The sequence below is a fragment of the Mangifera indica genome, chromosome 10, assembly GCF_011075055.1.
Source record: "Mangifera indica cultivar Alphonso chromosome 10, CATAS_Mindica_2.1, whole genome shotgun sequence".
NCBI lineage: Eukaryota > Viridiplantae > Streptophyta > Magnoliopsida > Sapindales > Anacardiaceae > Mangifera > Mangifera indica.
This window is the reverse complement of record NC_058146.1, coordinates 14339365-14411453: the sequence shown is the minus strand read 5'-3', so window position 1 is coordinate 14411453 and position 72089 is coordinate 14339365. Positions and strand designations below refer to the sequence as shown.

The 72089-nt window shown below is 30.7% G+C and overlaps 5 protein-coding genes across 7 annotated transcripts; 4 read left to right on the top strand and 1 right to left on the bottom strand.

Moving 5' to 3' along the window:
• The first annotated feature begins 526 nt into the window (after window positions 1-526).
• Window positions 527-2493, top strand: LOC123227428 (probable WRKY transcription factor 14). The gene is made up of 3 exons (XM_044652221.1): window positions 527-1227; window positions 1475-1615; window positions 1693-2493. The coding sequence occupies exons 1-3, from the start codon at window positions 644-646 to the stop codon at window positions 2288-2290; spliced, it is 1323 nt and encodes a 440-aa protein (XP_044508156.1). The 5' UTR covers window positions 527-643; the 3' UTR covers window positions 2291-2493.
• Window positions 2494-28359: 25866 nt separating this feature from the next.
• Window positions 28360-31622, top strand: LOC123227255 (uncharacterized oxidoreductase C663.09c-like). The gene is made up of 6 exons (XM_044651980.1): window positions 28360-28745; window positions 29798-29950; window positions 30289-30382; window positions 30489-30571; window positions 30797-30950; window positions 31090-31622. The coding sequence occupies exons 1-6, from the start codon at window positions 28521-28523 to the stop codon at window positions 31323-31325; spliced, it is 945 nt and encodes a 314-aa protein (XP_044507915.1). The 5' UTR covers window positions 28360-28520; the 3' UTR covers window positions 31326-31622.
• A 15242-nt stretch (window positions 31623-46864) lies between these two features.
• Window positions 46865-47734, bottom strand: LOC123226778. Its single transcript, XM_044651301.1, has one exon. It carries the CDS (start codon window positions 47732-47734, stop codon window positions 46865-46867), a length of 870 nt encoding a protein of 289 aa, XP_044507236.1.
• A 7609-nt stretch (window positions 47735-55343) lies between these two features.
• Window positions 55344-60404, top strand: LOC123227410 (primase homolog protein-like). Of its 3 annotated transcripts, XM_044652199.1 has the most exons (12): window positions 55344-55574; window positions 55653-55797; window positions 56039-56067; window positions 56527-56616; window positions 56796-56876; window positions 57592-57675; window positions 58164-58229; window positions 58321-58437; window positions 59052-59099; window positions 59207-59292; window positions 59667-59727; window positions 60120-60404. In XM_044652199.1, the coding sequence occupies exons 1-12, from the start codon at window positions 55566-55568 to the stop codon at window positions 60216-60218; spliced, it is 915 nt and encodes a 304-aa protein (XP_044508134.1). In that variant the 5' UTR covers window positions 55344-55565; the 3' UTR covers window positions 60219-60404. The 3 variants fall into 3 exon arrangements, with proteins under 3 accessions (XP_044508134.1, XP_044508136.1, XP_044508135.1); XM_044652201.1 differs by having other exon boundaries at window positions 55344-55797; window positions 56537-56616; XM_044652200.1 differs by having other exon boundaries at window positions 55344-55797; window positions 55884-56067.
• Window positions 60405-66894: 6490 nt separating this feature from the next.
• Window positions 66895-69354, top strand: LOC123228369 (patellin-4-like). Its single transcript, XM_044653748.1, has 4 exons — window positions 66895-68008; window positions 68091-68215; window positions 68312-68456; window positions 68808-69354. The coding sequence occupies exons 1-4, from the start codon at window positions 66932-66934 to the stop codon at window positions 69063-69065; spliced, it is 1605 nt and encodes a 534-aa protein (XP_044509683.1). The 5' UTR covers window positions 66895-66931; the 3' UTR covers window positions 69066-69354.
• The last annotated feature ends 2735 nt before the right edge of the window (window positions 69355-72089 follow it).

Sequence of the window (72089 nt, the reverse complement as noted above, 5' to 3'; positions counted from 1 at the left end):
TAAAATTAGCTAAAATGATATTATTCTAAAACAATGTAGCTGTGATGTTATAAATTAAAACAATATTGTTTTAATTGTTTTGAATCCAACTTTTTTAGCTTACGAAAACTGAACACCCTTATATTCATGCTTAATAGTACAAAATTCTTATATTCAAGCTTTAGATTCCCTAAACCCAACTTGTTCAATCCGAATTGACAATTAAGCTTGAGACAGTTCGGTCTGTATTGGCAACTGTTTTTCTTAATTTAATAAGAAAAAACCATTTTAATAATAATAGTAATAATAACATTAAATCAAAAGTTTAAAAAAATCCTTAAAAAAAAGGGTTCCGTATTCTTCATAGCCTGTGTTCTTGTGTGAAAAGTCAGCGAGTCCTTCCTTCTCTCTTTCGCTTTCTCTTCAAAGAATCTGTTTTCTTTTGTTTCATTCTTTAAAATTCAAAACCCTGTTTGTTTTTTTACTCCCAAAAAGATTTGAATTGAAAAATTCTGCATATTTTTGTATTTTCTTCGTACGTTCATGACTCAGCATAGCTGAAAATTCAGCTAGGTTTAGTAATAATATTCAATGAAAGAGTTAGTTTCAGTTCTAGTTTTAATCTTGATTTCTCTGGTTTGTTCTTTGTCGTTTCATTTTTAGCATGTGCAGTTTCTTCAGCCTTCCAATGGAGAATTTCCAAGGCGATTTAGAAGATATTCTTCGAGCAAGCTCAGGTAACTCGCCGTCTGATATTAATAGTAACGTTAACAATCCGACTGCTTCTTCTTCTTCAACCTGGCAATTCCCTTCTTCGGATCCGTTGAATTTCACTTTGACTGCGGACGATCATAGAGATTCCTCCTTCGGTGATCCCTTCTCTTCCATTGGAGATCCGCTTCTCCACGAGCTCAACATGGCGGATTCGGCCGCTGCCTGCTATTACACCACTCCAAATTCGGTTGATGAAAGTGGCAGTACTTGTTCAGCCAGCTATCCTCATCATCAGCAAAGGGCTTTTGAAGATGAATTCAGGATGCCTTGCAACATTTTCTCTCGGATTCAGATCTCACAAAGCCCGAAGCAGCTGACGGTTTCGCCTGGTGATTCGCCACCGAGGGGACCTAAGGTGGCTGCTATGCTTCCGAGCAACATGATCAATGCCACCAGCTCGAAAAGTTCTTTACTTGATAACACATCTGGACCTTTGCAGATCTCATCCCCGAGGAATCTGGGCATCAAAAGAAGGTCATAATAGTTTAATATTATTAATAACTAATTGAATTTAATATTGGAAATTACATGTATCTAATGTAACTTAGATTATAATTACCATAAAATCATACTAATGATGATCTGAAATTAGGGTTTTGTATTAGTATTGTATGGTTTCAGGTGAGTTAATTCAGAAAAAACTTGGAACTTTTCTTTCTTCTTTCTTTAGGAAAACATTTCTTGCTCTATATTACTGAAAGTTTCTCAAACTGAATTCCAGAAAGAGTCAAGCAAAGAAGGTGGTTTGTATCCCGGCGCCGGCTGCACCAAATAGCAGGTCAAGTGGAGAAGTTGTTCCTTCTGATCTCTGGGCATGGAGAAAATATGGGCAGAAACCCATCAAAGGTTCGCCTTATCCAAGGTAAACCAGTCTCAAAACTGACATAAAATCAGGCTCTAAACTTGACAAGTTGGAATGATTACCTGTGGATTTTCCAGGGGCTATTACAGATGCAGTAGTTCAAAGGGATGTTCAGCGAGGAAACAAGTTGAGAGGAGCCGAACGGATCCGAATATGTTGGTGATAACTTACACTTCTGAACATAATCATCCATGGCCGACACAGAGAAACGCTCTAGCTGGCTCAACGAGGTCTCAGCCGTCTAAAAACAACGCGACGAAGAGCTCACCAAGCGCCGGCTCTCAGCCTCAGACTTCAACAAACAACACAAAGGAAGAAGTGAAGGAGAATAGTAACGACGACACGATCTCGCCGGTCGTTGGAGCCGGTAATTCAAGCGCTTCAGTTAAAGAGGAGATGGAGGAAATGGAAAAGCCATTAAAGATGGATCCAAATAGAGATCAATTCAGTGAAGGGTTTTCCCAGATATACAAACCGCCACTGTCAGACCAATCTCAGGAAGATTTCTTCGCCGATTTGGGAGAGATAGAAGCCGACCCTCTAAACCTCTTATTTAGCCATGGATTCAGTGCAGATATACCTAAAGAAAACAAGGTTTTGGATCCATTTAACCTCTTTGATTGGTCAGGGGACAACAATAACAATTCATTTGGAGAATCCAAGAGGGGTTTATAGCAAGACCTTGAAGCACAAACAAGAACAAATTAAACAAAACAACAAAGAAATTAAATTCGATTTTTATGCAAGTTTTTGTGGTGCAAAATTTCATTCAAGGTCATGTTTTAAACCTTTAGCTTGCATTCTGGATTAAATTTCAGATTCTCTTTTTTTCCATTTTCCATGTTTTTTCTTGTAATTTATCAGGACAGTCAGAAATTAGAAAAAAGAAAGGAAGATGGTAAAAAAAGAGAGTGCTGGTTGATTGGGAGCAGCGGCAGATGAGTCCCACAATCCTGTTGGAATATAGGTGGATGGGACAGAAAGCTGAGAAACAGAAGGTTCCACAGTTGAAACAAGTAAAGTAAATCCATCAGACATGACTGGCTAACTCAGTGAGTAGACTGATTTTCGATGGGATGGGACTTGCCCTTCCTCTTGCTCTTTCCATCCGGTGGGAAGAACATATTAATTTCACAATAATGAAATTATGAAAATTAAAATTTTTATTATTAAATGAATCTGTTTGTACAAATATATTATTTTTTTTTAAATTGAATATTTATATTACAAAAACTATTTTTATCTTTAATTTAGGTCAAGGTAGTGTTGACAAAGTCTCCAACCTTGTCAATATATTTTTTTATATATCCATAATTCAGAATTTGAATTTATTCTCTTTTTTTTTTTCTACTAAAAACCTTTTAAACTTTATATCTAACTAAAAAATTCAATGATTAGCAATAAATAATTCAGAATTTGAGTTCATTTTTGATGTTTTTGCATGGACAAAAAAAAGTTGCTTATGAGATATGATAGAAATGCAGGAGTTTTTGTACGTATTCCATATTTTGGTCAAATGCAAAGATACTTTAGGAAGTGTTCAAATTTTGAAGTATAAATGTTTAAAATATAAAAAGTATGATAAATTTGTATAGTTAAACCCATAGAGTGGCAAAAATTTAAATTTTCTATAAAATTATATAAATAAATTTATATTTAATATGTGTCATTGATTTTGAATTAAAAATAAAATAATATTTTATCATATAATAATATATATAAATAAATATTTATATATATATTTAAAATAAATACATATAATATTACTCATTTCACAATATATCACATACAAATTTTTTAGAAAAAAAATCTCTTTCTATTACTTTATAATTTAACATATTATTATAAACTCATGTCTCAATGAGAAAACATATATATATATATATATATTAGTTTTCATAATTTCTAGGGACATGGAAAGGAGAAAGAGAGAGATGGAAAAGGTGCTTTGGGTTTCTCAGATTTCTCTTGATTTAATTTCTTTTATTATCCATCCAACTTGTGTTTATTATTATTATTATTATTATTTAAATAATTTAATTACTTAATTATTGCAGATAGTTATTAATTAAGAAAAAATACTGTCTAATCTTATCTCTAATCATTGACTTCTCTCTAAGTCATTGATTAGCTGATGAATGTGATGTCTAATCTAATTAGATATAAACGAAGTTTGTCATTTTATCACGTGAATGGCTAGCATGCACCTATTTGGCTACTTAATTAAATTTTTACCTTGATTAATTAATCATTAACCGATCCATTTGTTAACTTTTTTCTCTTTTGAAGTTGCAGAAAGAGAAAAAAATTCATAAATTCTAGGTCCATTGCCATGTGTCTCACTTGCAATAAAATATTTATCATAAAATTTTGTGTATAAAAAATTCTTATTAATAAATTTATAAAAATGGATGTAGTAGCATACGTTTGAATGAAATGATTATTATTATTTTTTATTTTAAAATAATTTAATCATGTATTATTATATAAGATTATACGGATATATTAGTAAGATATATTTATATTTGTAGTAGTATTCGAATAAACTATGTGAACACAATTTTGAATAAAAAAATAATGAGTCATTATGTAATTGAATGATTTTGAATTAAATATAAAATAATATCGAATCAGATGATGATATTTATTTATATATTCAAAAAATGTATATATAGTATTGTTCTTTATATTTTAAGCTATAAACATTTCATTTAATTTGGTTGTTGTACATAATTTATTGTGTGCAAACAACACCATTAAGATACAAATTTTTTTGTAGAGTAATACTTTGTTAGGAAGAAAACAATCAAATTAACAAGATGAAAAACAAACTCTCCCTCTCTTGATTAAATTATGTGACAACAAATAATTAATTAATTAAAATATGATTTTATCACACTAAATAAACAAAAGCAAGTATAATTAAAATGAACACTGCAATTTAATGTAAAATGTGAAAAATAAAACCACAAGACATATTTCAAATAGACCAATTTACTATATCTAAAATAATGGTACATAGTTTTCAACCAATAAATTACAACAATAACAAAAATCATGTTACAATCATAAAAAACACATCTTCACTATCCAAAATATAGCACTAGATATGTAGAAAATTCATTTAAAATTTGAGAGTAATCCAATAGTAGACAAACAAGAACATGATGTTTTTCTAAAAGCTATCTAAATTGAATTGTAACATAAAATCAATCACATTTCAATATAAATAACAAGTTCCCTGATAAACAAAACATGATCTCTACTGTTTAGAATAAAACACAATGAATCTTCTATTAATAATTTAAAATTAAGAGCAATCCAACATTACAATTGAAAGAACATAAAAATTTCTCACAGATGCGCACTAAAAATCTAAAACAATGTTTTTTATCATATTCTCTCATTTTTTTGACATTTTGTGTGTTATGTGTGTGTGTGTGTAGAGGTGTCAATGACTCGGGTTGGGCTGGGTTAGGTTAGCTTCAACTTGGATCATCGGGCTAATAGGTCAGGTCGGGCCCGAAGCCCAAATAGTAATAGGCCTTCGAGCAAGGCCAACCCATTACTATATATGGGCCCAAGACCCAACCCATTACTATATATGGGCTCAAGACCCAACCCATATAATAATGAGCCTTAATTGGGTAGGCTGACCTAACCTATTTAATCAAAATTTTTTAAAAAAATTTAATTAAAATTTTTAAATACAAATTATTTTTCAATTATTAAAATCGAGGACAGTATCCCAAATATTTTATTTATAATCTCTCACTTGTGGTAGAAGAATACAATAGTTACATAATAAAAAATATTACAAATTAATAACATAATACAAATAAATTAATTTACATACTGTATAAATTATAAAACATAAACAAAATATATCTACAATATAACATTTAATATTTTGTAATGATAATATTCAAATAGATTAAATTCATTTGATATTAAATCCATTTGTAATATTTTATAATGATAAAATTAAAATAAAAATGAAATTATAAATACAAAAAATTATTATTTGCAAATTCAGATATTTTTTGAAAAAGAGTTGATGAGAGAAAATGAGATTGAGAATATAATGAAATAATTGAGGATGAAAGATTGAGAAATTTGTAAATGAAAATGAAAATAAAAAAAAATTGAATGGTTTATATCAAAAAAATAAATTAATTAAAAAATTAAAAAAATTAGGCAATGACTTCTGTCGCCAAGTGGCAGAAGAAAATTTTTTATTTTTTTTATTTTTTATACAGTGTCGGGTTGGGTTGGGCCAACCCATTGGCTTAATATTAAAGCCCCAAGCTCGGCATGACAAACCCATAGGCCTAGCCCAGTATACTACCCATTGGCTTAATATTAAAGCCCTAAGCTCGGCATGACAAACCCATAGGCCTGACCCAGTATACTACAGTGCTAGGTTGGGTCTTCTCGTGCTGGACTTTTTTTTCCATATTTTGGGTTGGGCCTCCATTTAGCCTGACTCAATTAATGTGTCTATGTGTGTGCATTGTTTTATTATATTGAATTTTAATTTAGCCTAATTCATGAAAATAACGGATTAGGCTTTTCACATAAAATGAATTTGGTTTTCTCTATACCTAAAAAGCCCAACATACGTCATGTATTCATTGATGAAAATTATTAAAATATCTTTATACAATTGAATAATTTTAAATTAGAGATAAATAAATAATTAAATTACTTAATTACATAATAACACATAAACCATTAATGCCCATCATTAATGCATACAATATTTCTTTTTATTTTAAATAATTTTGTTTGGTCATTAATACAACAATTAATCAAACTTCAAGATTTTAATGCAAGTTAATTGTTTCATGAATTAAATAAATTCACAATATACATATCTATTTTCAATATTTAAATTAAAGATTAAAAATATATGAAAGAGATTACTTTAAACAAGTATTTTTCTTGCATCGATTTGTTAGAAATAATTTATAGGAAAGAGTTTATATAAAAAATTTGAATATTAATTTTCGATATTGAAAATAAATTTACAGAAGAGGAAACAATAATCCTTTGTGCTACATGGTTGAGCGGGTTCAAGAACTTTACTAGAAAAGCGAGAGTCGAAATCGGTCAATTTCATAAGACTGAAACCAGAATTTATTTGGAATAGGTTAGTTTTAGGTAAAAATCGATACTGAAATATCAAATATTCGACAGTTATAGTTTCTCTTAGGACTTTTGCTCACTCTTACTTCATGTATTAACAATAGATAATTAAGTGATTTTCAATTGAAATTAAAATATAATTCAATCACATAATGACATATTAATATTTATACTCATATTAATATTACAACATGCACATAATATTACTCTAGATGAAAAAAAGAGCAACAAGGTTGAATCTACACGCATGTCAAACTATTGAGATAATAAAAGATCAATAAAACTATTGAGTACTAAAATAATATATTATTATGTGATTAAATGATTTTAAATTAAGATAAAAGAATATTTAATTATATGATAAAATATTATTTAAATATCTAATTAGATAATAAAATAAAAACTAAATGTACATAACATTACTCGTAAGCATTAGTTTTTTTTTTTTTTTCCCTATTAACTCATATTTCATAGGATAATAGTGACATTAAGTTTTGTCAAATCCGACCATCTATATACATAATTTTAATAAAATTTCTATATCCCATTCAATTCGAATTTATTTTCATACCATTTTCAGTGGATAACACTACGGTATGCATTGCTTCTATTCTTTGATTAACATGAGTAAGATCAAGAAAAAGGTAATTAGGATGCATGCCTCATGATTTTGAAAAGATAGAAACGCAAATGATATGATACGTATTACACAACGCAATAATTATTAATATTTTATTATATATAATACGTATTATATAATATGATATGATACATATAAAAATAATATATATTTTATAGTGTATAAAAAATTATATGATATGATAAGTGTATCATATAATACGATATGTATTATAAGATACAATGTATATTATTAATATGAATCGATACATATTTTTTTTAAAATGATAATATAATAAAGGTATATTTTAGAAATTTTAAAATTTTAAAAGGTGTTTGCGATATTTTTTTAATATTATTATTTTTAATAGAATGTTTGCGATCACGTGACAATAGAATTTTTTTTTATTTTATTATTATTTTTTTAAAAAGATATATCTTATGATATAATAGGATACATTATATAAAAAATTATATTTTTAATACACAATATGAGATATGATTCACTAACATACACATTACTTATTACTCAGTTTGTTTTGAAATGTTATGTGATCATACATACATAATAATAAAAGTAAATTACAAAATAAAAACTAAATTAAATTTTATATCATTTCTATGTTTTGATGTTTGGTCAAAATACTAAGTTGTCCTATCATTTAATTATTTAATAAAATTATGCATACACATTTTTTTTTAAATAATTTGAATACACAAATGATGTATCATTATGTGATTAGATGATTTTGAATTGAAAATAAAATAACAGTTAATCACATGATAACATATCATCTATATATCTAAATTGTATATCCAAAGCGTGTACACATATGTAACATTCCTAGTTCAATACCCCGACCCACTATTAAGAAATTATCCACTTTGGATACACAATCCATCATGGTTTTGCTTTTGGGTTTTACAACATAAAACGCATCTTGATAAGTTAAAAAACTCATAGGGTATTTAACCAGTTTCATCTCATTATCCCTAATCGATGTGGGATGCAAAAACAAATCCAACATTGTATCCAAATTGTATATACAAAGCGTGTACACATATGTAACCTTCCTAGTTTAATACCTCGACCCACTATTAAGAAATTGTCCACTTTGGACACACAATCCATCATGGTTTTGCTTTTGGATTTTACAACATAAAACGTATCTTGATGAGTTAAAAAGTTTATAGGTTATTTAACTAGTTTCATCTTCTTATCTTTAATTGATGTAGGATGCAAAAACAAATCCAACATTTCTCCTATGTTTTGTTGATATGGGATGAGAAGATGAAACTGGTTAAATATCTTGTAAGCTCCTTAAGATGTTAAGATACATTTTAGGTTGTAAACCTCAAAAGCAAGACTATAATAAACTATGTTCAAAGTGAATAATATCTTGTTAGTGGGCTAGACTATTGGACCAAATATGTTACAAATGATATCATAGTCGTTTCGTGTATCCTTACTAGTTTGTGTATGCATCTCACATTGTTTAGAAATGTTATTATGATACTAGCTAAATAACCTTTGAGTTCTTTAAGCTGTCAAGATGCGTATTAGATTGTAAAACTTAAAAGCAAAACTATAATAAATTATTTTAAAAGTGAATAATATCTTAACAATAGATCGAATTATAGACTAAAGATGTTACAATATAGCATTGCTCTTAATTAATTTTGTTTCTTGATGTGGTTGGATTGCTAGCCCTAGCTAGCATTCCTAGCATTTGCTATTTCTCACCCAAGATATGCATAAATGCCAAATTTTCACTTTTTTACTTTAAAAACCTAACTTTTTAATTATCGAATTATTAATATATCCTTACTAGTTTAAAAATTTATCATTTACACCTTCGAAAATATAAAAAAATTAACCAATATTAAAATATTACGTTTTATTTAATTGTTTAAAGGTGTAATGTCCTTTTTAACACTATTGAGGGGTATATTGAAAATCTTTTCAGGTGCATTTGGTTTACGTAAATATTTATTACTAAAAATGAAATATTACCACAAAGATAGATTATCTAAAAGATTATTATATATAAATTATTTTTATATTTGCTAAAAAATTTTAAAAATTAGTAAGTATAAATAATTATTGTATTTGATAGGAGGTAATAAAAGAATATTAAGATATTATTTTATTTAAATGTCTTTGAGTATAATTTTTCTGAAATATTTTTTATATTATTGGCTATATTAATTGAAAATAAAGTTGTTTTTGTTTAAAAAAATTAATAATTAGGAATATAATTGTAACAAAATCAAAATTACCTTATTAATCTTTTAATACCTAATATTGAATTGATAATCAGATTATCTTCTATATCACATATTATATCATTATTGGTAATAAAAGATTATAAAAATTTTTTATTACATGACAAACTAAACAAAATAATGTCAGTAATAAAATATAGATTATCAAAATAATATTTTAATATTTGAATTAACACTCCCTTAAAGTTAGCACCCGTGAAATTTTGATTTCCATTGCACAAAAAGTAGATTTCCACATTTTAAAGAATGAAAAAATGAAGATGAACATTAATGTTACTAATCTTTCCCCCAATTATTTTAAGAATGATGGACAGAAAATGCCAAAAAATTACCCAAAAATATTTAGGATGTTCAAAACTGATTTGAAAATTTTTTGAATAGAATTAAATTTTCAGTTCATAGAAAATCATTAACCAAAACCGAACTGATTTAAAGATTAATCGACCTAAAATCAAATCGAAAATGTTAATTAATTGAATGAAATTTTTGGTTAACTGGTTTTGAAACAAATTTTAAAAGGTTAGCCTATTTTATTTTACTTTTTACAATTTTTTAAATAAGTTAAATTTTTAATTTTTTAAAAACTAGTTTAGTAAAAATAAATAAACTGGTAATCGAACTGAAACACTAGTTTCTGTATATTTTTGAATTGGTATGTGAACTGATTTTTCAAATAATTTATTTTTCGATTTAATTTTTTGTTCAAACATCAGTTTGGTTGTATTACCATATATTTTTAGGGAAATTAAATGAATTGACCAAAACAATAGAGGCCTAACGAGATTGCCCAAAAGTTAAAAATTAACAAAAATGCCCTATTTAACTACAATAACCGAAATGTCTTTATATATAAATAAAAAATGATTCATATTCCCACCCAAATTTCTTCATAATCACAGTTGAAATCTAGAGAAAATCACGGGTCTTTCCATAGGTTCAATGTCGTTCAACTTCTTCAGGTTTTCGTAGAGTTTTTCATGTTTTTGGGCGACCAAAAAAAAGGTTAATATATCATCCTTACTCTTGTTTGAATCATTTTATTCTTAGGATCATTGCAATTTCATGAAGATTTTCAACATTGAATATTTAGGGGTTTCATTTTGAATAATACATAAAATGTTTTTATTCTTGTTTGTTTTTGTTGAATTTTTTAAAGGGTATTGTATTATAGGATGTATAAATTTGATTTGTGTTAAAATTGGAGGTTGAAAATGCAATTTTTGGTCAAAAAATACCTTAGTTTTGTTGGAAATCCACCCCAAGGGACCCCGGGATTCCCTAGGATGAATAAAATCTCCCCCAAGTGCAGAGAGAATGTAAGTTTTGAAACAGTTAGAACCTGGGGAAAAGCGAGGAAAACCCCTAAGGAGGAGAGGGTAATTGAACAGTAATCTGGGGGTGATATGGGGAGCACAGAGGAAAATTAGGGTAGCGGAAATTTATTTTTTTTGAAACTATATGACCTATAAGAGATTAGAAAATTGATAAAAAGGGCCAAGGAAAACTATAGGACCTATGAGATAATAGAAAATATCTAAGGGGGCAAATTGATATTTTTTAATCATAGGGTTTATTAATGTGTAGTTTTCAAATTTTATATCCATTTTTCATGTTTTAGGACTCTACGACAAGTAGTTTTTGAATTTGGGGTTTGTTCCTTGATTTTTGTGTTTTTCTAAGCCCATTTTTTTATGTAATTTTTAAATTTCAGATTGATTTTTTAATTTGTATCGTATTAAGTTATTTCAATATTTAGTTTTCAAATTTCATGTCTGTTTTTCCTATTTTAGGATTCTTCAATGTATAGTTTTCGAATTTCAGGTTCATTTCTTTATTTTTGTGCTTTTTACGTTGTTTTCTTATGTGATTTTTGAATTTCAAATCAATATTTCAAAATTTTCATTTCTAAGCTAATTGAACGTTTAGTTTTCAAAATTCAAATTCATTTTTTTATTTTTTATCATTTTATGATATTTTGACTTATACTTTTTAAATTTCCAAACAATTTTTTGATTTTTAACATTCTAAAGTATTTTAATATGTAGTTTTAGAATTTCAGTTCCATTTTTCAACTTTTGTCATTGGCCAAATGACTATTTCCCACCCAAAGTATGCTAATTTCTCAAGTTTCCCTCCATTAATTTTGAAAATCACATTTAACCACCCACGAATGGTTAAACTTAATGTTTTCAAGGACAAAATTGTTATTTTAGCTGTAATATTAAAAATAAACTTAAATTTGATTTTATTTTCCCCTCAAACCCTAAAAACTAACAATTTTTTCCAATGCAAGTTTTTAAAAACAACATATTCCCCCCTAGGGTTTTCAAACTTTCAAATTAAATTTTTAAGCGACATTTCTTCTTCTCCAATGTCTTCTCCTTTCGGTCGTGTGACGTCTCTTCCTCCTCAACGTCATTGTTGACAAAGATAAATCATCTTTGTCTCTGGATGAAGACGATTTGTCTTCATTGATGACGACACCGAGATGAAGGAGATGTCGCACAACCAGAAGGGGGAGATGCTGGGGAGCAAGAGACATAGTTTGGAGATTATTGGTTGTTGTTGAAAAATTCAATCTAAAAGTTTGGAAACCCTAAGAGAGAAATGTTGTTTTTGAAAACTTAGGTTAGGGGAAAATTGTTAGTTTTTAAGGTTTGGGGGGAGGGAAATGATATAATTAACAGACTCAGTTAATTTTAAACGTCAATGGCTGGGTAAATGAGATTTTCAAAGTTAACAAGGGGAAACTTAGGAAATCAACATACTTTGGGGGGTGAATAAGTCCTTTGGCTTTGTTATTTTAAGGTTTTTGGACGTCTAGTTTTCAAATTTTAGTCCAATATTTTGCTTGTTGTCATTCTAGGGTATTTTGACATATACTTTTCAAATTTCATATCGATTTTTTGATAATTTGATTTTTTCCATTCTCGAGAATTTCAACATTTAGTTTTTGAAATTTAGGTTTTTTTTTATCATTTTAGGGTATTTCAACTCGTACTTTTGAATTTTTGAGCAGTTTTTTAATTTTTGACATTTTAAGATATTTTAATGCGTAATTTTTGAAATTTAATTCTGTTTTCGATATTTATCATTTTAAAGTTTTTAGATTTATAGTTTTTAAATTTTAGTTTTGTTTTTTGATTGTTGTCATTCTAGGTATTTCAACATATAATTTTTTAATTTCAGGTCGAGTTTTTGGTTTTTATTGTTCTAAAGTATTTCAACGTTTAGTTTTTAAAATTCAAGTTTTATTTTTATTTTTTTCATTCTAGGGTATTTTAACTTGTAATTTTTGAATTTTCGAGCGATTTTTATAGTTTTTGACATTTTAAGTTATTTTAACATCCAATTTTCAAATTTTACTTTTGTTTTTCGATATTTATCATTTTAAGCTTTTTGGACGTGCAGTTTTTAAATTTTAGGGAAATTTTAAAAAATGGCCAAAATGCCCTCCCATTAAGCAAAAATGCCCGAAATCACTATTTTCAAGCCAAAATGCCCAAAATCACTATTTCCAAACAAAAAATGCCTATGACTTTTTTTAAAATACCAAAATTACCCTTCCCCTTATATTTATATAACTCTCCTCACTCACTATGGGGTTAAATGTAATTTTAGATAAATATGGAAGGTTTTTGGATATTTTACATTGTAAAGGCATTTTGATATTTATTTATTTATTTCAAACTTTTTCTAAAATGTCAAAACTACCCTTCCCCTCATTTATATAACTCTCCTCACTTACTATAGCGGTTAAATGTAATTTTAGATAAATATGTGGGGTTTTTAGATATTTTACATTGTAAAGGCATTTTGATATTTATTTATTTATTTCAAACTTTTTCTAAAATGTCAAAATTACCCTTCCCCTCATCTATATAAACCCTCCTCACTCATTTTATTTACACACACTTCTCATATCACTCAAACACTCACTTTCACTTTCATTTTTTTTTCAACATCAATTAGTAGGGATTCGTTCGGAAGAAAGAAATTTGTATTTTTGAATTCGACTCGAAAAAATACTATTTATCAAAAAAAGGTATTTATGCCAATCTTAACGTAAAATTTAATTTTATTTGTTAAGTCTAGTTTTTATGTCATAATATGGGGTTAATGCAATGTTTGACAAGTATGGGGGGTTAAATATAATTTAGGATAAATATGGGGTTTTTTTTTGGATATTTTACATTGTAAAGACATTTTCATATTTATTTATTTATTTCATTACTTTTTCTAAAATATCAAAATTACCCTTCCCCTAATCTATATAAACCGTCGTCACTCATTTTATTTACACACACTTCTCATATCACTCAAACACTCACTCTCACTTTCATTTTTTTTTCAACATCAATTAGTAGGGATTCGTTCGGAAGAAAGAAGTTCGTATTTCTGAATTCGATTTGAAAAAATACTATTCATCAAAAAAAGGTATTTATGCCAATCTTAGCCTAAAACTTAATTTTATTTGTTAAGTCTAGTTTTTATGTCATAATATGGGGGTTAAATATAATGTTTGACAAGTATGGGGGGTTAAATGTAATTTAGGATAAATATGGGGGGTTTTTACATTGTAAAGGCATTTTCATATTTATTTATTTATTTCATTACTTTTTCTAAAATGTCAAAATTACCCTTCCCCTCATTTATATAAACCCTCCTCACTCGTTTTATTTACACACACTTCTCATATCACTCAAACACTCACTCTCACTTTCATTTTTTTTTCAACATCAATTAGTAGGGATTTGTTCGGAAGAAAGAAGTTCGTATTTTTGAATTCGACTCGAAAAAATACTATTCATCAAAAAAAGGTATTTATGCCAATCTTAGCCTAAAACTTAATTTTATTTGTTAAGTCTAGTTTTTATGTCATAATATGGGGTTAAATGCAATGTTTGACAAGTATGAGGGGTTAAATGTAATTTAGGGTAAATATGGGGGGTTTTTGGATATTTTGATAAATATGGGGGGTTTTAGATATTTTACAATATATACAGGATTTATATAACATGTTAAAAATAGATAGGTATTACTTTCATACAAGACAACATGCAAGAGTGTTAAATAAAGAAAGAGATAATTGAGGGGTCAAATGAAATGTTATTAAAATTAGGGCGCATTTTCATATTAAACATTGTAGGCGCATTATAATTGAAATTATAGGTTTTTTCGAGTTTCACCGCTTTAGGATATATCAATGCACATTTTCCAGATTTCTGAAGAATTTTTCGATTGTTGCCATACTAGGGTATTTCAACTTTTAGATTCTGAATTTCAGTTTCATTATTTCGAATTTCATCGCTTTAGGATATATCGATTCGTATTTTTCAGATTTCTGAAGAATTTTTCGATTGTTGCCATTCTATGGTATTTCAACTTTTAGCATTCAAATTTCAGTTCTGTTTTTTTGAATTTCACCGTTTTAAGATATATCAACTCGTATTTTTCAGATTTTCGTAGAATTGTTTGATTATTACCATTCTAGGGTATTTCAACTTTTAGAATTCGAATTTCAGCTCAGTTTTTTTTGAATTTTATCATTTTAGGATATATCCACTAGTATTTTTCAGATTTCTGAAGAAATTTTTTATTATTGACATTTTAAAGTATTTCAAAGTATAAAATTTGAATATCTATTTCAAAGTATAGATATTATAAAAACGTTTTAAATGGAATGTTATAAACAGATAAATGCATTTTGATATAAGATAACATACGAAAGTGTTATATAAATTGTTAAATAATTATAGGGGGATAAATAAAATATTAGAAAAATATGAGTAGTTTTTTTAATTATTAATAATTGTACGACCGATTTACATAGTTATTATTGATTTTTTTATTATAAATGAATAATTATTTTCAAAAACTTGTCATTGCAGGATTGATAATTAAAATGGATGGTTATGCATTGGTTCGTTACCGGGGAGAATGGATTCAAGGTCGCAACAATACAATGAAATATGTTGGAGGAGCCAAACAATTGATTAAAATCCCTTATGGAACAACATTCGAGGGATTTATTGAGCTTTTGACGGAGTCTTGTAGTATTGATCCAATGAAAAACTACATTCAAGTATCAATGAAGCCAAGAAAAATTGAGCTCGACTGCCCTATCCAGATCCAAAATGATGAAGATGTCTAGGGTCTTCTTGATATGTCTTAGTGCTTTTAGGAATGTATTCCTGTTTTTGTTACATGTACCCCAATTGAAGGGCAGAAGGAAAAAGATGAAGATGGAGATGAAGATGAAGATGAAGATAAAGATGAAGATGAAAAAGAAAAAGAAAGTAGTTGGGTCAAAAAAGAATACAATTTGGAAAAGTTGATTGATTTCAGTAATGACCCGTTGTATATTGCAAACTCATGGGCTCATGGAGAAAAAGATATAGTTCCCTATTGGGGTGACTTTGATAGAAATGATCTGCCCGACATTCCTTCAGAAGATGTAGAGCCTGAGTATATATCAAGAACCGATCAATCCTTTTGGAAATCAATGTGATTGGTTACACTCACCAGAAGACAGAGTTATATTGCCCCCCGTCCTCGATAGTCGTCGTCCAGGTCGTCCATCCAACAAAAATTGACGTCCATCGCAAGGAGAAATTGTTACACCGAGGATTTGCAGTCGTTGCCATGAACCAGGGCATACACGAACCCAATGTAAATCCCTAGCACCGGTCCCGAGCTCCGCCCCGCAGCGTTCATCTACAAAAGGCAAAGGAACGAGATCTTGACATGCTTATACTCAATTTTGTTTGTTATATGATTCTTCATTGTTGTACTTCAGTTTTATGTAACCGATGTATTTTTATTATTGTTTCAAAAGTGTAATTGTATTGTCATTTGATGTAATAAATTTAGTGTTTCGTATGAGTTATTTCAGTATTACTTTATTTCCTCTAATTGTTTCAAGTGTGTAAATGTTTGAGTAATCATACGTTTTTATTGTTTTTTCATGACAATATTATTTAAAAAATGAAATCAAATACGATACATATCCATATATAACCACAAATAAAGTATATCATACACATATGCACATACAATAAATATATACATCTAAAGATAAGAATAACGATAAATATACATCTGTGAGCTACTCGATACAATGAAAATACAACTGCGTCGCTAATCGTCGACGCATAGCGGTAGACGACTCTCGGGGAAAAATGTAGCTCCGTGACAACGCCAAACACTCAAAAAATCGTAACATAAACATGCCACAGTCACCGAAGCCTAATCCCTGCTGAGGGACATCCGACACTCAATGCAAAGTGAGGGGATCACGTCGTGGAGTCCTCCCAGAAGCTGTCCAAAAACTCGTCGCCTCTAATAACGCGGGAATAAAGGTCATGTACGGTCGCATGCGCTGCTCTAGAGTCCCTATATTCCCTGAATATGAAACCTCTGAATCGTATACCGTAATCAACCACTCACGGAAATCTATAACTCCGGTGACCCAATGTGCGTTCTCGAAGTTTATAAGGATGAAAACCTATAAACAATGAGATATTTTAGTTACTTATCGTTGTCGTTAACCAATTGAATGTAATAGAAATATATATAAACTCTACCTGATTGACCATCCCCCATGGTTTGTACAACAATCCCGGGGTGTACGCTACATCAACCATCCTCGTGAAGAGCCCCAAAAACTCAAACTCTTCAATTGATGTGGTCTGCCAACTCTTCCAGGCCATCTCAATATGGCCTCCAAAGAATGTGTGGGCAGTCATCCATCGTTTTGAGATAGTTGACTGGTGATCGTCCTACTGCCGATGTAATAAAGCCAAAAAAGAATCCACATGCTACAATGGTATAAACAAGTTCACGTGTTAGTTATTACTAAATATATCTAGCTATTTACCAAATTATATAGTATAGACAACTCACATCGTTGGTCAACCACTCGCACAACTCTACAACAAGCCTCCAGAAGCTGTCCTTTGACTTCGATCCTATGAAGTACACATTATTCGATTTATGTTACCTTCTCAATGTATGCGAGAGGAGGTTTAACTGGAGAATCCTGAGAAGCGATCAAGTCAACAACGCGTGCTCCATCGACAGACTGCATAATTATATATTAAAACATCTTAGTGACATATATTTATCAATTATATTTATTTAGTAATTATAATTGACAAACCTCAATGTGAACGGTCTCAGAAACATCCTCCTGGAAGTCCTCCTCCTGTGAACTAATATCCACAAGCTTTTTGGTTGAGCTCGGGATATCAGCAAGTAACCAGAGTCACTCGTCCTGAAAAAGAGACAAAACATCATTTAAAAAAATATATAATATTAAAGACAAATTGATCAATGATATTTCTTAAATCCCCATAACCTAAACTTCCGGGGAAGGCATTCGGAGATAACCCTCGATCGATGATATGTCAATGTCGAGTCCCTATATGCATCAAAAGGAAAAAATGGTTAATGATATTTAATATAAAATATCATATGAACAATAATTTTCATACCTCCAGTGGACGATCTAAAGCTATAGAAGATCCGATTGGTAAACCCTCCTCATGACGAAGACCCTATACAAATATATACCATGAATTAATCGATAACAAAATAGTATTAAAAATTAAGTTATAATGATAAGTGACATACCTTAGATCGGATCGGTGAAGTCACCGAAGGGTCAACCAGTGCGCTATCCTGTCGACTACCCTAAGATAATAGTAATATTAAATCTATTCAGTGACATTTTATATATAACGATATTGTAATATAATAACAACATTGAGACATTAAATATAAATTTGAAATTACATATGTAGCTCATGTGATTGATGGGATGGTATTGCGGTATCAATAAGGGAGGTCGTCCCAATAACGTCGTCCCTCTCCTATACGAATGTAATAATAGTTGTCAGAACAATAACACTGTTGACATTTTATATAAGTAATAAGACAAAAGTAGTTTTACAACCTTAGGGACGGGGGCTGGATATGTACGCGTGACGATGTCCTCTAAATGAGTCATATGATCCTCTAATCGAGTCATTTGGAAAGAGATATCGTCACGTAATCGAGACATCTGAGCAAAGATATCGTCGCGAAAACTCGATATCTCACGTAAAATCGTAGCACCCTAGTGCGCTAATGTAACATCTGATGTAGAAATACTGGGTGTCAAGAATGGGGGACACTGCTCGGTGGCATGATAGGTAGTGCGGTCCTCCACTCCAGGGTGCTCCTCCACGCTAGGGTGATCCTCCACTTTAGGATGGTCTGTCGTCCGTGGGCTCTGAACAACAAGAGACTGAATAAGGTCCTCATGTGTCTCAGAAGTCTCGACGAATACAGTTGAAGGTCCCGAGGATGGAGAAGCCCCGTCTCTAGTCACGGTCGGAACAGAAGAAGATGAGGAGGAATCATCATAGGGTAAACCGGTGTACTCACGAATCTCAGCGTACCACAGTAAACCCTCCTCGATCGCTGATGCACAAAGAGGGAATGTGACATCCTCCTAATGATGAAGATATATAAGTCAAAATAATTGTAACATATAATGAATTAGTCGACTTATTAATTAACTAGTACATACCGGATTACCAGTGAAAATACGACCCATATGAGTCCAACCAGGGACGTCTCGCGTATGCCACCTCAACATCCGCGGGGACGAATAGGGATGGATAAGGTCAATCCAATCATATAACGTCTCTAGAGTCTCATATATCCAGTACTGTAATATAATTATTTACGATGTAAATAAATCAATTTATATTTTTGCCAATTAATAAATATAAATAATAATATAAAACTTACCTGAAATGCAAAAGAAAATTCGTAAAGGTCGTATTTACAGATTTCAGACATTCGTCCAGAACAGACTCTCTCACTCGCCTGTGACATAGAATCGTATGTCATCTACCACACAACAACGCCCCAGGGGTAGGAATTAAACCCGTCCAAATGATCAACTAACTGTAAGTAATCCATGGACACCTTCTTTCGTTGATCATTCCCCAACAAAACCATATGAAGAATATACAACAAGGCCATCTTGACAGCGTCAATATCGTCATCCCCCCATGGCCTCGACAAGAAGACACGCTCAATGTCGTGATACTGCACCTTCGGACATCCGTGAAAGTACGTATCCCTGATCCTATGTCTGGAGGAGCGAGGAATATATGAAGAAACATTAGTCCGTCGGCTAAACGAAAGCCCTGTCACCAACGCAAACTCAAACACGCTAAATCTCACATCAACCCCGCTAACCCTAAACCAAAACTCGTCTCTGGCAAAGGGTGGATATAGTTGCCATAGTAGGAATGCATGAACCAATATCCCGGTGAATTTGGTTTCGGGTAAATGAAGGAAAGACCCGAAACATGTCCTCTCAAAAAGGTTCAGCTGACCTGGGGTCAATGTAGAAGAAATCCGAGATAATGCGGTACGCTGTGCACGAGATATTGCATCTGCTCGGAAGTGTCTGGACTCGTCAGGAATGCGCAGCTCGCTGTCAACCCGTTTTCTTTTGCGAGAAATATCCTGTAACAAATTTAAAAATTTGTTAGACTTTCATAAAAATAAATATGTAAACAAATGTATTAGTGGAAAAAACATAAAAAGATGAGAAATAACAAATAAGAATTGAAATTCGAGTTCTATACGTTCAAATAACCTAGAATGACAAAACTTAACAAATAACAATCGAAAAATCGATCGAAAATAACAAAATATAAATCAAGTTATCATGAAATGACGAAAAATAGAAAAAATGAAACTGAAATTCAAAATTTATACGTTGAAATACCTTAAAGTGACGATAATTGAAAAATCGAATGGAAATCTTGAAAATACAAATCGATATATCCTAAAATGGTGAAATTCAAAAAAACGAAACTGAAATTTGAATTCTATACGTTAAAATACCTTAAAGTCACGATAATAAAAAAAATCGTTCAAAAATCTTGAAAATACGAATCAATATATCCTAAAATGATGAAATTCGAAAAAACGAAACTGAAATTTGAATTCTATACGTTGAAATACCTTAAAGTGACGATAATTGAAAAATCGTTAAGAGATCTTGAAAATACGAATCGATATATCCTGAAATTGTGATATTCAAAAAAACAGAACTGAAATTCGAATTCTAAAAGTTGAAATACCTTAAAGTCACGATAATCAAAAAATCGTTCAGAAATCTTAAAAATACGAATCGATATATCCTAAAATGGTAAAATTCGAAAAACCGAAACTGAAATTTGAATTCTATACGTTGAAATACCTTAAAGTCACGATAATCGAAAAATCAAATGGAAATCTTGAAAATACGAATCGATATATCCTGAAATGGTGAAATTCAAAAAAACGAAATTGAAATTTGAATTCTATACGTTGAAATACCTTAAAGTCACGATAATCGAAAAATCGATCGAAAATCTTGAAAATAAGAATCGATATATCCTAAAATAGTGAAATTCGAAAAAATAGAACTGAAATTTGAATTCTATACGTTGAAACACCTCAAAGTCATGATAATCGAAAAATCGATCAAAAATCTTGAAAATATGAATCGATATATCTTAAAATGGTGAAATTCGAAAAACGGAACTGAAATTTGAATTCTATACGTTGAAATACCTTAAAGTCACGATAATCAGAAAATCGATAGGAAATCTTGAAAATACGAATTGATATATCCTGAAATTGTGATATTCGAAAAAACGGAACTGAAATTTGAATTCTAGAAGTTGATATACCTTAAAGTCACGATAATCAAAAACTCTTTCAGAAATCTTGAAAATACGAATTGATATATCCTAAAATGGTGAAATTCGAAAAAATGAAACTGAAATTCGAATTCTATACGTTGAAATACCTTAAAGTGACGATAATCAAAAAATCGATCGGAAATCTTGAAAATACGAATCGATATATCCTGAAATGGTGAAATTCGAAAAAACGGAACTGAAATACGAATTCTAGAAGTTGAAATACCTTAAAGTGACGATAATCGAAAAATCGTTCGGAAATCTTAAAATTACGAATTGATATATCCTAAAATGGTGAAATTCAGAAAAACAGAACTGAAATTCGAATTCAATACGTTGAAATACCTTAAAGTGACGATAATCAAAAAATCGATCGGAATTTTTGAAAATACAAATCGATATATCCTAAAATTGTGAAATTCGAAAAAACGGAACTGGAATTCGAATTCTAGAAATTGAAATACCTTAATTTGATAAAACGAAAATGAAATTCGAAATCTATACGATAAAATAACATAGAATGTGAACAATCGAAAAATCGTTAGATAATTTGAAAAGAAGACTCGATTTATCCTAACACGGGGAAAATCGGAAAAACGGATTTGAAATTCGAACTCTATCAGTTGAAATATCTATGAATGTCGCTAACCGAAAAATCATTTGAAAATTTGAAAAAAACGAATCGATATATCATCAAAAGACAAAATATGGAAAAACACAAGTGAAATTCAAAAACACGAATCAATATATCCTATAAACGAAAAAATCGAAATATTAAGTTGAAATTACGTCATTACATCGTAAATTGTGTCAAAAAGCATCAAAATTCGAAAACTCGAATTTCAAATTTGAAAAATAAATATAGAAAAACCCTAAAACAGAAAAAACAGATATAAAATTCGAAAACTATATTATCAGAAACCCTAGATAAGAAAAATCTCAATTTACCCCCTCATGAATATTTCTTAATTGAAAAGGTCCACTGTTATATGACAAATTTCCAAAAAAAAACCGTTGTGTTTTAATGAATATCATCCGACTCCCCAATATTTTAAAAAAGCCACTTTACCCCCACACTAACCCATGCTCAATACACTGCCGTGGGAAAATTTGTTTATCGTGGGAAACGCTGTTCCCACGGCAAGACTGCCGATCCATTTGGCAGCCATTTTCGGCCAAATTTTGGTCGTTTCGACCTCCGATTTTCACATAAATCAAATCTACACGTTGTATAACACAAAACCCCTCAATCAATTCAACGAAAACAACCAAAAATCGAAACATTTTAAGCATTGTTCAAACCGTAAACCCTAAAATTTCAAACCCAAAAATCTCAACCAAATCTCAATAATATGAGCAATAACTTAATCCAAACAAGATTACGGGAGATATACTAACCTTCTTTGTCATTTGCGGTTGCCGAAAAGCAAGAAAATCGGTGGAAATGACTTTTGCAGTGGGATTGACGTGGAAGGTGGGAAACTTTGGCATTTTCAGTTGAAATACACAGTGAAAACGAAGATTGCCGTGGGAAGAAATGAATTTTTTGCTGTGCTTATAAAGAGGGGCAGTTTTGTCATTCGCCTTTCCCACGACCACATGGGAAATTTCATAAAAACCCAATGTGGGCTAATGATTTCCCCGACACCCCAATATTTTAAAAAAGCCACTTTACCCCCCTCCCCAACTCATGGTCAATTCAGTTGCCGTGGGATAAATCGTTTGTCGTGGGAAACGCTGTTCCCACGGCAAGAGTGCCGATCCTTTCGGCAGCCATTTTCGGCCAAATTTTGGTCGTTTTGGCCTCCGATTTTTACGAAAATCAAATCTACACGTTGTATAACACAAAACCCCTCAATCAATTCAACGAAAATAACCAAGAATCAAAACATTTTAAGCGTTATTCAAACCGTAAACCCTAAAATTTCAAACCCAAAAATCTCAATTAAATCTCAATAATATGAGCAATAACTTGATCCAAACAAGATTACGGGAGATATACTAACCTTGTTTGCCATTTTCGGTTGTCGGAAAGTAAGAAAATCGGCCGAAATGACGTTTGCCGTGGGAGGTGGGGTTTTCTTTGAATTGCATAGTGAAAATTTGCTGTGTTTATATATGGGGGCAGTTTCGTCATTTCACAAAACCTGGGCATTTTTGCTTAAACCTGGATTTTTTGGGCAATTTCGCTTAGACCCCTTTAATTTTGTCTATTTTTAATAATTTCCCTAAATTTTAATATAGTTTTTTTATTTTTTCAAATCTAATGTCTTTTCACATGAATGTTTGAATTTTCATTCAATTTTTTTAGTTTTTGTTATTTTAGGGTATTTTAAAATGTAGTTTTCAAATTTTATGTCTATTTTTATATCTGTTTTTTATGATATTCTTATAAATTTTAAATTTTTTGATAAGATATTTCTCATAAAAAAAATGTGACAATGGTGTATTAAAAATCCCAGATGAGTCACGATAGTTTCAAGCAAATGTGACATGGTGTGTCCAGTGAATCGTGGTATCAAAGATTTGATCTACATTGATAACAGAGCAGTTGCGGTTGTTTGAGAAGACATGCTTTGTGTATCGCCTTTGACTTCCAAACACTAGGTGTAGTGGAGTGTTGGTGCACTCAATTCTGCTACGACAGTTATGTCGGGGCTTAAGCAGGAATGAGCTTTGGTTCAAGATAAATAGGGTTGACATGAGATTCAGCTCATTCGAGTTTACTCTTATGATTGGGCTATTATTCAACCAGATCACTGCACTTTCATTATATATTTCAAATGGATTTGAACATAGGATTAAAGATACCTATTTTCAGGGATGTCAAAAGGTGCAGTATCATGATATAGAGTGTGTTTTCTTAACTAGGTCATAAGAGAATGACGATATCAACGTCGTCAAAATAGCCTTGCTGTATTATTTACATATAGTGTTATTGAGGAATAACTAACAAAAGAAGGTATTTGTAGAGTATCTCTAGTTGGTTGATCATTTGGATGGGTTTAATTCCTATTCGTGGGGTGTTTCGATATGGAAAATAACATCCGAGTCAATGTCTCAAACGAATTATAGAATTTGCTCCGATCAAGTGTCTGATATGTGTAAATATGACATCTATGGATTCCCTTTTGCATTTCAAGTAAGTGTATATTTGTTGATTATCTATATTGATTGGCAAGGGAAAAATTAATTAAATTTAACCATTAATGTTTATATTGCAGTATTAAATATATGAGACGATCGACACCCTGTATAATTGGGTGGACTTAGTTAATGTCTATGCGTCTTTATGAATGTTCCTGGTTGGAGTCATATGAGAATTGTTTTCACTGATGATAAGATATGTAATTGCTAATTAATTAGTTAATTGATACTAGGATCATTGCAAATAGGTTGAACTATATATCTGAATAAATAGGATGATATTACTTTCTCTCTCTAACTATTACCGATTGAGGAGGTTAGACTATGGTATATGAACATTGTTACGTACACGGGTATATTGGATCCATATTCCTCCTCATCCTCTTCGGTACCCTTATTGGCAAGAGATAAAACATCTTCGATGATGCCACCTATTGATATACAAACTATTAGTCTTGAGACACTTGATGAGCCTATTCAACCCCTTGTTATAGAGCATACTACATGTCCTGTTGTTGAGACCCTAATCACCTAGACCATTTATCTTCTTGGGGTTCAGGAGTATGCTCTTAATTACTGCACATATGAGTGTCCATTAACTACACCTATTCTATCCCCATTAGATGTTGTGTTGGCCCGCTAAGGCAATATGTATTATGTGAGATTTTCTATTTACGAGATCAGATGTCTATCATGCGAAAGAAGATATCTTCTTAGATATCTCAATTAGAGGATCGTATGACTCATTTGGATGATATTGTCATGTGTACACGACTATCTCTAATTGACCATCTAACAAAGCCACATCTCATTTATTCCTCTTATAAATTGCATTTACTTGTTTCGCTAACATGTATATTAACTTCATGCAGGGTGCTCACAACGGTATTGGTAGGGCCTCACCCATTGACCCTTTGATTTCATTATGTCTCCCACATGAGATCTACAATTAATTGTTTTTTACAATATTTTATATGAAATATTATTACTATATTTTATATGAAATATCATTGATCAAATTGTTATTATTATTTATATAGAGTACTAGCCATGAAGGGGTATTGGTTGGTCATTTGGTTACATTACCTCCCCCATCTGAAGGTTGTCATTTATTGTTGTTACTATATTTTTTTGAATTTTAATTGATCAATTTGTTTTAATATTTGAATAGAGTATTGGTCATGACGAGGTTTTGGTTGGCCCTTCAGTTGTATCATCTCCCCTACCTGATGTTTGTAAATTATTATTATTATTATATTTTATATGAAATGTCATTGATTAATTTGTTATTAATATTCATATAAAGTATTGCCTATGAAGAGGTATTGATTGAGAGTTCTCCTCGTACACCTTTTTAGACTGTAATATATATATATATATATATATATATATATATATATATATTTATTTATTTATTTATAAAATGTCATTAATCAATTTGTTATTAATATTATTATGTATATTTAATTTTTTTTCTTTTTTTAAAGATAAGCGGTTATGTTAATTATTGAGATCCCTAGCTTAGTAATGTCGATAATGATTTTTTTAGACCGATAAATTTGATCAGTCAACACATACTTTGACCTCATTAATTGACCTAAATCTTAGATCCTAACTTGTTTATGATGTGACATTATCTGATCAATTGAACATGTATGAGTTGGATTCATTTTATTAATTTAGAAGACTTGACTAGATTTGACTATACTTTCCGTTAGATACCATTGACAATTTTCATTATAACACTTAATCTTCCATCTCCTTGTGTCAAACTTAAGCACTCTGTATTAAAATCTTGTCTCAAGGGCAAATTGGTCCACAACATATTTAAAGTGTTTTTAGTCATGAAAAATGTCACCAAATTTTACATCATTTCCCTCTTGGATCGATCTTGCACCACTTGATGATATTAAAGGTTGTGGAGAAAAATCGAGAAGCCATTTAAATGGATCAGTAAGGGCATTGTCAAAAAACGGTCTTGAACAATTTTCACCACTCATAATAAGATCTTCAAGATGCAGACTATTTATATCACAATTGCCTTATCAAAAAGAATATCAATCATCTCGTTCCCATCAAAGTCACCTTAGTTTGGAACCCTTTCTTTGTCTCCACGAGCCCATTCGTCAGCAATATAAAATGCATCATTATTGAAATCAATCAATTTTTTCCAATCAAATTCTTTTTTCACTTCACCGATTTCTTCTGTTTCTTCTTCTTCTTGTCTTTTGATTGGGGTATATGTAACAAAAACAAGAATAAATTCCTTAAAGTATTGAGACATACTGATAAAGCCTTGGACGTCTTCATTATTTTCGATTTGTATAGGACATTCAAGCTCAATTCTTCTTGGTTTTATACATAATTGAATGTAGTTTTTGATTGGATCAGTATCGCAATGTTCACTTAAAAGTTGGATAAACCCCTCAAAAATTGTTCTAGAGGGAGTTTTAACCAATTGTTTACAACCTTCAACATACTTATTTGTGTTCTCATAACGTTGGATCCATTCTCCTTAGAAACAAATAACAACATAACTAGTCATTTTAATTATTAATCATACAATGAAAAATTTCAAAGAAAAATTAAACATTTATAAAAAGTTTTTTCATAATAACCATTTATTAATATATATGCCACCTTTAAATTCCCAACATGTCATTAAATACCCCGATATATTATTTGAAACCAAAATGTTAATTTCATATCTTGGTTAATATCCAAATGACCCTTAGATTTTTCTAAAATTTTATTTAACTCTTTATAATTACCTAAAATTTTATTTAACACTCTCATATGTTGACTTATATCAAAATGCGTCTATATATTACTAACATTTCAATTAAAACATTTTTACATTGTTTAACATTATAATGTCCACCATATTTGCCTAAAATTTTATTTAATGCGTTATAATTATCTAACATTTCATTTATTACCCTCATATGTTGTTTTGTATCGAAATACATCTGTATATTACTAGCATTTTAGTTAAAACCTTTTTATACTATTTAATATCAAAATATTCTAATATTTTTCTAATATTTCATTTAACCTCTATAATTTGCTAACATTTCAGTTAACATCTTTATATGTTTTCTTATATCGAAATGCATCTATATATTTCTAACATTTCATTTAAAACCTTCTTACAATGTTTAATATCATCATATCCCCATATTTGTCTAAAATTTTGTTTAAGCCCCTATAATTATCTAATATTTTTTTAACACCTTCATATGTTAACTTGTATTAAAATACCCCTATATTTTTCTAACATTTTATTTAAAACCTTTATACATTGTTTAATATCCCTGTATTTTTCTAATATTTTGTTTAACCCCTAAATTATTATTAAATATCTAAATACCCTTTTTACATAACATACAAACTAGATTTAATAAATAAAATTAAGCTTTGAGTTAAGATTTGTATAAATACCTTTTTCTTACGAATTGATTTTTCCGACTCAAATTTAAAAATACTAATTTTTTCTTTTGAACGAATCTGTAGTATCAAATATTGAGTAAAAATAAAAATGAGAATAAGTAGCTGAATGATATAAGAAAAATATGTGAGTGAGGGTTCATATAGAAGTGACGAAGGGTAGTTGTGATATTTTAAAAAATATTTGGGGTATTTTTGTTTGAAAGTTTGAAAAGTGGATATTTTTGCTTAAGATGGGGGCAAAATGGGTAATTATATTAATTTCCCTATTTTTTAACACGCCTAGCAATGTTATCTTATTTTTTCAATTACAAGATAATTTCTTCTAACCATAATCTGTGATCATGTCCGTATGATCCCTAAAGGGTTGGTCATTTTTATTTATCCTGAATTTGTGGTCGTTCTAATTAATTATTGATAATAACACGAAGAAATGAAGATAAAATTAGGTTAAATAATGTTTAATAGCATTAATAAGCCAACAGAGCGGATAGATAAGATGAATGCCGCACGTTTTGAGAGGTAAAGATCCAATTTTTTTTCCGGTAAAAGCTGGAAAAATGCAACTTTTCAGTATAAGCCAACGGGCATTCATGGCTACAACATCACTGGCTGGAGCTCTTAGATCAATTCCAAGGGCTAGTTTTAGTTCTGCTTCTGGTTCTGTGAAATGGGATGGTGGGGTTTCAATGGTACAAGGAGCTTCGAGAGGAATTGGCCTTGAATTTGTGAGTATTACCTTGTCTTATAATCAACCTTTTCAGATTATATCACTTTTTGATCAAATTCTTGTTCATACTTGGCTTATTGACACATGTGATTGGACCCTTCAAGGTATATAATAGCATGGCTTGAAATGGTTAAATTTCCTCTTGGTTTGTACATGTTTAGACATTTTCTTGAAATGGGTTGAGTTACAGTTAGAATGGAGTTCATAAAGTGGAGTTTATGTTAGATATGGTGCTCGTGGAATGTTCATATGTGTTTTGTTCCTTACTGAAATTTTGCCACTTTCGTTATGGCTCGACATGTAATCTGGATGGTAAAGTTGAAGGCCAATTTATGTGCTATGTTTTATCTAACTTTAGTCATAGTTAACTTATTGAATTTCTGGTGTTGCTAAACAGTCTTGGTAGAAAAGTCAGTTGCTTTGGCAAGGGAATATGATGGTCACAATTCTTATGGAGCTTAAAGTTAAAATCTTGACAGTTGGATAATAAATTTGTGATATTAGGCTTGTGGTTTCTAAAATTTAATCTTGTGCAATCGTTCAGTGGGTATCTTTGACAGCTTAAGAGTTATTGTGAAGATGGTAAATTTGAATTGTGTTTTATCAATTACCACCCATAGGCTCTTCCATGGACCTTTTCTGATTCACCTCTCTGGGATCTTTTTGCTTATGTGTTGCTTTTGTGCCTGCTGGTTTTTTGTGTCAGAGGTTCTGTTATATGGTGCACAGCCAGGCAATTTCATCTTATTTAAGATGAAAAATAGGTTAAATTTGATATCTTACATAGCATTCTTAGGGATAGTGTGTTCTTGGCAAGCCTCTTTTATCATTATCAGATAGTAGTAGCATACACCATTTGACTATATGCAACTGTTCAGAAAGCAACCTGTAGTTGTATCGGTACCTTGGTTTAGTTTCTTGGTGTCAAAAATTTGCTATCTGAAAACATTTATCTCATTCTTACGAATATGCTCCCCTTGAATGATGTAAAAATCACCACTGAAGCAAGGCAATGCATTGTTGACTTGTCTATTTTTTTGTCTGATATAGGTTAAGCAACTGCTAGAGAAAAATGATCGAGGGCATGTTATTGCCACCTGCCGTAATCCAAATGCGGCAACAGGGCTTCTTGATTTAAAAAATAAGTTTGCTGAAAGACTTGACATTTTACAGTTGGATCTGACAGTTGAAAGCACCATAGAGGTTGGATTGCTCTCATTCTTATGCTTTGCCTATATCTTTTGTGTTGTGCTTTTCTTCTATGATTCCTCTGGCTAAATGTTTCCCTTCAACTACCTTTACTAGCCTAATTTATGGAAATTTCTTTTCTTTCTTTCTTTCCTTTGTTTTTCAAAAGATCATGAAAATTCACACCTGTATTTTTTATTGAGAATGCGACTGTGTCTTTACCATTAATCATATTCCTCTTTTCTTCTGGGAAACAAGATGTTCTATGGAATTTTGTTCTCTTTGGCTTCCTATTTTAACAATTGGAAAGAATTGATTAAATTTGCGTCGTCTGATTTAGCATTATATTTCAGGCATCAGCAAAGTCTATTACAGAGAGATATGGCTCCTTAAACCTTCTGATTAATGCATCTGGCATTCTTTCAATAACGAATGTATTGCAACCAGGTAGTTTTGATGAATCAAGTAAAACCTTAATATATAGTTGAACTAGTTTACCTTTTTCAATTTATTATTAGGGCTTATAACTTATTTTCTTTGTTTTTCAGTACAGAAACAACATTGAAAAAAGTAGAAAGATCATCTTTGATGCTTGCTTATGAGGTTAATGCAGTGGGTCCTATTCTGGTGATGAAGGTGTGCTCACTTGTTACTTAAAAATCTTTTGCTATTTTGTAATGGAAATGGTATGATGAAAAAAAGAAGAGAAAGAATCCTGTTTTTCGTGGATTTTTCTTCGCTGTTGAATCCCAGCTCCTCCTGATGACATTATCAATGCTCAGCTTTTTTGTTTTAATTTACTTTTGAGTTTGTGGATTTGTGTCATCAATTAATATTTTCATTATGTGCTTGCTTTTTCAGCATATGTGGCCTCTTCTTAAGGCTGGAGGAGGGACTGGGACTGAAAGGGAAGTAGCAGTTGTGGCTAATATAAGTGCCAGAGTAGGATCCATCGGGGACAATCGCATGGGAGGTTGGCACTCCTATCGTGCATCGAAGGCTGCCCTTAATCAGTGTAAGATCTTTGCTATGAATTATTGATTGTAATGCCGAATTCTATCAACATTTGATTCTTCTTTCAAGTGTTTCTAGCAATGAATGTACGATTCCTTTGTGCAATTCTTGTTTATTAATCTGTTGACTGATGTTTGCAGTGACAAAAACTGTGTCGGTGGAGTTTGCACAAAGGAAAGATCCAGTTATATGCATTCTGTTGCATCCAGGCACAGTGGACACTGATCTCTCCAGGCCATTTCAGAGAAATGTTCCTGCAGGCAAGCTGTTCACCAAGGAGTTCTCAGTGCAGAAGCTTTTAAGCATCATTGACAACACAAAGAAGCATGACAATGGCAAGTTCTTTGCCTGGGATGGTCTAGAAATTCCCTGGTAGTTATTGCAATTTTTTCTGGAAACACAGGAGGAAGTAGGAAGCTGTTAACAAATAGAATTGCAATGAGCAGTTGCCAAGTAAAGGTGCATGCTACCAAAATGTTCTTGAAATAAGTCTCTCGATCTGAGCTTTACACCTGATGTATAGCCGTGCCAAGCTACAATGTTTTCAGACTTGGTCCAAACATTGACTCGATTAAGGGCCGGTGAGGTAGATTACTATTTAGATCAACATAAAAAATAATCTTTAAAATAATTGTTTATTTAATCATATATATTCTAAATTATATTTACTTAATTTGACCTGAGGCACACATATAATCTGTATTGGCAAGGTGCTGTTAGGTTCAAATTCCAACAATTGCACAGACTATACATTCTTTGGTTTTTTTTTGTTTTTTTTGGGTTATGAGTCGAATAATTTGCAGTATGGCAAGCTTCAAGTGTAGTGTAATCTAGACATGGTTGTGGGTTGTATCAGACTATATTTGGTGCTGTCTGTTATATCTTGCCAAGGTCTGCGGCATGACAAGGCCCAAGTATGCCCTAAGGTCCTAGGTCGTGCCTCTATGGGCTTTGGCAGGTCTATTCGTATGCCTTATGGGTCAGTTTGATATATATATTTCTGTTTCTCTTGGCATTGATTAGACTAGACATGCCCAAGGCCAATGGCCGAACCTGGCTCCCTCAGGAAAGCACAACCCATAAAAAATAAAAGAAATTAAAAATACCTCTCTCTCTCTTTTTAATTTCTTTTATTTTTTATGGGTTGTGCTTTCCTGAGGGAGCCAGGTTCGGCCATTGGCCTTGGGCATGTCTAGTCTAATCAATGCCAAGAGAAACAGAAAACTTTTTTTAACAATAATATTTTATGTACAAATATTTTATTTATATAAATTAATTTATTAAAATAATTATTTCACTTCAAATTAGAGATTAAAAAAAAAAAACTTAGAGAGATTGCATTAAACAATTATATTTGTTCCATCGGTTTGTTAGAAATAATTTTTTGAAAGGAGTTTATAAAAAAAATTAAAATTAGGACAATGCTTAGATCTTAATCATACGATTCGTTTCCCCAATGTCATCTAAGTGTTTTTTGTTGTCGTCCCAACATTGTCTAAATGTCCTTATTTTCACTTGAGCATCATATGGTCGTCATCATGATCAAATCGAGCACTGTGGTTGAGATCGATGAATCATAGGACATCCCTCTTTGAGTGTAGGACAGATAAAAGCAGTCGCCATTTCTTTTTCTTAAGCCACCCACAAAAGATGGGCAGGGAAGGTCAGCTTCGATAATTGGAGAAGCACCTGTAAAAAATTTCAAACCCTAGGAGGGGATTTGTTATTTTTCAAATCTTAGGTGGAGGATGAGGGAAAATTATTAGATTTTAAAATAAGGAGAAATGTGATAGATTTTTACTAAATAATGATTTTACCCTTGTAGTAATTATAAAAATTAACAGATAAATGAGTGTTTGAGTTTGATAATATTAATGGGTAAAAACTTGAGAAAAGACTAATCTTTGGGTGAAAATAAGTCCCTTGGCCATTATAATAAATAATAAGATTATATACACAAATATTGATGTGTCACCATGTGATTGTATATAATAACTAAAATAATAATACTTGATGAAATTACAATGAGTACAAATGAAGATATAATACAAATATTGACATATTATTATATGATTAATCTTTTTAAATTAAAGAAAAAATATCAATAAATTATATTTCTATGAATGTAACAGAATTGAATATATATATATATATATATATATATATATATATATATATATATATATATATATATATATATATATATATATCTATATCTGTTGAGATGATTAAAGATTGAAAAGATGATGCATCCATTGGCAATGAAAACAAGAGCATTTTTCACTCAAATTTCATAGGAGAATAGTGAAATTTTTGTCCATCTATTCATCCACTCTATTGAAATTTCTATATCTCATTCAATTAGAATTCAATTTCAAATCATTTTCAATACATAAAACCAATGTTTTTGAAACTAAATTAGACATGAACCTGGTGGAAGGACTAATATTATCCAACCAATAATCAGACTGATTGATTGGTGATCAACTCAGTTAACTGTTTAAAAATAATATTAATTTTTTTTTGTATAATTTATCATTGAATTTATACTTAGAGTTATTTTATTAATAAACTTAATTTGATAATATATTTGTTTAAAACTGATAAGTGAGATTTTAGGTTCAAATCTCAATAATGATTAAAAAATTTGATTTCTTATATTGACCTAGTCTAACTCTGAAAACATTTTCAAACGGATTGGATATATTTTTACTGACAAGTGATAGTGCAACTGTTAGGGCCTATTTTTACGTTTCCAACAAGATAAGATAAAATACAAAACTATCAAGAGGAGAACATCGGAGAGAATGTTGAAAGCTAAAGTTTAAGAATGGAGGGTAAAACTACTATTTTTGAAAGTTCTAGAGGGTTGCTGCAGTTTGAAAAATATGGAAACCCTGTGTTTGGGGGAGGGAAATGTTACTTTTCAAAGTTTAAAAAGTTTAAGTAGGGATGAAATTGTTAGTTTTTAAAACTTTGGGGAGAAAATTATTAAATTTTATATCTTTTTAACATTAATAGTAAAATAATGATATTTATAATGATTATTAATTTGAATATTAATGATGATATATTATTATGTGATTGAATGATTTTAAATTAAAGATAACAAAAACAAAAACAAAAAAGAAAAAGAAAATTGTGTGGCACGATTTGTAAACACATTTTAATCCTTATAGGATATAAATAATACTTTTTAACTGAAAATCAATTTAATTAATTAAAAAAATCTTAACACAGTACCATTCGAAAGACTTTTTTCTCGTTTTTTTTTCTTTTGTTTTAAACATTTTAAACCAAAATTCATTATTATTATAAATATTGTTTCCATGCAAAAGGCCATGCACTTTCAGTCTCGAAAGCCGTAAAGTTAAATTATGGGTATGGGGTCGTCTTGAAGCTATTCAAATTGTTGTTTGACCTCAGTTTCCATTCATTTTAATTTTCTTTTCCATCAGTGCTTGTCTTTGTCTCATCATTTGAGCTTTCACAATGATCAGTAGTTCTTTCAATTTAAATCACTGAACCAATGATTTTTTAGGGTTTATAAGAAAGACACTTCAATTATGAGAATGTGCTTTCTTTATAATTTGTTTCCCCACTACCCCCCTGTTACAATAATATACCATGATACTAACTTTCGCATCTCTCATAATAACACAAGACAAAACCTCTCTTCATCAATTTGTGGCTCAAATTCATAAGGGTGGATGTAAACTTAGCCGAGTTTGAATATTTTCTAGTTCGAGGTTAGTTTGAATAAAAAATAGGATAATTTGAGTTTGGTTTGAGTTCGTCAAGTCAATAATATAGTTCAAGTTTAACTCGATTTTTAATTTCGAAGTTTAAACTCGATTTGAGTTTATTATTCGAATTTATAACTTGAATTTGTAACTCAAATTTATGACTTGTTGACAAACAATATCATTTTACCCAATAAAAAGTAAAACGTTGTTGTTTTGATAATTATTTGATATTTCTCAAATTAAATAGTGAATCAAGTTTAAACCAAATCAAATCATCATTCGACTTATAAATTGGACTGAGCCGAACTCTCTCTATCTTAATTTTAGCTTGTATTCATGATAAATATGTTGACCCTTTTAACTCGAACTCGATTTGAATATGATCTAAATGAATTCGAGATAAGTTGAGATGAGCCAACCAACTTTTGAAACTTAGCTTGTCCGAGTCAAGCCCTGCAAATTCATCTTTAGAATGAATTGATTTACGCTAGTTAAAGTTTCTGGGGTTGACCCCTAGCTCAGCAAAAATGTTCAACAGTTCAACTTAATTTTATCGACAACAAAATGTCACACAGTGAAATATAGATCTCCTTGCATTCTTGAATACCCTTTTGTTTATTTTTATGATAGTTATTCATAATTAAAAAATATTTGAATTAGAGACCTTAAAAATGAGAATGAGATTGAAATTAAATTATGATGTTGTCAAATGGTGATTTATGCTAACAATATCTATGCAATTGGAACACTGGCTCAGCCTCATGGTACAGCCTATGCAGGTCTCCGACACCACACTAGGGTTATTAAATCGGGTTTGACCTGTTTAAGTTAGGGCTTATAAAAAAATTTAGACTCAAATTTAGGATCCTTTATTTAGGTTTTGTATTTTTTGTTTAGATCTAGGTCATTACAAATTGGGATACTGAAATTTTTACAACTATTTTATTTCGTGCATACAAAATTGTCACCTATCCTAAAGCTTTCACAAATATACCACAACAGTACTCACCTTCCCCAAAATACCCTTCTTCAATATTTCATGCATAAATTCTCTCTCTTCTGTTCTGTAATTTTTTTTTCTCTTCTTCCTCTTCTTCCAAAGTGATAAAAGAATCACTCCCATTTTTTCCTCATCTTCAAAAACAAAAACAAGAAGAAAAAAACTGAATTTTTCATATTAAAAATTTTTCAAAGTAAAGATTTTAAATAAAAAGAATAACCTATAAAAACTCAAACATATATACTGTATATACCTTGTAAAAAATGATGATCGGAGAAGAAGATGTAGTAGTATTTAACTGAAGAAAGATAAAAAATTGACGTTTAAAGATTTAAGTGAAAAACAAAAAATTAAACATTTAACTGAAAAAAAAAAAAACATTTTTTTGTTTTTTTTGAAGGTTGGCGTAACGCCAACCCTTGGCGTTACGCCAACCCATATTTAAAAAATAGGCAAAGGGTTGGCGTACGCCAACCGATAAAATATTAAAAAGCAGGGGAAGGGTTGGCGCACGCCAACCCATAAATATTAAAGCAATATTAAAGCAGGAGAACAGTTGGCGTGTAATATAATAATATTATATTATATTATAATAATTTTATAATATAATAATATTAATATATATATTATACCACAACAGTATAATATATAATATATTATATTATATATATACTTTTATAATAATATATATAATATTTTATATTATAATATATAATATATTATATACTATTAATAATATATATAATATAATAATAATATTATAATATATAATATTAATATTATATATATAATATATTTTATATATTATATTATATTTTTAATTAGAATATTATAATTATATTATATTATTATATATTATAATTATATTATATTATTATATATTATAATATATAATATTATATAATATAATATATGTATATATTATTTACCATTTTATATAATATATACTATATTTTATTTTATTTCATGAAAGGGTGCGTATGTCAATGCTTACATTTTATCTTTTATAAAGAGATGGAACCCATATCAATAAAAAGGTTACAATATTATATTATAATATAATATATACATAATATATAAACCAAGGGTGCCATTTTATATATATAATATATAAACCAAAGGTTGGCGGCATCGCCAACCCTTGGCTGCCAAGGGTTGGCGATGCCACCAACCCTTGGTAACAAAATTTTTATATATATATATATATATATATATATATATATATATATATATATATATTATAATATTAATTTTAATATTAATATTATATATTATACATTATAATATTAATATTATAATATTTTATATATAATATAATATTAATTTATATTTGTATCAAATTTCAAATTAATTTAACAAATTAAAATGGTGAAAGCTGTTGGATTTTATGCCAATCCTTGAATTTAAATATATTATAATATTATAATCTAATATTAATATATTATAATATAATATTATATATTATAATATATAATATGTATTAATATATATTAATATATTATTATATATTATATTATTATATATATAATATATAAACCTTGGGGGCAAATGGTGGGACAAGGGAGCTGGGGAAATAAAAAATTAAAAAAAGAAAAAGTTGGCGTTAACGCCAAGCTATATTTGCTATCACTCTTTGGTTTTTTTGAATAGTAGGCCCACCTTTAATCCTTCCAGAGATTTATGACAGAAGCATCAGGATTCTCTGCAAGAAAATATTACAGAGAATAAAATATATATAATATATTATATATAATATTTTATATTAATATAATGTATATATTATATTAATAATGTAAATAATAATATTATATGTATATTACATAATAAGATTATGTAATATATTATATAATTATAATTATATTATATATAATATATTATCTTTAATTATATTATATTTAATATATTATAATATATAATAAAATATATATAATATTTTAAATTGCAAATATATAATAAAATATATTATATAAAATATAATATAATATAATTATATATTATAATATATTAAATATAATATATAATATTATTATAATTAAATAATTAAATAATATATATATATTATTATATATATATTTTTTATTATATAATTATTAATAATATAATATATTATTATAATAATATAATATATAATATATTTTAATATAATATATTATTTATATTATTATAATATATAATATAATATTATAATAATATTAAAATATAATATATATTATATAATAATAATATAATATAATTATAATATATAAAATTAATATAATAATATAATAATATAATAATATATATTAATATAAATACATTATGTACATGTAAGGGTTGGCGTTGCCAACCCTTCTATGTACAGGCCAGGTTGGCGTTAACAATTCCCAGATTTCACGCCAAGCTTTTTTTATTTTTTTTAGGTTAAACGCAAATTTTTTTTTTAAGTTTTAATTCTTAAATGTTAATTTTTTTTCAGTTAAATACTACTGAATGTGATATTCTTCGATGGTCATTTTTTTCCAATTGAGTTTTTTTGTAAGTTGCTCTTTTTTTTTTAAATCTTTATTTTGAAGAATTCTTAATCTGAAGAATTTTTTATTTCCTGCTTTTGTTTTTGAAATCTGAAGAATTCAACATTTTTTTCCAGAAGAGAGAATGATTGATTCTTTTATCACTTTAGAAGAAGAGAGAAAAAAGTTGCAGAGAAAAGGAGAGAGAATTTGTGCATAAAAGATTGAAGAGGGGTATTTTGGGAAGGTGATTACTGTTGTGGTATATTTGTGAAAGCTTTAGGATAGGTGGCAATTTTGTATACATGAAATAAAATAGTGGTAAAAATTTCAATATCCCTTACAAATTTTGGACTATAAGCTTATTTTGGGCCATTATATAATTTTAAAAACTTACAAAAACACTTTTGTAAGTTTAAAAATCTGATAAATACAATCCTATTTATAATGAATTTTCGTGCCTCATTGTATAAACCGAAAGCCGATAATTCAATTAACAAACTTTTTTATTCAAGCCAGTTTGCGGCCCGAATTTTGTTAGGCTTGAAATTGATTTTTTCCGGGCTAAAAATCCAGTTTCGGGCTTATCTAACCCAATTTTCTATCCAACCAGCAACCATCTTCAACTTAATTCTAAAGGACAAATCTACCAAAAGATTATTCGGACCGGCTAAGAAGGAATTAAAAGCTGAAAAATAAAATTAGCCCATGGGTTGGAGCTTCATCTTCTATTGATATTATTGTATGAATTTTGTGACTGGTTCCATCAAAGTTTTTAGACCAGAATCATGCCTTCAACTGCCTGAAGGATCGGTCTGCAGATCGACTAATCCGTCCGGTCAATGAGACTAATAACTTTAACCATGCACCCCTTTAAAGGTGGCAATGGAAGGCCGAAAATGGCAATATTTGACGTGTCATGGGTTGTGCCATGACAAAGCCTCAGAAAAAATGTAGGTCATGGTATGTGGGCTCAGCCCACCAAAGCCTAATACCTGTGATGTAGCCCACGACAAGACCAGTTGGGCCTCGGTGGCCTTTTTATGCATGTTTCCTAATCTATTCATATTCAAAAAGTCCTTTGTAGGGAAATGCATAAACCATAGGGAAAAAGATATTGTGCGTGTTATCAAAGCAAAAGGAGGAAATGTTTTTTTTTTTTTTTTGTTATTAATCAAAATTGAATGACCATATCGCTTTTAATCAAGATTTAAAGTTTTCTTATCACGTACGTTGATGAACACTTCACTTTGTTTATTCACAATAAACTTTATAGATTGATAAAATTGTATTTTCTTTTTATATACCTAAACCATAAACCATATTGGATAAAATAGTAATTTTTTAGTTCTAATTATTAAATTATTTGATTTGATTTGAGATTTTGTCAAACCCTTTTTTTCTTTTTTTTTTTCAATTTAATTAAAAAATTTTTCTAAATCGAATTGTGCATAGCCTTAAGAGGGGGAAGTTCTTACATCAAACCTTAGGGGTGGCATACATATACACGACCTTTCGTAAACTTGACTTGGTTATCTCGTATTGGACTTATGAAATAGCATTTTAAAACCGAGATTGGATTGATAGGTTAAACTATCAAACTAGATTGACTCAAGGTTAAACTAAGTAATCATGATGGGTCACAATTTAACTGTTAAATCAGTTTGGTTCAACTATTATGATGACATCAACATAACATTAATATGACTAAAACTTCTTTTCAAATTTTAATTATATTGGATACTGAAATCATTGATTCGTATGTCTGATTGACCAATAAATAGGCCCTTGAATCAGATTAAGGCTAAGTCAATATATTGTAATATTGTAAAATACGTTTTTTTGAAAATAACATAATAAAAAGTAATTAACATATCATCATTATTTTTTTTTTGAAAATAAGATAATAAAAAGTAATTAAGTAATCATGATGGGTCACAATTTAACTGCTAAGTCAGTATAGTATTATATATCAAAAACTTAATTTTGTATATCGTATATTGTAAATACATTTTTTTGAAAATAAATAATAAAAAGTAATTGACATATTATCATTTCAAAAAATATCGCAAACAACCCCTAAAATTTAAAATTTTTTAGACACATTCTGATCATATCATTATTTCTCTAAAAAGAGATATTCGATATATATTGATAATACATCTTATATTATACAATATGTCTACCATACAGTACTAGTACAATTTATTATTTCTCTAGTTTTCGAGGTCTTTACTTAATGCTGCGCTGTTTGGTTATCGAGAAAATTTTGTATTGGAAAGGAAAGTACGAGGATAAAATTAACTAATTTTAGCTTGAATTATCCTTTTAGCATGTGCAATCGTGGGGAAATGGAAAGTGAATAAGCTAACATGTTTATGTCTCTTGGTTTGACTTACATTTATCATTTGTTTGGTTCCTGAGAAAATGCTGAGAATAAATAGCGCCAAAGCTTGTAAATTACGAAGTTTGGAACTAGTATTCAGGTTTCTCTAAAGAAATGTGTGGGCTAATTTTTTTTTTTTCGGTTAATGTTATGGAGGTGTGCAAATTGAGCCTACTGCCACTATGAAGTTTAATTCTTGGTATATTGAAACTTCTTTAGTTTTCTTGTTCATGGCTTTTGTAATTCTGGTTTTATCATTTTGTATCTGTTTCAGAGAAACTTACATCAGATCGAAGCATTACCTAACAAGCTTAAGGCAAAAACTATTAAGTGCAACTTGGTCAAAAATTTAATTTTAAAATGTTATCATAGTAACCTTGACACACCTCATTTTCTCATTACCTCTCCCTCTATATTAAAAAAACTAACCATATACAAATAAAGGCCAAAGAACTATTTCACCCCTAAGTTTAAGTGACATCCCAAAGTCACACCAATAAAGTTTGAAAAGCCCAAAATCCTACCCATCCATTAAAAATTGCAGCTATGGTTAGAGGTAAAATAGTTATTTAATAAAAAAATTTTAAAAATCTAAAGTTTTGTTACATTTCCCCTCTCAGCTTGAAAATCTCATAATTTAGCCCCCACCTAAAGTTTGAAAAATCAAAATTTCCCCTTGAAGGTTTGCAAATCATGGTCGGAGTCATTGGAGATGGTTGTCTCTGGTGGCGTTGGCTGTCCATTCAGGCTCAACTCTCTCTGTCGATCACTTCCTAGCCATTGGCGTAGGCTATTTCCTCCTACGAAGAAGAAATCATCTTCGTCAAAGTATTTTCATCTGGGATGAAGATGATTTCGTCTTTGTCTGAGACGAAGATGATTTCGTCTTCGTCTGGGACGAAGATGATTTCGTCTTTGTTAGAGATGAAGACGATTGTTGGTAGTCTTAGATGGCCATGTCGTCTCCATCTGAGATCTCCAAGGGTCATCTTTGTCCCAAACGAAGACAATTTGATAAAGACGATTTTGTCTTCGTCAGAGGAAATAGCCTATGCCAGTGGTTGGAAAGTGATTGGTGGGAGAGTTGAGCCCGAATGGAGAGCTAACGCCACCGAAGACAACCATCTCTAGTGACTCCAACCATGATTTGCAAACCCTAGTGGGGAAATTTAAAATTTTCAAACTTCAGGTAGGGGGAATTATGAGATTTTCAAGCTGAGGAGGGCCAAAGTAATAAAACTTTAGTTTTTTTTGTTAAAAGATAGTTTTACTCTTAATCTTAACTGGGATTTTTAATAGATGAGTGAAATTTTGGATTTTTCAAACCTCATGGGTGTGTTTTTCCCATAGCACTTAAACTTGGATGGGATATAGTCATTTGGTCTACAAATAAAATAGAACATTATTTATAATCATTCCACTATATTCCTAACATGCTACTGAATAATGGATTAAAATCTTGAATAATGTAAACTATTCAAGAATAAGTTTACATGTTTGATATCAAATTTTTTTAACAATAATATTTTATGTACAAATATTTTATTTATAATTTTTTTATATAAATTAATTTTGTAAAATGATTATTTCACCTCAAATTAGAGATTAAAAAAATTAGAGAGATTGCATTAAGCAAGTATATTTGTTGCATTGGTTTGTTAGAAATAATTTTTTGAAAGGAGTTTATATAAAAAATAAAATTGGGATGATGCTTAAATCTCAGTCACGTGATTCATCTCCCCAACGTCATCCGAGCATCTTTCGTTGTCATCCCAACATTATCCAACCATCCTCATTGTCACTTGAGCATCATATGGTCATCGTTGTGGTCGAATCGAGCACTATGGCTGAGATCGATGAATCATATGACATCCCTCTTCGAGCGTTGGACGAAGATAAAAGTGGTCGCCCTTTCTTCTTCTTAAGCCAATGACAAAAGATGGGTGGGGAAGGTTAGCTCTAATCATTGTAGAAGCATTTGCAAAAAAATTCAAACCCTATGGGGAAATTTGTCACTTTTCAAACTTTAGGTGGGGGTGGGGAAAAATGGTTAGATTTTTAAATAGAGAGAAATGTGATAAATTTTTAGTTTTTTAAATATTTTTACTAAATGATAATTTTACCCTTGACGTTAATTGTAAAAATTAATAGATGAGTAGGTGTTTGAGTTTTATAATGTTACTAGGTGAAAACTTGATAAAAGACTAATTTTTGGGTGAGAATAAGTCCTTTGGCCTTCATAATAAATAATAAAACTATATACACAAACAATGATGTGTCATCACGTGATTGAATATAATACATGAAACAATAATACTTGATGCAATTACAATGAGTATAAATGAAGATATAGTTCAAATATTGATGTATTATTATATGACTGTAACACAATTGAATTCACATACACACACATATATAACTGCCGAGATGATTAAAGATTGAAAAGATGATGCATCCATTGGGAATGAAAACAAGGGCTTTTTTCACTCAAATTTCATAGGAGAATAGTGAAATTTTTGTCCATCTATTCAACCACTCAACTGAAATTTCTATATCTCATTCAATTAGAATTCAATTTCAAATCATTTTCAATACGTAAAACCAATGTTTTTGAAACTAAATCAAACATTAACTCGGTGGAGGGATTGGTTTGATGCACCTGATAATTAGATAAATTGATTGGTGATCAAATCGGTAAACTATATAAAAATAATATTGAAAATTTTTTGTATAATTTACATTGAATTTATACTCAGAGTTATTTTATTATCAAAATAAACTTAATTTGATATATTTGTTTAAAATTGATAAATGTGATTTTAGGTTCAAATCTCAATAATGATTAAAAAATTTGATTTCTTATATTGATTGAGTGTAACTCCGAAAACATTTTCAAACGGATTGGATCTATTTTTACTAGCAAGTGACAGTGCAATTGTTAGGGCCTATTTTCATGATTCCAACAAGATGAGACAAAATGCAAAACTATCAAGAGAAGATTGTTGGAGAGGACGCTGGAAGAGATGTTAGAAGCTAAAGTGCAAAAATGGGGGTGAAACTACTGTTTTTGAAAGTTCTAGGGGGTGGTTATAGTTTAAAAAATATGAAAATCTTAGTTTGGGAGGGGGGGGGGGGGGGGGGGGGGGGGGGAATGTTACTTTTCAAAATTTAAAAAGTTTAAATAGGGATGAAATTGTTAGTTTTTAAATCCTTGGGGAAAAAAAATAATGAATTTTATATATTTTTAATATTAACAGTAAAATGATGATTTTACCCTTATCTTTAATAGAAAAATTTAACAATAATTGGGTTATGAGTGGGTGTTTAGGTTTTTCAATTGTCATCGGTATATTTTTGAGATTGAGCTAAAACTTAAATGAAAAATAGTCTTTTGCTCATCTATCTGAGTATCTAATTAGATACTCAAAACTAAATACACATATCTTTATTATATAGCCTTTGGGATTACAACACCGGCGAACTTGGAGATTGAATTAACGCAACAAAATTAGAGCACATAATAGCTATGTTTTGCTCTAAGTTAAATGTATATAGATTTTTATTCATTGGTTAATTACGTCCATAATAAAAGTAATAAATCAAAAAGTCTAAGTCAAATATCATGATTTGGAAATTAAAGGAAGAGAAACGAATATGCAATAAAATTTAATATATTTATAATGACTATTGATTTGAGTATCAATGATATGTTATTATATGATTGAATAATTTTGAATTACAGATAAAAATAAAAACAAAAGCAAAAGAGAAAAGGAAAATAGTGTGGTCTGAATTGTTAGAGTAAATTAAAATTTTAACCCAAGGTTTGATCTGTAAACACTTTTTCATCCCTATGGGATATAAATAATACTTTTTACCCAAAATGAATCCAATTAATTTAAAAAATCTTAACACAATACCATAAAGTGAAATTACTATATATACCTGCTATTTTATTTTTTAAAATTACCACATAACCTCAAGTTAACAAATAATTAAAAAACCATTAAAAATCAAAATTATATTGAAACCCTCTTCTTTCTCTTTCCTATCATCTTTACCCCCTTCTTTGGAAACCCTAATTACCAGTGACCCTCTTTCACCATTGCAACAATTTTATCGCTTTCAATCACCATCACCTTGATCGTCATTTTGGTATGAGCTATTGTTGATGGCAGAGTTCACTCGCTTGACAACTCGAGTGAAGATTGTCATTGACAACAACCCCTGTAGGCCTGAGACTCCTCAAAGTAATGTAACAATATGAGAGTGAGGAAGAAGATGAAAAGCAAAAGAGAAAAAGAAAACATCGTGGTCAGAATTATGTTTTGAACTGGTTAGCAGAGAATTGCAGATCCTACAGTGATGGAAGCTCCAGCATTAAAAAGCCTAAAGAAGAGCCACACACTCCACAGGGAAGCCTTGTCAGTCACATTCTCAACTAAAATTGATGGTCAGTTTTTGTTTTTGTTTTTGTTTTTGTTTTAATAACAAGAAAATCTTATTTCAATTAGATTATTTTTTTAATGTTGAATTTATCAGCGAAACAAATAAAATTTCGAATTTAATAATCAATATGTAACTATTACATTAAATAAATTAAGAATTTATCTTGATATGTAATAAATTCTATTTAAACTCTTGCTTTATGTTGGAATCTCTCTCTTTTACCATTTGGAAGACTTTTTTTTCGCATTTCTTTTCTTTTGTTTTGAACATTTAAAACCAAAATTCATTATTATTATAGATATTGTTTCCATGCAAAAGGGCCATGCACTTTCAGTCTCGAAAGCCGTAAAGTTAAATTATGGGGTCGTCTTGAAGCTATTCAAATTGTTGATTGACCTCATTTTCCATTCATTTTAATTTTCTTTTCCATCAGTGCTTGTCTTTGTCTCATCATTTGAGCTTTCACAATGATCGGTAGTTCTTTCAATTTAAATCACTGGACCAATGATTTTTTAGGGTTTATAAGAAAGACACTTCAATTATGAGAATGTGTTTTCTTTATAATTAGTTTCTCCACTACCCCACTGTTACAATGATTTATCATGATACTAACTTTCGCATCTCTCATAATTACACAAGACAAAACCCTTGGCTCAAATTCGTAAGGGTGGATGTAAACCTAACCGAGCTTGAATATTCTCTAGTTCGAGTTTAGTGAAAGGAGAGGAACAAATATGCTTTCTATACTTTTGTGTAGGTAGGAATACGACATTTTTGAGATATTTTATATGTCCAATTACCAAGTAACTATCTAACTATCCAAATTCCTCTAATTGTCTATTAATAGTTAATATAATCAGATTGAGTCAACCTATCATGAGTGGATCCTAAATATAATAATTTGTTTTTTAACAATGTTACAAATCAATTCATCCCCAACCATGAATCCTAAAATGATCCACAATTTTTATGTATGAATTTGTTTACTTAGAGTTGAATTTTATTTGGGTCAAGTATAAATAAAGTTCAGTTAGAGATAGGTTTAAATATAAATGAATCAATTTGAGATTGACGAACTGAGATTTGAGCTTGAAAAAAAAATAATTTTAAATGAACTCAATCCTTAACTTAAACTCGATTTATTCGAATTCAAATAACTCAAATCAAATTCAACCCTATGTACCAAACTAATGGACACTACTCTGTTAACGTTATTTTAATATATTTCCTTATATGTATATATAAAGTAGTACTATGTGTATAATTTTATATACAAATAATGATATATTACTATATGATTAAGTTATTTAAATTAGAGATAATGTAATCACATGATAATATATCATTGTTTGTACACATAATTTTATTGATACATATATTAAGATATTATTTAAGATTTTAATTCATTTATGTTTAACTGCCAATAACATAATTACAAAAATAAACCCATAAAATTAGGAATCAAATTCTGGCTTACAACTTAATCTTCGAGTAGCCACCAAGAAATTAATTACAAACCTCCAATAATATTAATAATCTCATTAAATATATAATTACATAAATTAATACATATTAATATTTCTTATCTCATTATATAATTACAAAAATAAAAACATATTAATGTCTAAATTAAGGCAATAAATAATCAAACTAAACTTTGGATACAAAAGAGCACTAATTTTCCATTTCTCGGAAAAGAAAATTTTACAAGAAAATGGTCAGATTGATAGCTCAAATCAAAGGTTAATCAACTTAATTAACTACCATCTATCTCAAAATCTACAATAAAAAATAAATAAATAAATAAACAGAAAAAATTAATTTGATATTTAATAATAAAAATAATCAGCCATTACTTGTCTCCAGCAATTCATCGATGCTCCCAAAAATGGCTGGTTTTGATTGGATTTCAGGATCCTTTTTTAGGGTTTGCAGAATTTTCCTTGGAACCAAACACTTCTCTTCTGAATATAATTTTTCTTGAATTATTGGAGACTCGAGAAGAGTTTGAAGCTCTTGAAATGGAAAAAATTCTTCTTTTTCCGCAATTATTGGCTGCATGAGTTGAAGAAGTTTGACTTGAGCCTGCAAGAACTTGACATATTTTGAAGCAGCTTGAAACATTTCAGCAGTGTTCAATCTATGGCTGCCTGGAATCAGCTTTCCTAGCTCTTGAGTCTTCTCCGTAATCTTCCTTCTTCTCTCTCTCGCCGCAACGCTTTGCGCCTTCAAGCTTACGCCGTTCGGTTTCTTCGTACTATTCTTTCCAAAGCTGAAACCTGCCAGAGGAGGAGGCGGAATATCTGGCAGGAACTCAGAAAGGGGCTGTGGTGGCGGTGGAGGAGGAACAACATTTGTGATACACCCGGAAAAGGATTCAGGCAAAAAAGCAACCGAATCATGATGATCAACGTCAAGCCCATCTCCATAGTAGCAACTCCTCTGGCGCTTCGAATAGTTCTGATAAATTAGCTGAAAATCTTCAACAGGGAAGATGAAATTATCGGAAAGAGAAGAAGGGAAGTCATCTGGAACATAATCATTATCGAAACCGAAGCCATTATTGTTGCTGAAACTGAACCAGTTGAAATAAGAATCCAAGTCCAAGTCGTTGTTGTTGTTGATGTTTTCAGCTTCCGGAGGAGGGAAGCTCAGCATTTCCTGGTTGAAATAATGCTGAAGAGAGAGGCCATTATCCCAAAAACTCAAAGCCATGAGGAAAAATTTTGCAAGAATGAAGTCAAAAGAACGAAGAAGACAGAGGAGAGAAGTTTAGAATAATAGCTGAAAATGAAAGTTTAATTTGAAGATATTGTCTTTTTGTCTGTTGAATTGGAATTGAAAGGAGAATTTATTTAATATATATATTTATAAAATATTTATTTATAAAATTGACTAACGAATTAGAGAAGAAAGTGGGGGGATGAGTACTAGGGTTTTTGCGGAGAGAAATGAGGTGATTGAGGAGTAACTAACTCCTGATTAGTAGGGTTAAAAGGGACACGTGGAGAGGTTTTACTGGTTGTTGGTGGGTCAATTAAGAAACCGTTTTGGGTTATGGCGGCTGCCTTTCTAGTTCTTGTGTTTAACCTTCCTTGTAATTAAGCAACCGTTACTGTTAATTAATAGCTAATTTTGTTCTAAATATAATTAAAAGAGTTATTTTTAATAATAATAATTATAATTATCGTTTGAATTAGAGATATATATAATACTCAATTATATAATAATTTGTCATTATTTTATTTATATTTGTGCTTGTTATTAATGTACATAATATTGTAAATGAATTAATCAAAATTGATTTCTCTTGTGTAAAAGAAAATAATAAATTATAATAAGAGCTCGAACACAGAGTTAAAGGCATTTTTTTTGCCAAATTTATGATTCATTTACAAATTTTTGACTTCAAATTTTAGGTATTAAAATGAAGGATAATGGACAATTTTGTAATATTCATTAATTTATAATAATATACGTTCTAGTTATAGAATTATGTATATTTATTTTGAATATTTAATTAAGTAGTTAAATTATGTATCATAATATATTTAAGTGATTTTAAATAAAAAATAAAATAACACCCAATAAATTTGGTCAAATAAAGTCAAGACTTAATTATTTAGCCAAAAAAATTAGTTTTAGGCTAAATAATAAAAAATTCCAGCAAGCCTAGCTAAAAAATTTTGTCTATTACGTTATCGAGCTCGAGCTTCAACAAATGTTGTTCAAGTGTGAGACCAATAAGGTAAAAAATTTATTGTGGGTATAAGTGTATTTGCAGGTTTTCAAATATGTCGATTTTTAAAATTACAATGATAAACTTGAAATAAATTTGAAACAGGTTTGAAACCTAAATATTATCAATGAACCGAGTCTAAATAAAAAAAATATGATTCTCAAATGGCAAACCCAAAGCCCAAGGTTCAATTTTTATTTAATGGTTAAATTCAAACAAATTAAACTCAATTTAGTAGGCTTGATTAACAGATCTAGTGACTTATTTTCTTCACACCTTTGGATGTAAATGTCTACTTTTCATCCAAGGTTTCGGAACCCAATGTTTAGACTACAGGCATTTACCTAAAACCCTATTTCAATAGAAAAATGCTAATGGTAGAAGGGCATAAGTGTATAACCATTATTTTTCCCTTATGGAAAATTTTAACCATATACAAAATGAACAAAAAATGAAATTTGCTAGCGTAGTTCACCGAATCACACCAAACATATGTGATTTAACAAGATTGCATATTTCCTTGTGTGATTTTGATATAACTGCACAAAAAAAAAAAAGATGTATGATTTTGATCACCAAGTCAAACCCAACTCCATAAGAAAATTTCTAATGGTAGAAGGCCATAACCGTCATTTCCTTCCAAAAATTTGAAACTAAACCGTTCCAATTAAGATATGATCAAATTAGAATGAACCTAAACATATGATCTAACAAGATTGCATTATTCCCGATGTGATTTCGATAAAACTGAACCTAAAAATGTTGGATTTCCACATGAATTACACATTTTTTGATATAATTTTGGCAAAATTGCACATAAGGAGGTGCAATCTCGCAAGATCATGTATGTTTGGTATGATGCAAATGATTCCATCCATCATACTATACCTTAGATGCAAATTTGGTCATCAGCTCATGGCTCTCCAAATGAGATCAAATTAAATCCAACAAAATCTCACCTTCTTGGTGGGATTCCAATTATTGATCTAATTAGATCATCGATGAATATAATTATAAGCAATATGTTAATTGCACAAAAGTTAAATAGTTAAGGGTGATATGATCATTTTCTTTATAAAACCATGCCAATGTATTTTTTAATTGACTGTAAAGGTGTTCAAAATTGGTTAATCAAACTGATTTATCAATTTTTTGAACTAAATCAAATTTTCAATTTGAAAAAAGTCGAATTGATTTAAAGATTTACTAATTTTAAACAGAAATGAAAATATCAATTAACTGAAAGAAATTTTCAGTTAATCGGTTTTTGAATTAAATTTAAAAAATTATCATATTTTATTTTTTCCTTTTTTTGAAAATATATTCAATATTTTATTAATATTTTATTTAATTGTTTAAAAACCTATTCAATTTAGTTAACTGATTTTGAAAATTAGATAAATTAGTAATCGAATCAAAAAACCAGTTTTTATATTTTTTGAATTAGTATCAAAACTGGTTTTTCAAATAACCTATTATTCTATTCAATTTTCGGTTCAAAAATCAGTTGGGTTAGGTTATCAGATAATTTTGAACACTTAATTGACTGAACCAAGTTTTGGGTAGAAATTATAGTTTAGGAATCAAACAAGTGTGAGCGGTAATTTCTGCAAACCTTGGGTGGGAAATGAACTTCCTATAAATATTATGGGAAATTATAAAAAATAGGCAAAAGTAAGGGGGTTTAAGCGAAATTGCTCAAAAAATTCAGATTAAAGTAAAAATACCCAACTTTTGTGAAATGTCGAAACTCCCCTATATATAAACAAGATAAATTTTCATATTTTTCACTGTGAAACTTCCACTATCACTGTGCAAATCCAAAGAAAAATCGTCTTTTTTCCCATTGTCTACTGTCGTCCCATTGTCAAGCCGATTTTCGACGATTTTTTTGCTTTTCGACGATCGAAAATGGTCAAGAAGGTTAGTATATCTTCCGTAATCTTGTTTGAATCAAGTTATTGTTCATATTATTGAGATTTGAGTGAGATTTTGCGGTTTGAAACTGTAGAGTTTCGATTTTGAATAATGCTTAATATGTTTTGATTCTTGGCTGTTTTCGTTGAATTTGTTGAGGGGTTTTGTGTTATAGTCTATGTAGATTCGATTTGTGTTGAAATTGGAGACCGAAATGATCGATTTTTGGTCGAAAAATACGTCTGAAGCATTCGACAGTCCAACAGTGGGAACAATGTATCCCGCTGTCATGACGAACACTCCCACTGTGACAGTGGGTTAGGGGGGTTAAGCGACTTTTTTAAAACATTAGGGATCTAGTCGTCATAGATTAGTCCACTGTGGGCGTTTCTAATATTTACCATGTGACAGTGGGCTGCTGGTGAATAGCGCGGGTTGGGATGAAAATTTACTTTTTTAAAATTGCAGGGGCGGTAATAGATTCAAAAATTACTGGTGATCCCATTATTGATCTCTATGCGTCCCCACGAATGTTTAGGTGGCGTACGTGAGACGTCCCTAGTTGGACTCATATAGGTCGTATTTTCACTAGTGATCCGGTATGTACTCGTTAATTAATAAGTCGATTAATTCATTATATGTTGTAATTATTTTGACTTATATATCTTCATCATTAGGAGGATGTCACATTCTCCCTTCGTCCATTATTGATCGAGGAGAGTTTACCATGGTATGTTGAGATTCGCGAGTACACTGGTTTACCCGATGCTGATTCCTCCTCATCTTCTTTGGTTCCTCTCGCGATCAGAGACGGGGCTTCTCCAGCCTCAAGACTTTCAGATGTACCTATCGAGACTTCTGAGACACATGAGGAGCCTATTCAACCTCCTGTCATGGAGAAGCCTCTATGTTCCCCTGTAGTTCAGAGCCCACAGACGACAGACCATCCTGGAGTAGAGGACTGTACTACCCATTATGCTACCGAGCATTGTCCCCCATTCGTATCACCCAGTATTTCTACATTAGATGCTACATTAGCGTACTAGAGTGCTACGATTTTACGTGAGATATCGAGTTTTCGTGATGATATCTCTTCCCATATAACTCGATTATGTGATGATATGACTCGATTACAGGATCGTATGGCTTGTTTGGAGGATATCGTCACACATACATATCCAGCCCCTGTCGCTCAGGTTGTAAAACCACTTCTAATTTATTACTTAGAAACAATGTCTATAGTGTTATTATTCTGACAACTATTATTACATTCGTACAGGAGAGGGACGATGATATCCGACCGACATCCCCCATTGATACCGCAATACCACCCCATCAGCCACACGAGGTCCGTATGACATTTCAAATTTATATTTAATGTTAAATGTCGTTATTATATTATAGTATTGTTATATATGAAATGCCACTGATTAAGTTATTATTACTATTATCTTAGGGTAGTCACCAAGAGGAGGCACTGGTTAGCCCTTCTGTTGCATCACCTGTCTGAGCTGAGGTATGTCACTTATCAATAGAACTTTATTTTTATGATTGTTCGGTTATCGATTAATATAGGGTATATATATTCGTATAGGGTCTTCCTCATGAAAGCCATCCGATCGGATCTCTAGTTGCTTCAAATCCTCTACTTGAGGTATGATAATTATTATAAATATTATATTTTATATGAAATATCATTTACAATTGTCTTTTTCATGTATATAGGAAATCGACATTGATATATTATCGATCGAAAGTTCTCTCCGAACACCTTCCCCGGAAGTTGAGGTTAACATTTTTTAAAAAATGTCATTGATCGATTTGTCTTTTCAATTATATTGTTTATTTAATGATGTTTTATCTCTTTTTTAGGACAAGCGATTATAGTTACTTACTGATATCCCGAGCTCAACCAAAAAGATAGTGAATATTGGTTCACATGAGGAGGACTTCCAGGAGGATGTTTTTGAGGTCATTCATATTGAGGTATATCAATTATACTTAGTATATAATTATTTGTATATATTGGTCACTGAGATGTTCAAAATTACAATTTTCCAATCCATCGAAGGAGCACACGTGGTGGACTTGACCATGATTCAGGATTCTCCAGCTAAACCTCCTCTCGCATACATGAAGAAGGTAAAATAAATCGATTAATGCTAATTGTTACGTAGGATGGAATGATGAATTAATTTTTTTTTGGGATCATGCAGCTAATTCGTACAGCACATGGCCGGATCATCTGGAAGGGTCCGCTAGTTCGCAACCTGTATACAAATCCACTTAAGGGGAGGGCGAAACGGTAACTTAGGATCATTCCATCCTCTGCCTTAGAGCGTGATGAATCTTTCCTCACGTGGTACACTAGAGCTACGGCTTCTGACGCATATGATGTCTACTTCATCGGGTCAAAGTTAAAGGACAATTTTTGGCGGCTTGTGGTAGAGTTACACGAGTGGTTGACCGATGATGTAAGTTGTCTATACTATATAATTCGGGAAAGAGTTTGATATATTTATCAATAACTAACACATGTGAACTTGTTTATACCATTTTAGCATGTGGATTCTTTTTTGGCTTTATTAAGTCGGCGGCAGGATGACCACTGTGCGACTGTTTCATAGCGTTGGACGACTACCTACACATTTTTTGGAGGCCATATTGAGATGGCTTGGAAGAGTTGGCATACCACACCGTTTAAGGAGTTTGAGTTTTTGGGGCTCTTCACGAGAATGGTTGAGGTAGCGTACACCTCGGGATTGCTGTACAAACCATGGGGGATGGTCGATCAGGTATAGTATATATGTATTTTCATTACATTGAATTAGTCTATAATTAACTAAAATTTGTCACTGTTTATAGGTTTACATCCCTATAAACTTCGATTGCGCACATTGGGTGACCGGAGTTATAAATTTTCGTAAGTGGTCGATTATAGTATACGATTCGGATGTATCATATTCGGGGAATATGGGGTCTTTTGAGCAGTGCATGCGACCATATATGACATTCATACTCGTGTTAGTAGAGGCGACGAGTTTTTGGACCGCTTCTGGATAGACTCCATGACGTGATTTCCTCACTTTATATCGAGCGACGAATGTCCCTCAGTAGGGATTGGGCTTCGGTGACTGTGACATGTTTATGTTACATTTTTTTGAGTGTTTGACGTTGTCACGGAGCGTCAATTTTCCCGGAGAGTCGTCTACCTCTATGCGTCGATGTTTAGCATCGCAGTTATATTTTCACTATATCGAATAACTCACGGATGTATATTTAGTTAGCTCATTGTTTATTTATCGTTCTTCATATGTTCGTATGTATATATTTATTGTATGTATGTATGTGTACGATGTACTTTATCTGTCATTATATATAGATATGTATTTGATTTCATTTTATACGTGATTTGAGTGATGTTACTATCCAGCAACAATCGAAAAATTCTTCAAAGATCTGAAAAATACGAGTCGATATATCATAAAACTGTGAAATTCGAAAAAACGAAACTGAAATTCGAATTTTAAAAGTTGAAATACCTTAGAATGACAACAATTGAAAAATTCTTCAGAAATTTGAAAAATACAAATCGATATATCGTAAAACGTTAAAATTCAAATTCTAAAAATTAAAATACCTTAAAATGGTAACAATAAAAAAATTATTCGAAAATCTAAAAAATAAGAGTCAATATATTGTAAAATGGTAAAATTCGAAAAAACGAAACTGTAATTCGAATTCTAAAAGTTGAAATACCCTAGAAAAACAACAATCGAAAAATTCTTTTGAAATTTGGAAAATACGAATCGATATATCGTAAAACGGTGAAATTCAAAAAAACAGAACTAAAATTCGAATTCTAAAAGTTGAAAAAACAATCAAAAAATTCTTCAAAAATCTGGAAAATACGAGTTGATATATTGTAAAACGGTGAAATTTGAAAAATTCTTCAAAAATCTAGAAAACACGAGTCGATATATCGTAAAACGATAAAATTCAAAAAAACGGAACTGAAATTCGAATTCTGAAAGTTGAAATACCCTAAAATGACAATAATCGAAAAATTCTTCAGAAATCTAAAAAATACGAGTCGATATATCGTAAAACGGTAAAATTCGAAAAAATGGAACTAAAATTCAAATTCTAAAAGTTGAAATACCCTAGAATGGTAATAATCGAAAAATTCGTCAGAAATTTGGAAAATACGAGTCTATATATCGTAAAACGGTGAAATTCGAAAAAACCTAAAATTTCATTTATGATGCTCCTACAATGTTTAATATCAAAATGCCCCTCAATTTTAATAACAATTCATTTGACCCCTCAATTATCTATTCCTAAAATTTTATTGAGAAATTTATAATGCTCTTATAATGTTTAATATCAAAATGTCCTCCTAATTTTAATAAAATTTCATATAACCCCTCATAATGAGTGAGGAGGGTTTATATAAATGAAGGAAAGGGTAATTTTGGTATTTTAGAAAAACTCATGGGTATTTTTGCTTAAGAATAGTGAATTTGAGTATTTTTGCTTGAAAATAGTGACTTTGGACATTTTTGCTTAGTGGGAGGGTATTTTGGCCATTTTTTATAATTTCCCCAAATAGTATCAACTTCATTTTATTGCGCCCATCACTCTGCCAGAGCCTGTGGTCGCAGGGCAGCCAAACAAACCACCAGGACAATAACACCACAAAATTATCATGGCTATTCATATCTCATGAAGGGATTTCTCATTTTCATATGAGAGAGTTGAGGTAAAAATTGACGCTTTAAACTCAGTGGAACAATAAAAATATGCCCTTTGGTATGATTCACAGGTGTTTCTTTTCATATCTAAGATTACCCAGAAGAAGAATAAACAGGGTTTTGAGTAGCCAAGCCTATGTTCCTAGTAATTCCTTTTCCCCAAAAAATTTGCATTCTTTGCTCTCATTAGTTTCATAATTTTGATGGGTTCTTGTTGTTCAAGATGATAAGGTGTATCTCACAGAAAAACATAATAACGTTGATATTAACTCAAAACTTAAGAATGCGATGCCGAACTGCAGCTTGTTGGGATAATTTGCAACGATCCTTGCATTTCCGGACAGTATACTCGCTTGTTTTGTCCAAAGGTGTGTACTCTTTGCAGCTTCATTGTTATCTTTATAAGTTATTGTTTTGATTTTGGTTTGAATGTTGGGTGGTTTTGTGACTTTAGTGTAAAGGTGGTCAATCAATGGAGAGAAGTTTGTCTTTTCATATAATCCAAGATGATTAAGCAGAAAGCGGTTGTTTTTTTCCTTAATTTTAATTTGACTTGTTTGTGTAGAATCTTTTGTTGTTGGTGGTTGACTGGGTTGGTTTTACTTGTAGGGATTTTGCAATGTGGAGGTGTTTCCGAGGTAATTTTGGATGGGCTGGCCTGGTGATACCTTCTTGTAGAAGTGGTTCTGCTTCTTGTAGAAGTGTTTCTGCTTCTTGTAGAAGTGGTTCTGCGTCTCGTAGAAGTGGTTCTGCGTCTTGTAGAAGTGGTTCTGCTTCTTGTAGAAGTGTTTCTGCGTCTTGTAGAAGGGGTTCTGCGTCTTGTAGAAGTGGTTCTGCTTCTCGTAGAAGTGGTTCTGCTTCTCGTAGAAGTGGTTCTGCGTCTTGTTGAAGTGGTTCTGCTTTTGACTATCAAAAAGAAAAATTGAAAGTTTCAAACCTTCTATGTCAAGTTTTCCTTCTTATAAGTTCATAATTCATTTGCTAAACCATTTCACTAATCTAGATTCAAGTTTCCTTGTGTTATATTGTTATGTGCTTTTCTCTGACCTGAATTAGGTGTATGCAATTTCTTGGTCAATTGATAACTTCAATTGTAGGCGTTTGCAGACAGCAACAACATTAGAAAAGTTATGTCATCGAGAGAAATCACAGAAAAGAGCTTAGGATTAGAACCGCTGGGTGACAAGGCATGTATGCTGACTCTTTTTCTTATACTATTGATTTTTTGTGATTCTTTCTTTCTTTCCTTGTTGAAGCATGCTATATTGAAGGAATAGCCAAGTTACATCCTATATACTTTGCAAGAGTCTAAATCTTTGTTGGGCATGATAAGAATTCAGTATTTCATATTCTTTCTTTCTTTCAGGTAATTGCATATTTTGCCGGGCGGATGATATCTGAGGGAACTCTGCGGAGAAATTCTGTTATGCAATTATCTGGTGATCAGGTCCCTTCTTAGCATTAGCTACTAAGTTCTTATCATTAATCTTATGATCAGTAATTTTGCGTTTAGACAATTTTTAAAAAAGATACCATGGATGAGTGAAAATAGATTATAGTTGAGGTAATGTTTATTAGAATTCTTGTTAAGTGGAATGCATTGAAACAACCCTAATCTAATATCGGGTACTATGGATCCCTTATGCAAAATTGATTGTTAGAATACCTAATTCAGCCATAAAATTTGATGAGCACAAGACACTGGATTTTGCTATAATTGATTTGATGAGTAAACTTTTGCCTGTTAAAAGGTTCAGTTCTCATTTGAAGTAGCCAATTGGCCATGTGGTCCTGGCAGAAGCCCAGGTGAATGATAGAACTGATAGGCTATATGAGTTTATGATAACTATGGATTTGATCAACTATGTATGTAAGAATTAATCTACCTTACTCCTCACTACATCCGGTTCCTCTCTATTCCTATTGGCTCGTGTATGTTGGCAGCTTAAAGTTTTCTTTGGTCACTGTTTTGATCAATCAGTTGAGTTATTGGCTGTGGTTAGTTACTAGTGTAGTATATGTACATCTAGCAATTTATATTTATATTATCAACCAAGCACATGGCAGGTGCTGTGACCTCAGAAAATATATCTACATGTATGATGGATCTTGCCCACATCTTGAAGTTTGCTCCTAACCACTTTTATAATCTTTGTCGACAGGATGTCATAGCGTTACCTTTCAAACAAAATGGGGTGCTAGTTGGTTGCAAGTACCGAACTTGCAGGGAGAAAAAATTTTGGCAGGTATTTGTGCTCATCCTTTCCTTGGATTGTTGAATGGGTAATATGGTTTGATAAACCAATGGATGGACAGAAATATAAGTGGGAAGTATTTTATTATAGCACAACCACATAAAATGCTATAATTAATGTATTTTGGCTCTTAGAAAAGGAATTCCACAGTGGTGATTAAGAACACATGCAGTACAACTTACTCCCAAGTCTTAGATAGATAGACCAAGAACCTTGATAGAATGATGCCTTAGTTGGATTGAAGAGATTACAAATGCTAATATCCTCACAATCTTGTTGATCAAATGTTTGGAAGTGACTCAAACTTACCTTTTAGAGGGCCAACCCCTCTGAGTACAGGCTTTTGGTTGACTTTATTTTTTTGTGCAAATGTTATGGTAAAAGAATCACTTGTTAAAAATTTTCTTGTTGAGGCAGTGGAATGTTTTAAGTACCAACCACCAAACATTGGGCTTGAGATGGTTTTCCTTTCAATTTAGGTGAAGGGCACACAGAAATGGTTATTTGGACTTGATGACATAAAGGATGCTGATGAAATCATCATTGTAAGTACCACTACTTCATATTTTGGTTTCTTTTATCCTGTAATTTAAATTTCTTTCTCTTCTGAATTATATTAATTGTTGCTGATCAAAGGTTGAAGGTGAAATCGATAAGCTTGCAATGGAGGAAGCTGGTTTCCTTAACTGTGTAAGTGTTCCCTGTGGAGCACCACAAAAGGTTTCTGCCAAAGAATTACCACCACAGGAAAAGGTTTGGTTTGGCCTTGGAAATTTTTTTACCCATGATGATGATTAGTATAAATGTATTCCTTTCCTTTATGCAAAGAAGTCATAAGTTATAAATAATTTGACAAAAAAAGCTTAAGTGCTAGAATTTTATTTGGTGCATCAGTAAAAGGGCCTTTTATTATTTGGAAAATATGAAAGAACTTTGATATTCAGCGAACGTAAATACATCCCGACATTGAACTCAATTTCTTAAGTATCAAATAAGGTATTGATTTGAATTAAGTTATCATATTGAATTGGATTTATCTTCTCTCTCACAAGGATCAATTCCATTCTATTTGTAGCCCGTTTAAGTTTTTCTAAATTTTCTTTGAACCGATGTATATTTTGTATTATGTGTTCATACCAAGAAATATTGCATAATGTAAGTGTTCAATAAAAAATAGTTCTTCCTTTTTATATGAGGTTTGATTGCATCTTTCTTACAAAAGAGTAACAAATTATTCATTGATTTTTTTGGCTTGCAATTAGCATCTTTTGTGTTTAATTTAAAGTCATTTTTTGTTGTCTGTTGTAGATTTTTCTTTTCGAATATACATTTACATTTTCTTTTGTGCATGTTGTTTGGGAGCATAGGATACTGGATATCAGTATGTATGGAACTGCAAAGAGCACTTGGATAAGGTAAACTTAATGCGTATGCATGCTTGAGTGATGGAGCTGATGTGCAAATTTGGTCATACTCTTTTCATTGGTTGATCTTATTTGTTATGTGTAAATAAATCATGTAGGTTTCTCGCATTATCCTGGCTACTGATGGTGATATACCAGGCCAAGCCTTGGCTGAAGAGCTAGCACGCCGTCTTGGAAAAGAGAGGTTCCAATTATAAATTTATTCCTTTCATGTACTTCGGTAACATGTAAATTCTTCTAGAAAACTTATACATGCAAATCATCTGTTTCACAAAGAGTTTCAATTATTAAATTCATTTATGATATTTGTTTTATTTAGTGCTGCCGCATAGTTATTGACATCAGAGGATATCACCTCCTCACACAACCTTCTTATCAATAGTCTAGAGTTTAAAGCTTTTGCTTTAATTGGCACTGAAACCTTAAATATTTACTACAATATTGCAGAGTCTCATTATAATCATCATCTTTGAGGTTTAGAGACCGAATTCTATTCCCACAAAGTAGTATCCAAATACTTAAATTTATCTCTTTATGTTGTTTGTTTGTCGGTTTCAGATGCTGGCGTGTCCATTGGCCAAAGAAAGACGAGTTCTGTTGCTTCAAGGATGCGAATGAGGTTTGATTCTTCTTTTCTCCTTTCATTTCCTCTTTTTCTTTGGCCGTGAGAGATGATGAAGCAGTTTTACAATATTTGGTTATATCCACTGATCAATGCCTTTGCCATCCGGGTTTTAATGTTTTATTCTGCACTTTCTCCAAGCGGTATAAAAGAATCGATGACAGTTCTTAAGTGCATTTTCTTCTCTCATATTTTTTAATTTGTGCATGAATGGAATTTACTCATTGTTTGTTTGGAGGGCTTGGAATACTAGACCTTGGATTGAAACGGCTGGACAAAATTATAGTTGAAACATTTTCATTTTGTTTTCCATCAAAACCCAGAAAAGTTTTGTTTCTAAATGATGATCTGCATTTGTTTTTATGACACTGTTTGGTTTGTGGCGATAGGTTCTCATGTTTTTGGGTCGAGATGCTCTGAAGGAAGTTATTGAAAATGCAGAGTTGTATCAGCTACAAGTTCCAGAGCAAGCAATGCAATGCACATAAAGCTCGTATGAAACACGTTCAAAGAATTACAGGGTTTATTTTCTTTCATTTTTTTTTTCTTTTAAATGCTGTTTGTATTCCAAAAACGGCCAGGTAGATCTTCAAGGGTTGACTATGAAAACTAAAATGATAATTGGAATCACATGTTTATGAACTTCTCTTGAATCAACAGAAGTTTACTGCTAATGCCTGTATTGTTCATATTTTCAGTTCAGATTCCTGGAAAAGATTTGCAGCAAATTGATGCCTTGCCATCAAACCCAGAGAACTAATGAATTTTGTTTTAATAATGAAAATGCAAGTTCTTTTTCATTTAAAAAAAAATAAAACCCTAAAATTGGGCACGTTGAGGTGCAAAATAATGAAAATTCAGTGGATTCTTTTTGTCAGAGGCAAATATCATAGACAGATGGAAACACAATCGATAACGTGGATTGGGTTTGACTCAATTTTAGATTGATTCAAAGTAAAAAAAGTAAGCATATTGAAAAGCAATTCAATATAGTTTGAGTTTGGATAAAACTTCACTTTAGATTGACTTGGATTCAAAAGAGTTATTAGAATAAGTTTTCATAATTTACTGAGTAAAAAATTCAAATAAAACCCAAAATTTGTAAACGAAGGCAATCTAAATTATAACTTTGATCATACGATCAAATGATAGACCATGAAATTAGAGAGCAAATCAATTGGTATTTTATTAACATAATAAATAAATTGGTCAAATTAAAACTGGTTAAATTTAAACTTTCTACCCAAGGTTTGATAAAACGATAAATTCTTATCTTTTAAGTTTGAGAAAAAAAATCATTTTTTCACTTATTTGCCAAAGTTTGCCGCTAGTTTTAATAGTTAAAAAGTATTTTATCCCTAAACTTTAAATATTATGATACACGGTGTGATTAATTGTATTTTATCCCTAAAATTTAAAATATTATATTTATTAGACAGAATTATGAACAAAATTGTAAAATCTAAATGTCATTTTTTTAAACTTAATAGTTAATAAATATTTTCCCATCTCTTGTTTCAAAAATTATCATATTCAGTCCACATATTTTAAATAATATTATAATTCTAGTAGTTTGAAATATACTATTCACCCTTATAATTTATTGAGTTTTGTTTGGTACATTAGGGATATAATTATCATTTTTAAAACTATTAAAGGTATATTGGAATGCAAAAAATTTCATAAATATGCCAAACCTTTTCAAAATTTAACATAACCCCTAAAAAGTTTCATTAACCCATTTTATCTAATTTTATATATACATAAAATATAAAGTTTTATTCTTTCAATTTTATTTTAAATATATAAAAATTAAAGAATAAGAATTTAAAAGAAATTTAAAACTGAGTTTTTAAAGAACTTTAATATCTTATATTTTATTACACTTTCCTCTTCCCTTTTGTTTAATTATTCACATTTTATCACGTACTTTGTGAAATTTAGAGCATATGCTTTGATTAACGGTATCATGATAAAGTAATAAGATGCTTTTGGTAAATTTTTAAATATTTAAGACCCTTGGACCTATCTTATTATTCTCAAACCTTGAGGAAGGAAATTGTTATGAACCATCGTAAAACATTATGTTGTAGAATTTGTTAGATTTTATGTTGATTCATTCATAATAAGTAATTAGGCGAAAAGACTTTTTCCCATCCAAAGTTTGGTCTATTCCCTAAGTTTAATCCGCGAAGTTTCAAAAATTCAAACTTTCATTTGTTAACTATTAAAGTTAACAAAATCCGTTAACAAAATCCGTTAAATCTAGCGGTATAATTGTTATGGCCAAAGGACAATTTCTCAGTCAAGTATTAGTCTAATTTTAAAAGCACACCTATGATAGATAAAAAACTCAAACACTTGTTTATGAGCTAATTGTTGTTAAAATTTTCAGTTAGAGGTAGATATATATTTTACCTCTTAACCCTAAAATCTTAAAAATTTTAATCATTTTTCTCTCTATGTTTAAAAAACTAACAAATTTCCCTTATGATTAAACTTTGAAAAACTTACTCCCCCTGTCTTTTTAGGTTTCATCTCCGGTGGCTTAGAGAATCTGATTGGTGATCGGGAAGAAGCAACGGTCTTTTTTGATGAAGGATGATGAAACATTGTCTAGATCTGGACGACTAAACAATGAAGTGTTGTCTAGATCTTAATAACAAAATGTCGTATAGATAGGGAAGAAGTGATGAAGGACAACACTTTGTCGTCCTTTGGGGTGGTGGGTAATTGTCCTTCATCGTCTTTTTGTGGTTGGATTTGAAAGATGGATAGAAAGCATTAGTCATCGATTGAAATAGTGGTGGTTGAAGAAGGGAAACAAAACCTAGGGATGAAGCCTAAACTTTTCAAATTTTGAGAATAGGGTGAAGTGATAGTTTTTAAAACCTGGGGGGAAATGTATAAATTTTAAGGTTTTAGGATTTAAGGATAAAATGACTAGTTTACCCCTATCTTTAATTGAAAATTTTAATGGTAGTTAGTCTATGGGTAAGTGTTTGAGTTTTTGTCTGTCATGAGTATGATTTTAAAATTGAGCTAAAAACTTAGGTGGGAAATAATCCATTGGTCAATTGTCATTTAACCAACAATATTAAAGAAAAATAAAATTTTATCTTATTTTCATCCTTTAGTTTTAAAAACTAACAATTTCCCCCCAAACCTAAGTTTTGAAAAGTTACATTTTTTCCCTCAGGGTTTCAATCTTTTCTTCCTCCTATGGTAATCGGAATCTAATCGAGAATGAGATACAATTTTACTTTTTTTAATATTACTTATTAAATAATAATTATATCCTTAGATTTAACATGTTTTATTAACTTTAACAGCTGATGGATAAGTATTTGAGTTTATAAAATTTCATGCGTGGGACTTTGGGCATAGACCAAACCTTGGGTGGGAATAAGTTTTTTGGCCTAAATAATTATTAAGATTTACCACTAATCATGTACTTATAATATAGATTTAGCACTAAATTTATAAATACATGGTAGATACACCGTAAATACTTAGGATATTCTTAAGTATGTTCGTTGAGAACATATTTAAGATTAATCTGTAAAATATCATTTCAATCTAATTAGATACAAAATTTATATTATAACATTTTGATTAAATAATTTTCATATATACAAAACTTAAACAAACATTGAGTAATACTATATTTACTTTTTTTTTTAATAAACTTGTTTATATGAATTGATGTGTATTAATGTAATTGGGTGATATAATTGTTAATTTATCTTTAATTTAAAACTATATATATGTTTAAAATTAGAGAGTATGGAAGCCAAAGTGAATAAGTATAGTTTGACTAGTATTAATTGTAACCGTCTCTTAAAGACGAATGAGCCATTTGTCTTGGCATACCAAGTATTCCAAGTGTTTTATGCCATCGACAATATCAATAAACGGTGGCAGGTTGTTTTGAAAACACAACGTGATTCTTATGGCTTGCCTTTACAAATGGATATCAACAAGAGGAATTATTTAGTTATAAAAAGACAACTCCCATGTCAACTCCAATATACTTATCTATGCATATATCTTTTAATGATCACTTATGAGATTAACAAAAATGTATATTTTTTTAATCTTATTTCAGGTTTACAAAATTGATGCAAATGTCCAAAGTTTTAGTTAGGTCGATGTTAAAGACCAACAAGTTTATAACCCCTTTTAGAATGCCACATGATAATTCAAGTTTTGGTATCTTTCTCTACTATGTTTACATTCTAAATTATAGTTATTATGTTCATCATTTACTCTAAATGTTTATGTAATTCATAATTCCTAGAACCTCTAAAGGCAACAAATGTTAAGATACATGGTGATTTGAAGGAAAACAATCAAAGCTGGTGGATTTCCAAATATTTTGATACACGGTGATTTGAAGGAAAATAATCCAAGCTGGTGGATTTCCAAATATTTTGTGCTAGGAATCTTTTACCATTATGCAATGCCTAGTTTTAGTTGATATTATCAATTAAAATGGAAGTTGAAAGGATCTTAAAATCATCAGTATATAGCAGCATAATCCTATGAAGTGACATGTAGAGTATTCATATACATATCCTGCACATTATGTAAGGATTTGTCAATATTATATCTTATTGAATATACTTTCTGGGTAGTAATATTGGCAAATTAATTTATTCTTAGGAATAATATTTTTTATCATGTTTTTCACATGTTGGAGGCTATGCTTCAATCTCCAGACAAATCAATCACCACCTTCGTCCATTTAAGTGTGATTTTCTTATGTTTGACTGTTTGTTGGGTGAAGCAATTGCCAGGTTTAGTTCTAAAAAATCAACTTTATGAAATACAACGATTAGACTGTTTTAAAGTGATTTTAGTGTTAAAAGGATATGTATCTCATAGTTGTTTGATAATTGTTGTTTTGTTTTCAAAAAAATAAGGAACATATAGTAAATATTTAGATAATCTACATACCAAAGTTTGAGTGAAATGTTTATTGATTTTGCTTTCATTACAGAAAAATAAAATTTTTATCTTTAAAATGATGCCCACTACTAACAACAGAAGTTTGGAATGTGTGATTCTTCTTTAGCCAGAGCTTAAAAATCTAAGTGTACCAATTTTAAAATTTGAATAAAATCTGCTTATAACAACTTTTTAATTTTGATTATAGAGAGAAATTTCCATAATAGGAAATTTATAGTTTTTCTTCTTATTTTTTATAATTGTGGATTTTATAAAGGCTTCGAGATAATTGTGATTAAAATATAATCAATGTTAATGATCATATTTTTAGAATCAAATTTTTATTATCAAATATTGTTATAACAATGAGGATATTTATCGTTGATATTATATTTAATAATAGATAAATATTTTTATAACAACGGAGATATTTATCGTTGATATTATGTTTAGTAACTGATAAAATATTGATATGATGAAGAGGATATTCATCATTGATATTATGTTTAGTGACTGATAAATATTGTTATAATGACGAGAATATTCATCGTTGATATTATATTTAGTGATAGATAAATATTGTTATAATGACAGAGATATTCATCATTGAAATTACTATTTTTAATGACTGGATATACTTCTCGTAATTTATATTAACGATAAAACTTTTCTTCTTGTCGTTAATACTTTTAGAGGTGAAAACTATAATGATAAATGATGACGAGATTTTTTTCATCGTTAAAACTTTTTAACATTGAGAAATAAACTTTTAGTGACTAATTTCCTCTCGTTATAGCCTTTTCTTTTTAGTGATAATTATATTAAAATATATTAATTTGTATAGATAAATTAATATTAAAAATTAGGAAGCATTTGTATTTTTTTTATTTATAAGGGTTGTATCACTCATAAACAATATATTATAAAAGATTAAAAAAAAAAAAGCTTTAGTCAAAAAGAAAAAATTGACCGTGCCACTCATATGACAATCAATGATTTATGTTACCTTTAATATTTCCTTCTCCACTCATATGACAATCAATGATTTATGTTACCTTTAATATTTCCTTCTCGTGTATAGGGTTACAATCGGGCAAGCTAAATATTGTTGGAATTGAGTTTGACTTGATTGAGTTTGTGCAAGACTTGAATTTTGATTGAGTTTATGCAAGAGCTGAAAATTTGAGATAAGAATTGTTAATTTGAGCCTAATTTGAGAAGTTATAACTAAATTCTATAACTTATACATTTATTAATCACTCTTATATTCGAAAGTTTGGTATTGGATTGCGTGTAGGAATTTTAAAAGTTAAGAGGGCCAAGTAAATTTCTTATACCAAAATATATAAATTAAGCAGGTTAAAAGTAAGTTTTAGAAGATAAATGTAAAATTTGGGAGATATAAGTGTAATAATCTAAAAATAATTTTATGTATTCATACACATAAAATCATTATGAAATGAAATCTAAAAATATCATATGATATTACATCAATTACACCAATATTATACTCGTGTCTACTATCTAACATTTGTCATTGATATGTTGGGTAGTTACTAAGCTAAAAAATGAACCAGTAATTTAATAGAAAGTTTCGTTATAATTTCATAATTGATGGATGCTTAAAATAGTATTCCAATATGTTCCATGAAGGTGCTCCATCCAATTTGAAGCAAAAATCTAGCTGTGAATCATCAATCATCGACAAGCCACCAATTCTAGAGCCCAGATAAGACAATTTTTTGTGGGTCCAATTCTGCCTAAACTTTGCTGGCTGGTCGGCTCCATCTAGGTTATTATTGGAGGACCGCAATTTTGGAAACTTTGAAAATATATAATACGTTGGAATGCGTCGTATTCCACACATTAACAAACAAGGGAAGAGAAAAAGTTCCGATTTTGGAGGGTTAAAAGAGTGAGGGGTTTGATTCTTCTGTATTTTTCATTTTGAGTTGGTTTTGATTGCGTAAAAATGACTGTTGAGGGTGAGATTAAGGTTGAAGAGAAGGAGGTTATTAAGGTTGAAGAGAAGGACAGCCAGATGGGTGATAATGCAGGAGTTGAGGTTAAGGTTGATGAGAAGGAGAGCCAGGAGGGTGACAATGGAGGAGTTGAGGTTAAGGTTGAAGGGAAGGAGATCCAGGTGGGTGATAATGGAGGAGCTGAGGTTAAGGTTGAAGAGAAGGAAACCCAGGTGGGTGATAATGGAGACGTTAAGGTTGAAGAACAGGGTAAAGAAGAGCCTAAAGTTATGGAAAAGTCCGCTTCTTATAGGGAGGAGAGTAATTTTACTTCTGATCTCAAGGAATTTGAGAGAAAGGCATTGGTTGAGCTGAAGAAAAAGCTTGAAGAAGCCATTCTTGGAGACAATATTTTCAAGAAGGGGGAGGTGAAAAAGATTGATAATCTTCAGAAAAAGGAGAAGGAGAAAGAGGTTGTTGAATTAATAAAAGAAACAAAACAAGAAACTAAAGAAAAAGAAGAAGAGAAAAAACCTGGAGCTGAAGAGGAGAAGAAGGTTGAAGAGAAAAAACCTGGAGCTGAAGAGGAGAAGAAGGTTGTAGAGACAAAACCTGAAGCTGGAGAGGAAAAGAAGGTTGAAGAGAAAAAACCTGAAGCTGAAGAGGAGAAGAAGGCTGTAGAGAAAAAGGCTGAAGATGACGAGGAGAAGAAGGTTGTAGAGACAAAACCTGAAGCCGCAGAGGAGAAGAAGGTTGAAGAGAAAAAACCTGAAGCTGAAGAGGAAAAGAAGGTTGAAGAGGAAGATCCTGAAGCTGAAGAGGAGAAGACGGTAGAAGAGAAATGTGTTGATAAAGACATAAGCCTATGGGGAGTTCCTCTTTTGCAGAGCAAAGGCGCAGAGGAGCTTGATGTGGTTTTATTGAAGTTTTTGAGGGCGAGAGACTTCAAGGTGAACGATGCATTTGAGATGCTGAAGAAGTCACTCCAATGGCGGAAGGAGAACAACATTGATTCCATTATGGAGGAGGATGTTGGGGCGCATTTGGGATCAGCTGCTTACATGAATGGCGTGGACCGCGAGGGCCACCCCATTTGCTATAACATTTACGGGGTGTTCAACGACGAGGAGCTTTATCAGAAGACTCTGGCGACCGAGGAGAAGCGCAATGAATTCCTGAGATGGAGACTGAGGTTGATGGAGAAGGGAATTCAGAAACTTGATTTGAAGCCTGGTGGGATTTCTTCTTTGCTTCAAATAAATGATCTGAAAAACTCCCCTGGACCGGCCAAGAAGGAGCTCAGAATTGCATTGAAGCAGGCGGTCGGCATTTTGCAAGACAATTATCCTGAATTCGTCACAAAAAATGTAAGTTAGATATCAATTTCCTCTATACCGAACCCAAAATCAGAAAGCCGTTTCTAAATTATAAAGCTGTGGGATCTTGCAGTTGTTCATTAATGCGCCATTCTGGTACTATGCTCTCAATGCTGTCTTATCACCATTTTTGACTCAAAGAACCAAGAGCAAGTTTGTTGTTTCTCGCCCTGCAAAGGTCACTGAAACCCTTCTGAAGTAAGTATTGTTTTTTCTGCAATTTTTTCGATGTTGCATTACATTCAATGGAGGATAAAATCCTGAAGAAATGAGCTTTGGTATTTTTAATTGCAGGTACATTTCACCCGAAGAGTTGCCTGTTCAGTATGGTGGATTCAAGAGAGAAGATGACTTTGAATTCGCTAATGAAGAGTCTAAAATCTCTGAAATTACTGTCAAACCAGGATCAACTGAATCCATTGAGATTACAGCTGATGAGGTACCTCGATTTTGTTTTCATAATACAAGTGAGTGGGGCACTTGCCTCCATACAAGGAAAAAAAAAATCTGTAATTTGGTTTAACTTATCATTTTGATTAGTTGTATGTACATAAATATTCTAAGATTTGGCCCATTAATTTATCCATCAAATTATGTGGATTAAGTATTTAATTAGATATTTAGATCATGTATTTTAATATAATTAATTAATTCTAAATTAAAGATAAAATAATACTTAATCATATAATTATATAATATCTGAGTATTCAATTGGATGCTAAAAATTGAACACACATAATACTGTTTATTCTTAATATGGTCGTTAATGATTAGTTGATAACGATGACAGATTGGAACTACGATAACTTGGGACGTGTGTGTGATTGGATGGGAAGTGAACTACAGGGAGGAATTTGTGCCAAGTGATGAAGGCTCCTACACCATTATTGTTCAGAAGGGGAAGAAGATAAGCACACAGGAAGCTCCAATTCGTAATACTTTCAGGAACAATGAACCTGGAAAAGTTATGCTGACAGTTGAGAATCCTTCAAGCAAGAAGAAGAGGCTTTTCTATCGATACAAGACCAACAAGAGCTCCTGCCTTTGAACTTGCTCAATTCTCATATCTATGTTACTATAATTAACTATATATATATATATCATCATCGTCGTCATGTATTTATTTTCTAATTTGTTTCAACTTTAATTGCATAGCAAAAGCTTAGGTTCATTTGGGAGAAGACAGAAAAATTATAGAGCTAAAAATACAAGAGCATTATTTCTCGAAAAGGGGAGTGGGGGGAGGAAACCGAGATTCATTCTTTTTTATTTCATGTGGGCATTTTTTGTTATGTGAAAATATGTGATTATAAATTATATATGCTTATGTGTTTTGATATCTTTATGTATTTGCTTCAATATTATTTTAATAGACCAAAGCACTTATTCCCACCCAAACTTTACTCTTTTTCTAAGTTTTTACTCATTATCTTTTAAAAACTCAAATACCCACTTATGAATTATTAAGTCAATTAGTTTTAAAGGTAAAATTATTATTTTATCAATAATATTAAAAATAAATTAAAAATTTATTTCATTTTCTCTCGTAGGGATTATTTTTCAAAACCAAACATTTTTCAACTATCGAAATAGCTTCTGACTACCTTCAGCCCACCAGACTCTCCCTCCTGATGTGCTTTCTCTTTGATCAAAATCCCTTAGGTGTGGCTTTGTGTCTCTCCCCACTAGACGAAGAGCCGATTTAGCACAAAGACGTTGAAGCTGTCGTGCATGTGCATGACAAAGCTGTCAATAGATCTTTCTTCTTGTCGACAAATCAAAGTTGTTATGCATGAAGACAAAATGACTTTTTGTCTTTGTGCACGACAAAGCCATTGAGGACAATTCGTCTCTAGATGAATCGTTCATCCATGCATGAGCGATGTGCTAGGAGATGGATGGGAAAAAGAGACGATATTGGAGCGGGAGAGACTTTGTTGGAAGAGCGCTAGAGAAGGTGGTCATTCACCGAAAAAACTCACTGAAAAATTGAAATCCTGGAGGGAAATATAATTTTTCAAAACTTTAACCTGAGGAAAAATTGTTAGTTTTTAGAGTTTATGGGAGAAAATGAGATAAAATTTTAAAACTAGCGAATTTAGTTAACTTTGACAGTTTATGGATGAGTATTTGAGTTTTTGAAAAATAATATATGGAAACTTAGAAAAAGTGTAAACTTTGGGTAGGAATAAATCCTTTGGCCTATTTTTATATTCAATAAAAATATATACATACAATTTTAAATACCAAATTAACTTGGTATTTAGATGATACTTCATCATATGATTATATCATTTTAATTTTGATTTAAAAATAAAATTATACATAATTACATGATAACACTTTATCTAAATACTCAATTAGATAATAAAAATTGGGTGCATGCACTTTTATATTATGTGATAGTATACTTAAAATATTATTGTCTTCCACTAATTTGTCAAATATATTTCATGGAACCTTCTATATTGTTAAAGTTCATATCGAAAAATGTTATAGAATTTCAATTATGACATGGGGATAAATTAAAGTTCCTAAGTTTGACCATATATATAAGGCCAAATGACTATTTCACCCCAAAGTTTTAGTGTATTTTTAAAATCACACACACGGGGTTTGAAAAACCTGAAGTCCCACCCATGAGTTAACATCCGTTAAAAAAGTAAAGGTAAAATTATTATTTCATTAATTTATTAAAAAAAAATATAAAATTCATTATATGTTCCCCCCACAGTTTTAAAAACTAACAACTTCATCCCTACCCAAAGTTTTCTAACTATCAAAAGTAATATTCTCTGCCCCCCCCCCCCCCCCCCCCCAAAAAAAAACCTAAGCTTATTTTCCAGAAATCTCTGACCACCATCTCTAGCAACCCACGACAATGCTTTAACCCACTACTCATTGGCCACTAGATCTTCACTCTCCGATGGAAGAAGAGGTGATGAAGATGCGTCGATTCGTTTGAGTCGATGAAATCTTCATTGATTCTAGACGAATCGACAAAGATGAGCACCTATGTCGATTCTTTTGGAATCGACGAAGACCGTTTTCTCTATCGATTCATCTAGAATCGACGAAGACTTCGTTGATTCCAAAAGAATCGAAGAAGATAGGTCTACGTCGATCCTTCTGGAATCGAGGAAGATGAGTCTTCGGTGTACCATTTGGAAGCTTTAGAGGTGGCTAGTGACATGGTGGGTTGAAGCTCTTTCTCCGATGGCCTAAAATGGTGGTCGAAGAGCCTCTAGAAAATAAACCCTAGGTTTTGGGGGGGGGGGAATGATACTTTTGAAAGTTAGAAAACTTTAGGCAGGGGTAAATTTGTTAGTTTTTAAAACTACAGGGGGAAAACAATAAATGACAATTTTACCCTTACTTTTTTAGGAAAAGTTAGCCTATGGGTGGGACTTCAGGTTTTTCAAACTCCGTGAGTTTAGCTTTAAGAATGCACTAAAACTTGGGGGTGAAATAGTCTTTTCGCCTATTTATAAATATGACTAGATTTGATTTAGGCAAATTAGAATAAGATTTAGTTTAAAATTGACTTTAATTCAAAAGAGTTCGTTTGAGATCAATAAGTTGAAACTCAAACTTGGCTTGTAAATAAATGTACTTTGTTTTGATTTGAGCTTGCTTAGACTTTAATATTTGAATCAATTCAAATTTGACTTATTTTGTGAAAACTAACTCAATTTTGACTCATACTTAACTCATTCAAACCAAACTTCAATTTAAACTCATATAGCTTTGATCGAATCCAACAATTTCAATAAACCGTAGTGCTAGTGCCCAAATTTATTATACATATCGCAATAAATGGGATTTTATTATTCCATCAAACCTCAAGGGGTCAGTGGTAAATTTGAATTAAATGTTTATGGGGGCAACATAAACTCTTCACACATATACATACACAAATGAATATGTATTTGATATGTATCATTATATAATTGGGTATTATTTTATTTTTATTGAAAATCACCAATACTTAATGATATATATAAGTGGATACTAATATTTACAAAATCAGACTAGACCTACCGGCTGGACCAATCGGGTCATGAACCGGTAT

Bases quoted from the DNA above. Each gene is read 5' to 3' on its own strand.
- LOC123227428 (XM_044652221.1), top strand. From the start codon at position 644: ATGTGCAGTTTCTTCAGCCTTCCAATGGAGAATTTCCAAGGCGATTTA. The intron at 1,228-1,474 runs GTCATAATAGTT...ACTGAATTCCAG, and splicing joins AATCTGGGCATCAAAAGAAG to AAAGAGTCAAGCAAAGAAGG. The intron at 1,616-1,692 runs GTAAACCAGTCT...TGGATTTTCCAG, and splicing joins AAAGGTTCGCCTTATCCAAG to GGGCTATTACAGATGCAGTA.
- LOC123227255 (XM_044651980.1), top strand. From the start codon at position 28,521: ATGCCGCACGTTTTGAGAGGTAAAGATCCAATTTTTTTTCCGGTAAAA. The intron at 29,951-30,288 runs GTTGGATTGCTC...ATTATATTTCAG, and splicing joins CAGTTGAAAGCACCATAGAG to GCATCAGCAAAGTCTATTAC. The intron at 30,951-31,089 runs GTAAGATCTTTG...TGATGTTTGCAG, and splicing joins GAAGGCTGCCCTTAATCAGT to TGACAAAAACTGTGTCGGTG.
- LOC123226778 (XM_044651301.1), bottom strand. From the start codon at position 47,734: ATGGCTTTGAGTTTTTGGGATAATGGCCTCTCTCTTCAGCATTATTTC.
- LOC123227410 (XM_044652199.1), top strand. The intron at 58,438-59,051 runs GTTTGGTTTGGC...TTGGGAGCATAG, and splicing joins AATTACCACCACAGGAAAAG to GATACTGGATATCAGTATGT. The intron at 59,100-59,206 runs GTAAACTTAATG...TAAATCATGTAG, and splicing joins GCAAAGAGCACTTGGATAAG to GTTTCTCGCATTATCCTGGC.
- LOC123228369 (XM_044653748.1), top strand. From the start codon at position 66,932: ATGGAAAAGTCCGCTTCTTATAGGGAGGAGAGTAATTTTACTTCTGAT. The intron at 68,216-68,311 runs GTAAGTATTGTT...TTTTAATTGCAG, and splicing joins GTCACTGAAACCCTTCTGAA to GTACATTTCACCCGAAGAGT. The intron at 68,457-68,807 runs GTACCTCGATTT...TAACGATGACAG, and splicing joins TTGAGATTACAGCTGATGAG to ATTGGAACTACGATAACTTG.